Source organism: Eumetopias jubatus, unplaced genomic scaffold, assembly GCF_037043125.1.
Source record: "Eumetopias jubatus isolate StellerSeaLion01/CBP00866 unplaced genomic scaffold, mEumJub1_p1.0 scaffold_15, whole genome shotgun sequence".
Classification (NCBI taxonomy): domain Eukaryota; kingdom Metazoa; phylum Chordata; class Mammalia; order Carnivora; family Otariidae; genus Eumetopias; species Eumetopias jubatus.
This window is the reverse complement of record NW_028274821.1, coordinates 91783450-91834600: the sequence shown is the minus strand read 5'-3', so window position 1 is coordinate 91834600 and position 51151 is coordinate 91783450. Positions and strand designations below refer to the sequence as shown.

Genomic DNA, 51151 nt, shown 5'->3' with positions numbered 1-51151 from the left:
CAGTCTGCGTGTGGGGCCTCGTCTTGTCAAGAAATCATCAAAATGATACCTGTTAGTGGACTCTTAGAAATGCCCCCAGCTCTCCAGACCCGACCTCACCCCGTATGTCTGCATTCGTCTCTTTAGCCCTTCCTGAGCCCCCTGAGCTGGGTGCTGAGATGGACTGGGCCCCAGAGCTTGCAACCTGAGAGGAGAGAAGTCACAGGCTTCCGAACAGAGACACAAAGGAGAGGTCAGTGCAGGCTCCGTGGAGACCACTGTCATCTCTGGGCCTTGGGTGGCACTTAAAGCTCTGTGTCAAGTGCGCGTCTGGCCCGACGGCCCTGCTCGCTGGTCCCAGTCATTGCCACGCTTGGCACACTGCCGGCACTCAGTGGGTGTTTGTGGGAAGGAGGAAGAGGGGGGCTGGAGACAGGCATTTACATCCTGCTTTAAAGATGAGGGAACCAAGGCCTGTGGTCATCCTGACACTAAGGAGGAGAGTCTGGATTCACACCCAAGTCTTTCTGACTCCCAGACACACCAGGATTGGGAGGGAGAAGCCCGCCCCAACTGGCATGAGTGCAGGCTGCCTGGAAGAGGAGGTATCGGAGCTGGGCCTCAGGTGGTGGTGGTGGTGAGGGCTCCACAAGAGAACAGGTGTCATCAGCCGTGGCGGCTCAGCTGAGATGTGGAGAGTGGCCTGGGCTAGGGGCATGATTGCGGCGGCCGATTCGGGGCTGCTGAGCTCCCCAGGAGCTAAGGGGAAGGATTTGAGGGAGGTTGGCTGTAAGGGAGGAATCAAGCTGATGCAGGGGTCCCAGCTGGACTGCAGAGCAGGGCCTCACCACGATGGGGATGTCCGCTCCTGCTCTCTGCCCTTGGGCAGGTTGCATCCCTACAGAATGGAGACAGCCACCCGGAGCTCCTGGACCAGTGAGGGCCACGCGGTGAAGCCTGCATCAGGGCCCAGCACCTCCTGAGTCCCCCGGGGAGGGGCACCCCCAGTGCAGCCCAGGTCCCGGAGGGGGGGCACCCCTAGCATGGCAGGCAGTACAGGGCATCCACAGGTGTCTGCGGTCCCAACCCAGCAGGCCCGGTTCCTGGGCCCGCCCCCGGGACCCTCACATATTTGGCCTGGGGCAGGGCTGGGCGATGATGCGCTGCCCGGGTGGTCCTGATGTGCGGCCTGGGGCCAGCCTGTCGCTCCCCTGTGGGCCTCGTTAAAGCACAGGTTCCCACTGTTCCTGAGCAGGGGATCTGGGCGGGACCCGGATTCTGGTTTCACCAGCTAGGGATGTTCTGAGTGAAGAAGTCACAGGCCCAGAGCAGCCTCAGGAGCTGATTGTCTGCAGGGCGGCCAGGTTGGTGGCTGAGGAGGGCAGAGGGAGGCCCTGGGGGCAGAGAGGTTGGTTTTCTGTTCTACAAGAGCTGGGCTCTCTGTGACCGGGGGGTTGGGGGGCTGGCTCCCCACCCCCTCAACCTGCCCCCCCCCGCCCTTGCCTCCTCCCGGAAGCCTGCCTGATCGCTGTGCCAACCCTCTGCCCTGAACTGCTCACGAGCACTCACCACCCCCCGCAGGGGACAGGGGACCTAGTGCCCCCGGCCCCGCCCCAGGCCCTGGGAGTGGGACCCAGCTGGCTGCCAGTGACTGACGAGGTGCTTGTCCAATCCCGTGAGATGCCAGAGGCAGCCAGCCTTTCTGAAAAAGCCCCCCATGTCCTCGCCCGGGCCCCATTTCTGCCTCTCGCCGGCTGTGCGCCCTTGGGCAGGTGACATCATCTCCATGACCGCCAGTTTTCTCATCTGTGAACCCCAAGGATGATGATGAGGCTTGAATGGGGCGATGCGTGCATTCCCCCCACAGCACCAGGAATACAGGCGTCAGTGCTCTCCAGGAGCGCTCTCAGGAGCCGTGGGCTTTCCCCAGGGCACACAGCCAGAGCAAGGAGCAAAAGCAAATGTGCTCAGGGTCTCCTCAGTCTTCCCCCTCCCGAAATTCATCTATGGCCCCAAAGTCTCCCCTCCCCTTTTACCTCCCCCGGCGTTCAGCTCCCAAGGGCACTGCCTTGGCTGGTGACTCACTCCACAGGCATATGTGGAGCTCTTGCGGTTTGCCAGGGCCTGTGCATCAAGGTGACGCCTCACTGAGCTCGCAGTCAAGAAGGCAGCTCATGATGCAGAAGATGGGCCAGGCCCACGGAAGAGGGTCATTAGGGTTTCATCAAACTCGAGGTGCCGAGCTGTAGGGATGGGCAAAGGCCTGGAGTCAGCCGCCTGGCTGTGCTTCCTCCCTGTGTCCAGACCCGGATACGCTGTGCTCTGTGCCTCAGTGTCCCTGTCTTCACATGGGGACGCTCAAGGGGCCTGGGCGGAGAGTGTCCATGAGGGTTAAGTGACATACCAAGGGTAGAGGCTTCAACTCAGTGCTGGGACGTGGTGTGTGTTTAATAAACGGAAGCTCCGACCGCGCTCCGTCCTGTGCACCTCCACCCTCTGACCTGGGCCCAGGAGCGGCACTCAGTTCTTGGAAGAGGAAGCTGAAAACAGAAAAAGAAATTTAAGTCAAGCAGCAGAAAGGGTTTTGCAAACCCAGCTTCTACCCACTGTTACTCTTAAGGGGGAGAAAAAGGCAGCCCGACTGCAGCTGAGCTGGTGCTCACCCTCCCCGCCTGCCCAGGAGCCTTGGGGGGGCAGGCAGGTCCAGGAGGTGAGGGCCACAGTGGCGAGACCCCACCCCTTCCTCCCCAAGCTCAGGGCCTGGTCAGCGGGGGCTTGCCAACTGGACCCAACCCCATTCCAATCCCCCCTATTTCGGAGCCCTCACTGTGTCCTTGTGCTGTGCTGACCCCCAGTGACAGAAGGGCATCGGAAACATGGCAGACCGGGCTCTTGCCTTCATGGGGCTTGTAGTCGGATGGGGCAAGGAGGAGGATGGACCCCTGTCCCGTCCCTCACACCTTTAGGCAAGCCGTGGGGGGCAGCCAGGAGGAGGGAAAACACCAGACACCAGCTTTGGGGCGGCGCACCGAAGTTCAACCCTGCTCCCCCACCCCAAACCACGTGACCCCTGTGCACTTCTCTGGCTCTGTTTCCTTGTCTGTGAAATGGGGTGATGATAAACCTGCTCAGACTGTCCAGGGATTAAAGATGTTGGTGAAGGGTGTCATGCCCCGCCAGGCACAAAGGGTGCTCAGGACGAGATAATGTGCTTCTTACTAATGTGAGGTACTGGGAGCCCCCCCCCCCCCCCGGGCACAAAGGGTGCTCAGGACAAGATAATGTGCTTCTTACTAATGTGAGGTACTGGGAGCCCCCCCCCGGGGTCTGTGAGGGGGGCAGTGACCTATCCAGACAGGTTGAGGAACCCCAGCAGGGCAACATGAGCAGGAGGGTGGCGGGGGAACCCCTGGGCAGCCTCTCTGCTGTGTTGGAGGCACTTGGGCATGAACTGTGAGCGTCTACAGACCCACCTACGTCCTTCAGACCACGGGAGGTCAGACAGGAGAGGTCTGGGGGCGGCTGGGGCCCTAGGGCCAGACACTGCTGAGCTCCACACCAGACAATGGGGGCGTTGCCTCCTCCTCCCACCCCCCCCACCCCCACCCCCACCCCCACCTCGGGGCCCAAGGATCGGGTTCAGGGTCGCTGGCCGGTGCCCAGCCCTGGTTCTGCGGCACACATCCAGGGTGACTCTGGGTAGGACTCCTTCTTTGGGGGGCCCGGCCACCTGTCCGACAGAGAGCGGACAGCAGCACACACCACCAAGCCTGGTCCCCACAGAGCCGGGGGAGCCAGCCGTACCCGACCACTCGCCTCCCTGCGCACCGAGGGTCCGCTCCTCTGGACGAGCAGGACGGGGTGCTGAGGCAGGGCCTCTGGGACGAACGGCAACAGTGACAGCTCAGACTTGAATTAATTTTGGAGCAGGCTCTGAGGGCAAGGAACAGCGTGGTAGCCTGCCTCATAAAAGGGCCCCACAGGCTGGCCCTTCCACGGGCATGATTGGGTGCTGTCCACTGCCCCCAAAGGACCAGGAGGACCTGCGTGGCTTCGGCGGGGCTCTGTGACAGAGGCCAGGAGGGCCTTCCCGAAGGTTCCTGAGGAAGGGGACGGCGACTGCCTGGGGACCGTGCCAGAGGTGGCAGGAAGCCCACCCAGCTGGGGGTGCCCTCTTTCCCAGGCAGCAGGGAGGCTGAGCCGCCTGGCCAGTCCCGGTGGGGCCGGCATAGCAGCTCCCTCCAGTTGCCCGGCCATGGCCCAAGCGCCCCAGCCACTCAGGGCCTGGGGTCTGTGCTGAGGTGCTGAGTCCTCGCTGCACGGTGCATGGCCTCCCCTTTGCTGCCTCAGCCACGTGCACAGTAGGCCCGGAAGGAACACAAAGACCAGAGGTCCCTGCTTGCTCGGTGGGTTGCTTCATTTTTCCAGCCTCGGTTTACCCCTGGACTATGTGGGTGGGGTCATCTTGCAAAGAGATGCATCTACTCCCTGCTTCCCACGTGGCCTGGGGAGTGCGGGTGGGGCGGCCATCCCGGGGGGAGTCGAGGGGAGAAAGAAGCTGGATGAACCGTCCTGAACAGAGCCGGGAACCCCAGGCAAGGCCCTGCTCCCCCAGTGCTGACCCCGACGGGGGCTCTTCAGCAGGGGCCTGGGGAGAACTTCTGGAAGTTTGTGAGCCCCAGAAATGGCCAGTGCCTTGTGCTCTTCCTGGCAGTCCCTCAAGGAGCCCATAGCGTGCAGCAGGCCAGCCCAGGGCATCCTTGGCTTCCTGAACACCAGCTCCCAGCCACGCCTGGCAGCACCAGCCCCCCTTCCCCCCGCCTCACTGCAGGCATTGTCTGGCCTCCACCTGGTGGTGGGCACAGGCCTGGCTCCCTGGGCCCCGCACCAGGTGGGCCTGCAGTTTGGGGAGCTTGGGGAGGAGATCTCCAGGGGCTGCTTGGAACTGCCCCTCCAGGCCCCGCGCCGCCAGCCTGGCCCAGCCCGGCCCGGCCCAGCCCAGCCAGGCTCTGGAGAATATCCTGAGACCAGCCACGGGGCTGCTGAGCACTTCCCTGTCTATTTATTACCAAACCCAGGAATCTGGGAGCCCGCGGAGCGTGAAATTAGGAACAAATGTGGAGGAGGTCTAGACAGGAGCTCCGCGGCCACTCTCACTCGCGGGCCGCGGGGCCCTTGGGCTTCCAGGTAGCAGGAGCGCTTTTGTAGCCAGACCGATGTGTTTGTGGAGGAGAGGGCGGGCTGGCTCTCCATAAGCCCTTGACGAGACAGCAGGATGGGGAGAGGCCTGCGGGGGGGAGGCAGGACCCCCCGCCAGGCTCCCCCAGCCTCGGTTTCCCCATCTGGAAGCCAGTGGTGCCATCATTGCTTGGTTGGAAGGGCTGCTTGTTACACAAGCAGATTCCAAGGCCCCCCTGCAGACCCGGAGAGACTTGGGCATCCGTGCGTGTGTCCCAGGCATCCCCACGTTCTGGAGCCTGGAGGGCTTGGAAGTCGCTGGCTGAGAAGAGCCAGACGCCCGGCTGGGGCGCAAGGATGCGGGCTTGGCTTCTCCTTGGCTCCTAAAGGAGCACCAGGCCCCTCAGGTGAACGCGGGCGGACAGAAGCCTTCATGAGGCGTTGCTGTGTGCCCTGTGCCTTGCAGGGCTTGGGGCTGGGGCCGGGGGGATGGCGCGAGAGGAACAGAGGAAAACAGGAGTCTGAAACTCAGTGCGGGGGGCGTGTGGTCCAGATGGCAGCCGCCGTGGGGGTCTTCTGCCAGAGGAAGTGGTTATGGGGAGGGGGCTCCGTGGGGGGGGGGGAGGCAGGTGGAGGCTGCCGTCTGGCTCTGCAGCCAGGTGTTTCCTGCTCCCCGCCCCCGACACCTCCCCATTTGGTCTTCCTGCTCGGAGACAACCCGAGCTCATAAAGCAGTGGGCCTGCCCGCCTGCCCGCCGGGGAGACTGGCTACCCGGCCCCCTCCCCACAGACCCTAGGGGTGGGGTGAGGGTGCACAGACGGGCCCCGTCTCACAGCCTGTCCCTGTAAAAACCGAGGGTGGGGACAGGGAAGCAAAGCCGTTTATAAAGCTTTAAAACCATTTATGGTCCCAGGGGGCAGATTAACAATTCAGCACGATCCCCGCCAAAACGTCTTGGCTGGCAGGGCGGTGAAGACTTTAGGGAGAGCCCAGGAGGAACCTCCACCAGGCTGTCACTGCGTCTGCCAGCACCTCTCTGCCTCCCAACCTTTGCTTTACTGTCCCTCCTCCCACAGCCGTCCCCTTCCTCCGCCAGCCCAGCCAGTCCCTCCTTCCAGGGAGGCCCCTGGGGTCCCCCCAGTGCAGACCGCCTGTCTCCAGCCCTGCCCCCCAAAGCCCTCCGTTAGTCTCTTGGGCACTCAGCATAGTCATGCTCGGGACACAAGTGTCCAGGGGCCACCAGGCCGGCCCGGTTCCCTCCAGGCTCCCGGGGAAGTGTGCACCCAGCATTGTCTGCAGCTCCTCGGTCCGCCCTGGGGGACGCCATCTCGATCTATGGCCTGGACCTGTGGCTGGCACTGTTTTACCTCTGCAATCCTCAAACTCTTTCCTGCATCTCCATCACCCCAGCCCCTGGCAGGCTGGGCTGGTTAAAGATACCAACGTAGATGTTTCACGTCTGGAGCTGCCGGAATGGGTGTCTAAACCCTGCCATACCCATATTACGGAATAAGGAAACTGAGGCCCAGGGAGAGGCCTCTGACCCAGGGTGACCAGCAAGTGTATGGCAGGACTTTCCTCACCTGCCCCCCCATCTTGGGCAGGACGAGGGCCCCTCGGGCTCATCACCGTGGTGTCTGGCCGGGCAGTCCCCAGGCATGGGAAGGAGGTCTGAAAGGCAACGGCCCAGCAAGGATGGCAGGTGTGAGGGTCAGAGAAGCAGGCGTCTGGCTGCTGCTTCTTCCGAGAACTCACTGTGTGAGGTCGTGGACGAGCCACACCGGCTGCTCACACTGGCCTCAGCTTCTCTGTCCATCCCAGGACTGGCATTTCCAGGAGAGAGAAGTTCAAGAAGGCTTCCTGGAGGAAAATGCAGCATGCTCCTGGCCCCGATGGTAGTGTAGGCCCTGGAAGGGCAGAGGAAAGGGATCCTGGGGGTGGGCAGGGCCAGGGCAGAGGGGTGGCAGGAGGGTGGGGCTGAGGGAAGCCATGTCCCTCGGAGGGGGTGTTCAGAGTTAACTGTGGACTGATGTCAGGCCGGGGCACCAGCAGCACTGCCAACCGCGTGCGCGTCTGCTGGCCGGGCCTGGCCCCGGGACTGGCGCCCGCCGCGGGCGTTGCTGCCCCTCGGCATGCGTGTATCTGCAGAGCGAGGCTGAGACGCTCCAGCTGGACGTGGCCGGGGTGTCGGAGCCGTGGCTGCTGACAGCCCTGGGCGCCTGGCCTGCGCCGGCACCCTTCCCATCACGCCACCAGGCTGCCTGCCGCTGGAGGGGCCCCGAGAGCCAGGCCGAGCAAGGGGCCTCCTGGATCTCAGATGCAGGAGAGGGGCCCTGTGGCCACCACGGCCACTCTCCAACGTCCTCCCGGGCCTGCCAGAGGCGGCGGAGCCAGGGAGGGACACGTGTATTAACAATAGCCATCTGAGCACAGTACGCCGGCCGGCCAGTGGGATCCTTGATGTCCTCATCACCGCACCCAGCAGAGAACTGAGGCACGGAGCCAGCCCCATGCTTGCAACTAGCCGGAGGGAGAAGCAGGCTGGCTCTAGGGGGTCTGCTGGGTGCTGGGTGCGAGGGGCGCGGAACTGCCTAGCAGAGCTTAATCCCTGCACGACCTCTCTTGACTTCTTGCAAGCTGAGTAAGCTCCCTCACTGACGAAGTAGGAGCATAATTATCTTTTGGGGTATAAAGAGCAGAAACGCAGGCAAGGTGACACAGTCACAGAATGAGTCACTCTGCGGATGCGGGGAGGGACACGCACTTCCACCAGTCGGGACCGCGGCTCGGCTCTCTCTGGGCACCGGCGTCCTTCCACTCTCCACCCCCCCCGCCCCTCCCAGGACCAGCTCCTCGGGCCGTCACACACGTGGCTGGAAGCACCCGTGTCTCTGCCTTAGGTCAGGTGACCAGCAGGGACTGGCCAGGGCTGGGTCCCAGGCCCATCTCTTAAGAGAGAGGGGAGGACTGGCTCAGCCTGGGGCACACGTCCACCCCAACCCCAGCAAGCGACGGCCAGAGGGCTGGCAGCCGGGATCCACACGTGCCGCCGAGGGCCAGGCTCGGAGAGGAGAGCAGGGGCCGGCCAGCGCCCTGAAACCCACAGGCTGCGGGACTGTGCATGGTGGGGGGCAACAGGGGCTCAGCTCAGTCCCAACATGTGATGATATGGCAGGTTTGACCTCCACCCTGACCCCAAAACTACTGGTGCTGGGACCTCTGCCAACCTTGGTTTGCTCATCTTCAAACGTGGGAACCACCACACCTGCGGGGTCTCCCAGGGGCGGTCCCTCGTGACAAGCGCTGGGCAGGATGGTGGAGAGGCCAATGCCCTCTGGGCCTGGGAGGCCCTGGATTCCAGGTGGTGGGCCGTGGGGCCTCTATGCCTTTGGGCTGCAATGGGGCCTGTTTGCCGGAATGGTGTTCCCGGATCAGCCCACCCTGACGGGGTGCTGGGGTTTGGCTGGATCGCCGGAAATGGCCCTGCTCTTCTCTGAACCTGACTCCTCATCTACAAAGTCAGGGCCCCAGTGCCGGCTCTGCCCTCCCACGGCGCCATGGACCCTAGGGAGGGCTGCCTGGGGTCCATTCCCCTGCCGCTTTCTGGCCGCTTCAGGGTAAGGCTGAGGTGGGCTGTGGCATCCTGGGAGCCCCACAGGAGGGCAGGGAGCAGGGGAGTCAGGCCAGCAGCTGTTGGCTGTGCTTTGCCTCACCTCAGCAAAAAGCGTGAAATGCATCTGGACAGCAGGCCTGGCCCCTGCCCAGCATCCCCCCGCCAGCCGCCTCGCCTGCACACCCAGCTCCCTGGATCTGGCCCCAGGTCGGCCTGCACCCTTGGCAGGGCCAGCAGGCCAGCTGGCCTCAGCCGCCCCGGGGGCCAAGGCGGGTCGAGCTGCCCGGCAGGGTGCCCAGGAATGTGGGGGTCCCCGGGGCTCCTGCTTTGTCTGTGTGGCCTGCGTTGTGTTCCTGACTTGGGCCCTGTCTGCACCTCTGTCTGAATTTGGAGCTGTCTGTGAGTCTGTGTCTCGTTGTCTCATCACTTTGGGTCTGTCCAGATCTGCCTTTCTGTCTATCTATCTGTCTGTCCAGAGTCTGGGTTCCCACCCCAGCCTTGCCTCTGATGCACAGTGTTGCCTGGAAAGACTCTCATGTCAGTACATGGTCATGCTCCCCGCCATCTGTAGACGGGGTGCTGGCCTTCCTGCCCAGCCTGGCCCCCTCCCCAGCCAGCTGTAGAGTCTGCAGGGGAACCCCTACACCTTCCACCTCGCCTCACCCCTCCTACACTGCTGCCCGAGGGCAGGGGCCCAGCCCCTCCCTCCCCACACACCAATTGCTCAGATCTTGAGTCTCCGAATGAAAATCCCATGTCAATTCTCACACATTCCTGGAAGGGGAAAAATGGGCCCAGATTCCAGCAAGTCTTTGGCAAGGTTTATCAAAAAACTTTAGAAAAGTGCACACCATAAAGCTATTTGTTGCACATTCCTGTAGTCTTTTAAAGTGGGAAATAATGCAAATGCTCACCCATAGAGCCTGGTTGAGGAAGCTCAGCTTCCCCACACTATGGGGCAGCAGGCTCTGCAGGGGTCCCTGGGGATGTTCAGTGTGACCAGGGCGCATATGGTCCATGCAGTGATAGACGGCCTGGGGAGACGGGGAAGGGGCAGAAAGTATATACAGAATGCCATTTTGGAGTAAGAGAAGGAAGGAACTATATCTTCACTTCTATTTTTAGAAAGAAGCAATGGGAGGTAAACGTAGAACTAAATAAAATTGTTCCCTCTGGGGCAGAGCAGGGGAGAGGCGGGAAGGGAGACCTCTCTGCACCTGGTTTTATGCTTTTGACTTTGGAACCAAATGTTTTCTACCATTTAAAGGCAAAACTAAATCAATTAAAAAAAAAAAGTAAGAACTAACTGGAATAAATGAGTCTGAGTATTGAGTTGGTGGAAAAACCATCCTAAGAATTATTTCAAGTGACTTTGAGACAGTTTTCTTTTTTACTATCCACCCCTTAAGGGGTAAGGACAAAAAAGAGGAACAAGTAAGTATCCGATTCCATTCAGTGGATGTGTTAGTAAAAATATTGGTAATGTTATTTTTAAATTATTATATGTAATAGGGAAAAACAAGTAAGGAATAAAGTCAATATAAACTCATGTTTTATTTTTCTTTTCCTAAAAAAAAAAAATATTCCCTGGTTGTGGTGTCTGAAAAAGCCTAGAACCAATGAAAACTCAGGAACAGCTAACACCCTTAGTGCTCAGACTATGTTCTCTACCAACCACTTCCCACTAAGAGACCCAGGCTGTCACAGAGGAACAGTGGGGGTCCCAAGGCCAAGAAGACCTGGGACATCTTGTGCCTGAAAGCCAAATATTATCAAGGATTAGTGGGGGGGGGGTCCCATCAAAATGACTCAGGAGTGAACGTGGAGGGGCGTCCAAACCCACAGTCCCAATGGGGTCATTTGAACACCAAAAGGTACATTCAATATATAAAAATCAGTGACATCAAAGTGATATTAGGAAACCACCACACACCCCTTGGGGAGCCAGCATATTCTGGAAATTGACAAGGAAGTGAGCATCCGGGCCTTCCCCTTGCAGACTGTATTTTAGGATAACCATGTAGGTATTAGGGAAAGTTCTTTAGAGAAGAATCAGAGTTGAGAAATGCAGAAGAGATGATAGTGTTTGAAATGTCACTCTTTGCAGCCCCTAATGAAGTAATGGATCTAAGTAGCAGTCCCCAAAGGCTGCTAAATCGATTAGGTGGAGGGCCAATAAGGAACCTTCCACCGGAGGAACTGGGCTGACAGCAGCTGAACCCCACCTGTTATTCTCGACATGACGACGAGAGGAACAGAGTCTCAGCTCCTGGAAGCAATGTGATAGGAAGCCAGTTTAGAGGACAAAACAGTGATGGACCACGACCAGTGCCACTCAAGGAGACCCAGCCAGCTCTAGTACATGGAAAATTCTGTCAGAGAAATGACCCAATTTCTTAGATAAACAACCTGGGGCAGGGAGTGGGCGAGGAGATTGGAGGGAACTGGAATGTTCTAGAGTCAAAAAAGCCAAACGCAACTGGATCCTGATTTGAACAAACCAACTGTAAAAAGACATTTTGGAGCTGATGGAAGGAAGCTGAACACAGACTGGGTATTTTTTTTTTTTTTAAGTCTTCATCTGTCAGATTTTGCACTAAACTGATATGCTCTGGGATTTCCTTTCATATCAATTGCCGCCCCCCCCCGCCACGCCACGCCACGCCCCTGCAAAAGAGGGATGGCAAATGGGAGCGGGGTGTGCTGGAGCCAGCGACTCCTGGCCTGTGGGAGAGGCTTGCTAGCCATCCAGGAACTTTGCAAGCCAGTTGTCCAACCTTTGTAACTTGAACCAGGCCATAGTGAGAACGGGCATCAGCGACTGCTCCAAGCAGGGCGCTTTGCTTCTGGAATGGGTTTATCGGCGCCCGGGTGGGCGGACAGAACAGCTAACAAGACGGTAGCCAGTGATGCACGTTCGTTCTGCTTTTGTTTCTGTGACTTGTGCCGTGATGGAGAGTTTACAAGGGGGCCTGTCCTTTGGCCTAGAAAGCCCAGTTCTAAGAATTTATCCGCAAAGAGGAACTGAAGTGGGCCATGGCTCAGATGACTCCAATCGCTTAGCTACAAGAATGCTTACTGAAAAACATCCACTTTGAATATTTTTTAAATGTAAACAACCTAAATATCAAAGAAGGATTGGTTTTCAGTCGTTGAAAGGTGACAGAGTTCCGGAGAGCGGTTGTACAACAGAGTGGCATATTTAACGCCCCTGAACGGTACACTTCATATGGTTATGATGGCAGACCAGGTTATATGTATTTTACCCCAGCTAAAAATTTTAAAGAAAACAGATCAGTTATGTCATACAATGGAATATGCCTAGAAATCATGTCGCGGAAGGAAATGTAATGATATGGAAAAATAAGGATGATCTTGTTAGGTTACAAAACCATATGTTCAGCTTGACTGTGTTTGGGTGAATTTATAAAAAATGCGTGAGCTCGGGAGAGCCAGGCTGGAAGGGCGCCATTCCCTGAGAGCGTGCTACGCTGAGTGCTGAAGTGCGTGCTCACGGAATCTTCTCGGAGCCCCTGGAGCCAGGCTGGGGCGTGCCGCTAGCATCAGCCCCTCCAGATGTGGAAGCCAGGCCCCGGAGAGGGAGGGGCAGAGCCGGCCTGGGTCTCCTCCTGCCCCTGCCTCCCGCCTGCATGCCCGGGTGTGTTTGATCTCCCCCTTTCAGCCAGTGTCCTCAACTTTCCAAGCTATAAGGGCTTGTTTTTGCAGCAAGGAAGCAATGATGCAGTAAAGCTGGTGGCGTGTGTTTGCAGGCTGTTGATGGAGAAGGGGGCGGATGACAGCCGGGACAGTGGTCATCACCGGGGGCATCTTGGCGACTGTGATTCTGCTCTGCATCATCGCTGTTCTGTGCTACTGTCGGCTCCAGGTAGTCCCGGGGCGCTGGGGGGGGGGTGCGAGGAGAGATCCCCCCACCCCTGCGCTCGTGAGGGCTGGGGCCCAGGAAGAGGGGGAGGGTCAGGTCCTGCAGAAGGTGCAAGCAGACAGCCCTGGCCTGGGTCCCAGCTGTGGGGGCTCAGGATGGTGGCCACCTGGCTCCCCTCACCCAGGGCTCCCCAGACTCCCTGCAAGGGGAGGCCACCGAGGCTCAGGGAGGGTAAGGGGTGGGTAAGGGTAAGAAGGGGTGGGTACCTGGGCCGTGCTACTCGCCCCACCCCGCCCCTGCGCTCTTCCTTCCCTGCCCACCCTGTAGGGCCCTCCAGGTCTCCCTGAGGGGAGGGGAAGCCGGAAGTGGAGGGCAAGGCAGCACAGCCCAGTGCCCATCTTCGGGCTGCTTGACCCTTCTGTGCCTCAGTTTCCCCACCTGCAAAATGGCGATGACCCTCGCGCCTGCCTCCCGCTGCAGTGGGGATGAAGCCAGCCCGTTCCTCCCCGCAGCGTTCAGCAGGGGGCCTGGCCTGAGCGTGCTCCCACAGTGTGGCCACCGCGCGCGAGGGGCGTGGGCGGGAGCCGGGGGTCACCAGCCCTCTGCCTGCAGTATTACTGCTGCAAGAAGGACGAGTCGGAGGGGGACGAGGAGGAGCCTGACTTCGCCGTGCACTCGCACCTGCCCCCGCTGCCCTGCGGCCGGAACCTCGTGCTCACCGACGGGCCGGCGCTCTACCCGGCTGCCTCCACCTCCTTCAGCCAGAAGACCCCGCAGGCGCGCACCCTCTGCCGCAGCTGCTCCCACTACGAGCCACCCGCCTTCTTCCTGCAGGAGCCCGAGGACGAGGGCGTGCGCAACGGCGGGGAGCGCGTGGCCTACCAGAGCATCAGCCCGGAGGACGCGGAGCTGCCGCCCGGGAGCTTTGCGGGGCTGCAGGCGCTCAACCCCAACCGCCTGTCGGCCATGCGGGAGGCCTTCTCCCGGAGCCGCAGCATCAGCACCGACGTCTGAGCGGCCCCGCCTGCCCGACGGGTCCCCAGACCATGGTGGGGTCCCCGGGCCGCATCAGCCTGGCCCCGGGCCAGGACCAGGGCCCGGCCCAGCCCTCCTCGCCTCCCTGTCACCACGGGGGCCCATGGGGGAGCTCTGCGGCTTACGGCACAGATAAGGCCCTGTGAGCACACGCACGGCCGCCGGGGGTAGGGGCTGTGGGGCCTGGGGCTGGAAGGCAGGCAGGCACAGGCGAGGGGTGGTTCCCAGGTGTCAGGCTGCAGGGCAAGGCAGGGCTCTGGGGCGGGAGACACCAGGCTCCTGACGGGGAGGCTGCCTTTCAGTGAAGCTGCCGTGGAGCGTTGGCCCCCAGCCCGGCCCCGGGAACGTGGCCCTCCCTGGCTGCAGGACCTGACCCCGTCCCCTCCCCTCCCCGGGCCTCCGCCTTCCCACCTGTTCAAGGAGGAGGGCTGACTGCGGTGCCGCTGGCCCGGTAGCAAGTGCAGACCAAGTATTCTGTCCTGGAAAGGGGGCCGCTGTCCCCCCCACGCCCCCCCCCCACACACGCACCCCTGGCTTCCAGCGCCAGGCTGCTGAGACACTCTTTGGGCTGGCCTCACTGCAGATGCCCAAATGAGTTTCAGGGCTGGCCGGGCCCTCGCCATTCACAGCCCCACCTGGCTTTTTGGTGAACGAGGGAGGCACAGAGGGAGGAAGAGGCCACGTGCCAACCACCTGCTTCAGGAGTGTCCACACCACGACACGCGCCCCCTTCTGAAGCTCTGGTGTGGTAGGCAGACGGAGCAAGGATCAGGACCAGAAAGACCCACTATCTCCCTGTGAGACTTGGGACAGGCCCTCCTACCCACTGGGCCTCAGCCTCCGGGAGCCCTTCAAGCTCTGGTCCCCGGGAGAGACACCCCCTGAGCTCTCCCCCCCAGCCCCTGTGGCTCAGGAGGATCTGGGAGCGAGGCCCATGATCCTGCTCTTGCTCCATGGAACCCCAACTGAGCCCACTCCCCACCAAGCTCCCAGCAGGGCCAGGGTCTCCCTGGGAGCCCACCCTCCAGCTCCCTCCCTCTGGCTGGGGAAGTGATACCCAATGGCCACCCCAGGGAAATGCCCCAGACCCAGGGACCCGGGCATGGGGAACGCAGCTCCCCCACCCAGCCAGAGGCAGTGAGCATTTCCTTCTCTGCAGCAGGGCCCCAGAGCCCCCGGCCCTCTTGGGGCCTGCCGTGGAGCCCCCAGGGTAAGGTAGCCCCTGTCTGCCAGGGATACAGGCCAAGCTCCTCAGCCAAGCCATCTTCCTAAAAGCCAAACAGATCTTTGAGGGTCCCTGAGCCTCAGGGCAACCTGAGCACCTGCCTCTTGCCGAAAGCCCCAAAGAGTGGAGTCATCTGGATGTGAGAAGAGTCGGGGAAGACTTAACTATTTTTAGCTTTCTGGATTATTTCTCCTTCTTCCTTTGTCCTCCTGCCTCAGTTTGGACATGCTATTGGAATCCATCCCCAACTTTCCTCGCAGCCAATCTCCCCTCCTTTGTGGAACCCCATGAATTTGTTTTGTGCATCTGCTTGGGGGGGTGGGCTGGGGTGGGGGGCGAGCACCAGGAGGTGACACTTCCTGTGGGCGGCTCTGTCCCGGGTTCCTCTTTCCTTCTCTGGTCTCTATTCTCTGTATAGATTCATAGATCCACTTGAAATGAGATAAGGACCCCTCCGTGTGAGCTCCCGCAGCTGCACTGTGGGGACCTGCAGGGAGCTGGTGCTCCCTGAGAAAAGCGAAAGCCAATAAAGCTCGTCTCCGGCACCACCGCCACGCCGCCGCCTTCGGTCCGCCTGGGACTCCAGGCCAGCCCAGACCCCTCCCCGGCACTGTCTGGGAGGGGGCCGCATCCAGTCCTGTGCCAGGCGGAGGCGGCCTGTCCTCTCCCACCCGGGGCGTCAGCCACAGCACACCGCACCTCAGGGTATTTCCCAGGGTGGTCGTGTCTATCTGCCAAGGCTGGGAGCCACTGGCCTAAACTCCGAGCATCTGGAGAGCGGGGTGGAGGTGACAGGCTGAGTCACCTGGGACCAGTGGTGGATGGTCTCTGGGCCTGTGCTAGCACCAACACGGTGGGGTGATAGCGATGCCCGCTTCACGGGGCTCTTAGGAAGCCCATGACGCAGAGCCTGGCACACAGTAAGGGCACAGTGAGTGTTGTCGGAGAGCAGGATGGGGGAGGAAGGCCGAGGAGAGGGGGAGGGGGAGGAGGGGGTGACAACAAGGCACAGCAGAGGGGTGCATCAGGGAGACCCAGATCCCTGGATTGCGGTGGCCCACCTCTCCTGGAACCGAGCTGGGGACCTCATGCAAGCCCCACCACGGCCTCAGTGACCTTCGACATCCATCCCCATCGCAGCCCCGTGCGGTGGACCTGGCTGTGGCCCCGGTTTGGGGAGCAGCTGGCCACACATCCCAGGGAAGCCACCTGCCCTCCTGCCACCTGTCACCAAAGGAGACAATCCCTGTGGCCTCCTGGGCCCTGTGGCAGTCTCACTTCTGGAGGTGGGTGGACACCCAGGTCCTCCTTCCCTCCACCGAAGCCAGAGCAAGTTGCTTTCAGCATCTTCCACACCCCCCCACCCTTCCCCTGGAGACTTTGTGCTCGCTGCTTCCTCTTCTGCACGCCCTTCCCCAGCCCTTCATCCAGGAGAAGGACTCCTGCTGCTGGACCGTCTGAAATATCACCTCCCCCCGGAAGCCCTCCTGTGACCCTTCCCCCCCAAGTCCAGATCAAGTAGTCCTTCTGCGAGACCCAGAAAGAGTAATGATGGAGGGTGTTCCCGAGCACCCAGTGTGGGGCCTGCCCTGCCCTCCCGATTTCCTCCTCCTTCCCTACACACCCCAAGGCAGGGGTTTTTCTCCAGAGGTGCGGAGGTTCGGGGCAGGCAATCCCTCCCGCTCCACCCCCCGCGCCATCCCCAGCTTCCACACCAGCGAGTGGGCGTGAGATTGGCTCAGTTCTGAGTACAACGTTGGAGTCCTGATACCCCCGTCCCCCTCACCCGTGCAGGTGCCCCGCCTCTGTCTGCTTGCCCCCGACTGTCACCTCCTCAGGGAGACTCTGCATCTCGGCCGAGGCCCCAGCAAATCTTCCTGAACTCGCGAGCTGGATGGCCTGGCTCTCAGAGCCCGACAGCCACCCCACCCCTCCTGCCGGAGCCACTGGGAACCCACGACACCACCATAAATACGACCACTTTATTAACATACAGGAGTACTGACTGACGACCGTATCCTAGCGTGCCGTGAGAAACAGTGCCTCTCCCGGGGCCTAAAGTGCAGCGGGTCCCTCCGTGCGTGAGAGCTTCGTGTAACGAGGCAAGTGGACACTCGTTGCGAGATTCCTCTGGAAGGAGCACGCCTCAACAGGATCCGGGTCCGAGGTGGCACCTGGATCTCCTGGCTGCCCCGGCCCTCCTCGACCCCACAGCCCCGGAGGGAGAGGGTACGTTCCCAGGCCCCTTGGGTGGGGTTGGGGGCCGGGCTGGGTGCTGGGGCATGGGAACCCCAAACACACCGTCCTTGTAGCTCCAAGAACACCTTCCCAGGCAGGGACGGCTCTGTCGGGGGGCTCTCCCTCCCCGGGGGAGAGCAGAGGCTCAGTGTCTCGTCTTCACAGCCCGGGCGCCCTCGGGAAGGGTGTCCGTGGAGGGGCCCCAGGAGCTGCGGGGTGGCCCCAGGAGCGGGGTGCTCGGGTCTCCGAGGGGCGGCGTCAGGGCCTAGGAGTGAGGGGGTCTGCAGGAGCGGCAGCACGCCTTGCTGTAGTACCAGTGGCCGCAGAGGTTCACCTTGATGGCCAGGGCGCAGTTGGTGCCTGGCTGGTCCTGGCAGCTGTCATCTGGGGAAGGGACACGGTGGGTGGGGGACGGGCATCAGAGGTGGCCAAGGCGTGAAAACTCAACAAGACAGGACCCCCACCCCCACCCCACTGCCTCCTCTCCCCAACTGCAGGAGCTTGGTCCGCTCGGGGGCGGTCCCAGGCAGCAGAGCACCTGGGGGCAGGTGGCCCCTACCTGCGCATTTCTAGGTGCAGCGGCAACAGGCCTCCCACCCCGCTTGAGGCCCTCGAGCGCTATTCTTCTGGCGCCCCTTTCCTGCCGATATCCCCCCAGTGGTTTGATCTGTGCGCAGGAAGGGCGACGCCCAGACCCAGGGTTGCGGGGGGTCCTTGACCTCACTTGCCAGGAGGCCCACAGGCGTCCCCTCTACAGAACAGGTGGGAAACAACTCATCATCCGCCCTGGTGCCCCCACAGAGCCTAGCACCCTGCCCCTCCTCCAGGCACTCAAGCCCTCCATCAGCCCTTACCGCTCAGCCTCCTGTGCCCGGCACCTGAGCTGTGTACCCCATTCAGGCTGAGTCATCCTGGATTGCTGGTGTCTGCCCATAGCTGGCCCCATCTTCTGAAGCCAGATGCCCATCTTGGCATGGCTCCTGGGGGCCCTGAGCCCCAGTTAGGTCTCACCTGCCACCCTGCCCACCCTCACCTCCTAGCCAGGCTCAGCCATTCGGGGGCGGGTGGGGGGAGGAGGGGTGGAGCCTTGGACCCCCCACAGGACTTGGTGTCCCTAGCCACTAGATCCTCCCGGTCCCTTGACTGACACCTGCTCACCCCTCAGGCCCTGGCTCTGCGCACGTTTGTCGGCCTCCCCCATCTCACCTGGGGGCTCTGTGGGGCAGGGCTGCAGGTCACAGGCCTGCCTGCCGACGGGCTTCACCAGCGGGTCGCAGCCCCGGACGATGTCTGTCCCCTGGTAGCATTTCACATCTCGCATCCGCACGCCCACCCCACAGGTCTTGGTGCACTGATGAGAGAGAGAGAATGACCGAAGTCCCCCCCCAACACCTGGCAGGACAGGGCTTCCAGCCAAGAGGGACTCCCACCCCTCCCCCCAGGCTGCTGAGTCTCAGTGGGGGTGGGGGGGGGACAAGAAGCCTGACGCTCATCGCCACCCAGGGCCACTCAGCTTCACCATTTGCACCTTGAAGCAGTGGGCCCCTCCTCTCCCCACTGTCCCTGGGTGGGTCCTTTGGTTTCAGCTTTCCCGGGGCCCGTGAGACAGAACACTCCAGACACACGGGGCCATGGCCGAGGGAGAGTGCTGGCTTCCCACTCCAGTAAAACACTGTTTGTCCTGGGCCAATTAAACCCATCTTCCAAAGTGGCCACTCCCACCCGAGGCTCCTCCGTCCAGATGTTCCCCTTGGAAAACCCCGCTGAGCTACCCAGAACACCAGGGACATCTGCTGACCCGAGTTGCCCCGTCACCCTCCTGCCAAGATCTGACAGGCAGTGGCCCCCTCTTGCTCCCCCCGCTATGCGTGACCCTACATCACCCAGGCACATCTGGGACCTGAGCCCTCAATTCCCTGAGGGAGCGAAGGGTGGGAGGCCCCAGCCCTGGACCCAGCCTCCCATGTAACTGATTAAGACTTAGCAGGGAGGACACCCACCCACTCCCAGCTTGGGCGGTTGGCCCAGGCAGGGGGCAAGAGGAGGTCAGCTTGGCACTGAGCACAGAGGACCGCCCACCATGGGTGGGTCCCCCGAGGAACCTCTGGCTGTGGCCCCGGAGGGAACCCTCTGCCCCCGGGGAGTAGAGAGGACAGCTGGGAGAGTGAGCTCTTACTGAGCCCGCATCCCAGGGAGGGGCAGCCGCGGGGTCAAGATGCCAGAGGCCCACACGCCCACCGTGGTCCATCCGTGGCGGTCACCCCTCACCACCCATCGTCAACAGGGCAATACAGGGATGCCCCTCCCCCAGCGCTCTCAGGACGTTGGAGGGGTCTGCTCCCTCTCTGTGGCTTTCCTCCCTTCCAGGGCTTGGCACCCAAACCCCAGCACAGCACCTGCATCGGGACCTGCACTGTGGCACCCCCCACAGCCGCACCCATTTTCTGAAGCTGGTTCCTGGGGGCCTGGAGCCCCAGGCAAACTTCAGCAGCCTCCCAGCCCCACCTGATGCCCCCCCCACTCTCCCCTCCCAGCCAGGCACTGCCACTCGGGAGGAGCCTCGGCCCCCTGACATGCCTCGCTCTGCTCTCTGTAGCCACTAGACCCTCCTGGCCCTTGGACGCCTGTTCACCCTTCAAAGCCTGGCTCTGCCCACGCCTCCTCTGGAAGCCTCCACCCCACCCTCAGCCCCTTTCCTTCTCCCCAGGTGGGTCCTTTTGTGGGCAGCACAGTAGGAATAAATGTGCGTGTTTTTGCTCTTGAATGAGCATGCGTGCTGTAGGAAGCAGAGGTCCCATCTAGGGCAAGATTTGCGTCACCGCAAATCTTTCCACTGAGAACCCTGAGCCTGGGGGGAGCGGGGCACACAGGTCCTGGCCCCTCACCCTCTGGGAGGGGGAAGCACTCATGGAATCCCCAGACTCACCCTGTCTTATAGACTCTAAAAATCTTCACCTTGAACTCTAAGGTTTAGGGATTTGGCCTCCACCATCCTAACAACCAAGACCGTGGAAGCCTTGGGTATGGCGTCTGAGGCATACTGCAGAACATCACAGCCGAGTGTCCAGGGTTCCCCATCCCGTGACACCCCTGCATCATCCCCATAGTGTCCAGAGCTGGCCCATGAGGACACTGAGGCCAGAGGCTCTGGAAACTCCAGGTGGCACAGCCTGGCCACAGCGGCACTGACCCTGGGGCTCCTGTTCTCTATCACCCCCCCCCCACTCGGTGATGCTCAAAGACCGCTCCAGGCCTCCCCTTCTGCCACCTCTTGAAAGCGGATGACATCATTAGGTGGAGAGGGGCCTCAGGGCCCAAGAGGGGCATTGTTGCTAAGGACACACTAGGAGACCATGGAGGGGGTGAGTGAGGGGCACTTGGGGCAGGGGCGAGGTACCATGGCAGGACCAGAACTCAGGGCTGGCCCGAGAGTGCAGAGGGGCTGGCGGGGTGCTCACCTCTGACCACGGGCTGGTGTACCACTTGAAGCAAGGTCTCTCGAAGCAGGTGCTCTCCTCGGGGGGCTTCTTGGCCAGCCCGCACTCGGGGCCGCTGCGGGTCTGTGGCTTCCCGTTGGCCAGCTCCATGCACAAGACCAGCCTCTTCTTCACACCCCGGCCACAGGTGGTGTTACACTGAGGCCAGGGGACAGATGGGGCTGGGTCAGAGGCCAGAGGCCAGGAGGACCAGAACATAGCACGTGTGACTGCAGTGATAGGGCTTGGTCGCTAACAACCGGGTGAAAACGTTTGCATCCCTGGGAAATCGGCTGAGAACTCTTGGTTGATAACCATTTGGCCCCAGACACATTTGATCAAAAGCAATTGCCCAGAAAACCATCTGTTTTGAAACAGAATGGTTAATGACAATTTGTCCCAAGAGGACTCGGCTAATAGAGGCCCACCCGCAGCAACTTGGCGAGAGTGACTCGTCCAGAGGGGCAAGTCAGTGACTGGCTGGTCAGTGGGCAGGCGAGGTGGTTGTGGGAGCAAATAGCTGAGTGCCCGCCCCCACCCCCGCCCTGGTTTTCCATAAATCCGGAAAGTGGGGACTGGGAGGGGCAGGGAAAACATGACCCATTCAGCGTGCCTCGTCCAGCATTTGCCTCCTTAGATTTGGCAAGTTTTAAGGGGTGTTCTTCCCTTGGGGCCTTTTTTCTATTTCAAACTAATTTGTAGTGAATCGTGCCATCGTAATGTGCAATTAATTCCCCGTGTGACCCGTCTGTCCCTCTGGCCACTTGGCTCTCGGCCGCTTGCTCTCCCAGGCTGCTGGCTCAGGGCACTCACCCGCTCCCAGTCCTGGGCCAGCCAGTGGGCGGGACAGTTCTTGTCCCCACAGGGATGGATGGCCAGAGGCTTGGTCTCCATCTGGCACTGCGACTCGGGCACCACCCGGCCGTCACTGGTCTTGCAGTACACGTGCCGGATCATACGGCCCTGGCCGCAGCTTCCACTGCACTGCAGCAGGGAGGCCGGGGTTAGAGGCAGGGCCCTCTCCACGTCCCCCGCCCCCGCCCCCCCCCACTGCCGTTTCCCAGAGAGGACCGGCTCCCTGGGCAGCGTGGGGGAGGGAGCGGTTGCCACGGCAACCACTTTTTAAATAACATTTTCTATTCTAATTACAGAAATATTCCATAGTCGGTGAAAAACAGACACAGAAAAGCACACCTAAAATACCTAAAAAGGTCACCTGTGTCCCCAGCACGCGGAGGGGACCCTGGTGAGCGGCTGAGTGTCTGACTTACAGACGAGGGACACAGAGACAGACACACAGACAGACAGAAGGGGAGGGCTAGAGAAGGGATCGTGCTTTCGGGTGAAGGATCGGCTTCCTCATCATAGCAGGGAGAACGGCTGGCTAGGTGTTCTAACCCCACATCCTCACTCGAGACGAACAGGGTGACTGGGGCGCCGCGAGGGGAAGAGCGGCCCCCACCCCCAGGCACACCGCCCCATCCAGGCCCTGCCCTCACCGGGCCCCAGTCGGAGACAGTCCACTGGCGGTCGCAGGGGGGGCCCGTGCAGTCTTTCTCCCCCACGGGTCTGGTGTTGGGGTCACACAGCTTCTCGTCCTCCGAGCAGCGGATGTCCCTGGTCACCACGCTGCGCTCCCCACACTTGGCCGTGCACTGCGAGGAAGCAGGTGGGGCGGGGGTCAGGGCTGCCCCGAACCACGCGGACCCTGAGCCCGCGGGCCAGACTCGGCTGCGCACACGCTCACCTCGGACCACTCGGACATCTCCCACTGGGGCCCGCACGCTGGGTTGCGGCATGTCTTGCGTTCCTCGGGCCGCACGGCCTCGGCCGCCTCGCACAGGTCACTGTACACGGAGCTGTCGAAGCCGGGGGACAGCATCTTCCAGCAGCGCACGATGCGGAACTGGTAGCCCTCGCCACAGGTGCGTGAGCACTCGCTCCAGCTGCTGGTCTCCCACCTGCCTCGGGAGGGGCCGGCCTTCAGAGACCCCACCTTCCTTCCTGCGGCGTGTACCCCACGCAATCCCCCCGACCGTGTCCAAAATCACACTGGGCGAAGCCAGCGAGGAAGCTGGTGAGGGCCCAGGGTGGAGGCTGTTGCCCAGATGACCCTGAGCCCCCCGGGAGACACCCAAGGTTGGGGGGTGGCCGCTGGTGCCGGAAACTGGTGCCCGGAGCATGAGCTTGGCCAGCCTGCCAAGGAACCCATGTGGCCTCCACCTGTTCTCCCTTCCGCACACACCACCTGGCTTTCCAGCCTCTCAGGACCCATGTCCTGGCCTTGCTCCCTTGCTCACGCTGCTCCTTCCTTCCCAAAATGCCCTCCCTCCTTCTCCTACTCGAGGTCATGCTTCAGTGTCCCAGAGCCCTGTGCTGCCCCCCCACGGGGGCTCCAAGAGGGAAGGGCAGGCCTCCAGGGCCACATAACCAACTTCTCAAAAGGGAGCATATCTGCAGGGAGCAGAGGGCCCGGATGGAGCAAGCCAGAAGAGAACAGGTGCGTAGCCTCGGGCTCCTCTGGGGACCCTGTCTGGTCGTGCCTGGGAAGAGGACACACTTAGGGCTCGGTCTCTGACCATTTGTGAGGCAGTGTGGGACATGGCAGAGGACTGGCAGGCCAGTTTCATACGCCCATCCTGCAGTCCCCTGCCCACAAAGCCTGTCGTGGGAGCAGGATGCTAGCTAAAGCCTGCTGCTCCTCTGGGCAGAGGCAAAGCAGACCCCCAGGTGCCCCCACGCCCCCCGGCCCGGGCGCTGGGTGGCAGGTACCTGGGCTGGCACTCCCTCCCGGCGCAGAACTCCTGGACAGGCTCGGGACGGGTCAGGGCATCACAGTAGCTGTCGTCCACCTCGATGCCATCATAGCGGACGCACATGGCATAGGTCGACATGACCCCTGGTTCGGGACAAGGGAAGGGCCCATGAGCCACAAGCGAATCCCTTGGAGACCAGCGGATGGGCCATGTGACCACAGACAAGTCACCTGACCTTTCAGAGTTTCCCTGGTTTAAATCGAGGATAATGACAGTGACCAGCTTACAGAACAGTGGCAGAGCCCAGTGAGGACAGCTTTGTGGATATGAACTCTCTCCCTGCCCGTGTCTCGGGGTCTGATCCCTCTCTGCACCCCCACCTCCACCCTTATCCCATCCAGCTCAGACTGGGCATCCACTTCATATGCCACAGACCCTGGGCTCATTTGGCCCTTATAGGGGTACAGAGGCACATACAGCCAGGCGTCACTAATTTTCATTCTTTCAGCAACTATCCCATCTATAGGTGAGTAAATGGGAGGGTGGGTAGGTAGATGGATAGGTGGGTGGATGGATGGATGGATGGATGGATGATGGATGAATAGACAGGTTGTGTGTACATGGATGGATGGATGGATATGGGTGGGTAGATGGATGGTTGGATGGGTAGATGGATGGATGGATGGATGGATGGATGGATGGGTGGATGGATGGATGGATGGATGGATGGGTGGATGGATGGATGGATGGATGGATGGATGGATGGATGGGTGGATGGATGGATGGATGGATGGATGGGTGGATGGATGGGTAGATGGATGGATGGATGGATGGATGAATGGGTAGATGGATGGATGGATGGGTAGATGGATGGATGGATGGATGGATGGGTGGATGGATGGGTAGATGGATGGATAGTTATGGATGGATATGAATAGATGGATATGATTGGATGGATAGGTTGGTGGGTGGATGGATATGTTTGCAAACTCTCACCATCCCAGCCCTTTCTATCTCCCCCCAGGTGTTATATTTGACCTTCAGACTCTCCCTGCCCTCCTATGGCACACCTTAATCCTCATCCAACTCTCTCGAACTTCCTTTAATCACTACTATGTGTGTTTACCTTCCTTGGCTCCTCAGTACTCCGTAAATCCCATCAGGGGGACAATGTGTAAAGGGCCTGCCGTCACCCAATACTGTTAGTTCTTTGACCCCCCCCCCCCGTCTTCTCCTCCTCTGGTCTTTTTGCCCCTGCCCCCCTGCACCTGGCACTGAGTTGGCACAAGGGCCAAATTCACTGAACGGTGGTTGGGTCCCTACAGAGGAAGCAGGATGACTCAGGGAGATTTGTTAGCATCAGTAAAGGCCAGGTGGGGTTAAGGTTTGTTGTTGCTGATGTGTGTGTGTGTGTGTGTGTGTGTGAGGGAGGGAGAGAGAGATGGGGGGACCCAGCCCCTGAATCATGGAGATAAAGGGGTCCTCCTCAAAGGAGCTGCCGGTCGGAAATCAACTTCCCATTGATGGGGAGCCCCAGCCCTCCTTTCCCAGCGGCACGTGTCTGAGAGCTGCTGCCTCTCCAAGCCCCAGCCCTGGATGGAACGGAACAGCCTGGGAAGCAGCCTACAAGGGGATTTTTTCTTTTTTCCGTAAAGGACGAGCCAGGCTGCAGCACTGGGCTGTGTCGTCTTTCGCCCTCTCTGAGGGGGAGGCCGCCTTCCTGGCCAGGTCTGCTTGGAATGTTCCAGGCCTCGGAGACACCAGCTCTGGGGCCCAGGGAGGTCCAGGGCTGGGGACTTGCAGACCCTCGCCAAGTGCCTGATTATCCGTTCAGACCTCCCCATTTGACTGGAAACACGGCAGGTCTTGAGCAAAAGCGACCGGGGTTCAAGACCCAGCTCAGGGTCTCCCTCATCGACTGGGGTTCAAGACCCAGCTCAGGGTCTCCCTCATCGACTGGGGTTCAAGACCCAGCTCAGGGTCTCCCTCATCTCGTGAACACTGTCAGACTCTCCAGGCCTCAGCTTGGTCGTCCCCAAGTTGGGGACCCCCCAGGATGCTGGGAGAATCGAGGTACCAATTTTCTTCATTACATCAGTCTTGAGCACAGTGCTTTCAAACCTCCTTACGCACAGGGCCTTCCCTTTAAGCAAAAGCGAGCAGGGAGCCTGAGCGCATAAAACACAGACTGGTGTCCTGCACTGGCAGGGGACCAGGCTCAGGGCCCGCCGGCCCCGCTACCGCCAGCCTTCACCCCGGAGGTGCCAAGGGGCCCCTGCTGTGTGCCCGTGACACTGCCCGGACTCCACGGGCCACAGAAGGCATGTCACCCCACCACCACCCGGCCTCGCCTCGGCACGCCACAGAATGGGATTTCAAGAGTAGTCGGCCACAGTCACGAGCTTCGAATTCCATAGCGTGTGCGGGAGGTGGTGGCAGGGGGGCCATTCAGCTGGAACCCGACTCTGCCATTTCGGCCGAGCTGGGTGCCTCCGTGGTGATGGGGAACTCACCCTCTATTGGGGCCATACATTTCACTCCTGGACAGCCTCAGCTAAAGGAGAGCGCTTCCTAGAGCAGAGCCCAGATCTTCCTCGCTTCCTTTCTTCTTTCATCCTGCTGTGCCTCTTGGGCCACAGGAGGCAAAGCCAGCCCGTCCCCCTGCCTGGCTACTCTGTGGCCGAGGAGAAGTGGCTCTGTGTCTCCCCTGCCCCCAGGGGGGGCTGTCTTCCACCCAGGGCCAGCCATCAGGCCCCTCACCATGATCTCCAGCGCCGTCACCTCCCCAGGCAGCACTGTGTCCGGGGGGGTGGGGGGAGAGGCTCCCAGACATAATGTTTCAGGACAATTCCAGCACCTGCAGCGTCCCGGGGAGACTGGGGAACTCTGTGCAAACCGGTCTGTGCCCTCCCAAGACAGCCTCTGGCAAAACAGACCCTCCAACAGCCCTCCCCGCGTGCCCAGCCCCCTTGGGCCAGCCTGGTGAGGTGGCTCCCGTGGCTCCCTCCCAAGACCAGCGGCCTGGTGATAGGTGGGCGGTGGCTGCGTAGAGGCCGTGCCCACGTGCTGAGCTTTCGCCATGACAGCTTACCCCTCCTTTTGCTTCCATCCTCACAACCACCTTGGCAGAGGTGCGCATCCCATTTTACAGGAGAAAACTGAGGCTCAAAGAGACTCAGCAACTTACCGAGGGCATGTGGTGGGGTCAGCCAGACGGTGCAGCTCCCGTGCTCAGTGCACACCCTGCAAAGCTGGTCTCACGACCCCCACAACAGCTGGGGGCAAACTCAGCATGCCCCACACCCGGCTCAGGAGGCTCTTGCAATAGCACGAGGGGCCCAAAATCCCTAACCGACAGGTCCTCCCTAAGGACCTACAGTGTGTTCAGAACCCTGCGGGGCCACCTCCCCAGCTCCTCCCTCGGGCATCACCTATGCCAACCGGGGCTGCAGGAGGTGTGCGTGACCCAACCTGGTGCACCAGCTGCCCAGGATCCACCAGTGGCCTACCCCATCCTCCTCACTGGCCAGAGATTGCAGGGGCCAATTTGGGGGTTGCTGGGGCAGGGGGGAGGGCATCACACATTTTAAGCGGCAGCCCCGGGTGTTGACCAAACCCAAACATGAAGTCCTAAGCATGGGTGAGGCAGCACTCGGGGTCTCCCTAAATGTGTCCCATGGGCGCAGGCCCTGGGTCTGATGTCTGAGCTTACAGCAGCCCCCAGGGGAGGGAATCCAGGTCCCAGGGGGCTGTGGCCAGCATCCGAATGCGGCAGTGGCCATGTGGGCAGACAGACACAGGTTTGAATCTCAGCTCAACGTTTACTAACTAACCACATGTGTCTGTCTGTCTAGGGGCCACCAAGGGGGAGGGTCTCTCTTCCCCTCCCACCTGCTCCCCCTGACAAGGTCCTAGAATCTGTCCCATTCCCTCGTGGGTCGAGTTTCCCTTCCTAGGTTGCTGCGAACAAAAGCAAAATCCTCACAACTTGATCGGTCTTACTTTTAACCAAAAGGATGTCTGCCCTAACAAAATATGATACGAAGATGAGGGAGTGTTTGGGGCAGCCTGCCTTACCCCCAGGAGGCCCGGCCTGACTGTGGTCCCCACACTGCCAGGAACACAAGGACACCAACTCCTGCCCCTCGTGCCGTCGCCCCATCAGGGAATCACCAGACCAGCTCCCTGCGGGCGGGGGGGCCCCGCCGCTGCAACCCCGCCGTGGAGGCGGGCTGAGCAGGTGCCACCCTGCAGGTGACCGGTACCTGTGGTGCAGGTGGAGCTGCAGGGCTCGTGGGACGAGAGCTTCCACCGGTACATGTCCGCCGGGCTCACGCCTTGCTTGCGTGCCTTAGGCCTGGTCCTGAAAGGGAGACGCAGAGAAGGGGATGAGCCCTCCCCGCGGGGCTCTGGGCATGAGCTCCCCCCGAGGCCGTGCCCTCAGGGAACAGCATGCCGGCCCTGGCCCCGGGCAGGGTCCGCACTGTGAGTGACAGCCCACCCCCGCCATCTAGAACGGAGGACCGGAGGGAGCACCGCAGGGAGGCAGGCTTTAGCCTTTCTGTCCTAGATCGGGGGCCGTCCAAGCACACGGCACGGCAGGCCCAAGCTTTGGGCTGGGGGCGAGTTCGGGGCTCACCCGCGTGGCCACGGCTCCCCACACACGCACCGGCTTCCCACTGTCGCCTTCTAGCACGGGCAAGTGGATTCCTTTTCTCTACTCCCCCACAAGGGACCTCGGAAGACACCTTCTCTGCTGAGAACGTGCCGGAATCCTCTCTTGTGGCCTCCCTCAGCCAGGACGCAGCTTGAATGGGGACACGAGCCATTCAGCCTCCAAGGATCAAAGCAGCAAAGCTCAGCTGCAGACAGGGGAGTGGCCGGTCCCCTCCAGACGCCTCTGCCCAGGTCTGTGATGGCTGTTGTGCAGGGGAAAGCAAGCTGGGTCCGCGCCAGCAACCAGCTATGATTCTTGGCCAGAGCCCGGGTGGCTGAAGCCAGCTATTGTTAGGACTGTTTGCTTCTTTGAACCAGTTGGTGTGCTGGGGCCCAGCCTCCATATCCAAAATGCAGGCTGGGTTTGGACTCAGCGGGGGAGGAGGGAAGTGGTGCCCCAGCCTCTGCTCTGAGATGTGGCCGCCGGAGCTTGAAGGCGGCCCACGGAGCCCCGCCGCCCCCAGAACGGGACATGGCGTGATGGCCCGGCTGACGGCACACCCTTCGGGCCCCGGCATCCCTCTCACACCGGACCCTGCCCCGGTGCCCCATGCCCGAGGGGCTGGCTGACCACCGCCCACAGCTGCCACCCTTCCACAAGGCTTCTGTGTGGACACATTCACAGGTCCCTTCCTGGGGACCTTCTGCCACCTCAGTGGTCAGGCTTAGTGAAGGTTCCAGGGCGTACACTCTGAAGGGCTTGCCTGTCGGTTCTGTGATCGGGACATTGGTTTGGATTCACCTGGGAGCTCGCTCCACTTCTGGGGTTTCTCGTGTAGACCAGCACCGTGGTCCACTCTCATGGGAACGTGGCCCTGAAGGCACATCTCGCTCTGAGAATCAGGGAATAATCCACCCACGACCTTCAGGAATGAGTCTACCTTATGAGGAACGTGGCCTCATCACCCAGGGAGGGGGAGAGAGGTGGGGGGCGGCTGAGGAGGAGAAAGCAGGGGGGAGGGGGGCAGACCATGAGCTGGTGGCTGGTTTTCGGGTCACTCAAAGCCACTGAGCCCCTCACCTGGTGGCTTCACAACCAAGAGCCAACACTTCCCTTTCATAGATCTCGGGGTGGGAAGGGGAATGTCCCCCTCCCTCCTCAAGAGTGGAAAGAAATGTTTAAATGGGGCTCCCCACCCACCGAAGACCTTGTCATCTCAGAGCAAGGGACCCATGGAAACCCGGGAGAGAGCACCCAGCTCCCCGGTGCAAGGAAGGGCCCGGAAGCCTACTACCTAACGCCTGACTTGGAGAACATGAATCTTGCCGACTGGGTCCCTCGCCCTCCTTCCCGTGGCTTTCAATTCTCCCCAAGAACAGAAAGAGAAGAAAAGATCCCACCCATGCCCCACTGCCCCCCCATGGGGAAGCTGCACCATCTTCAACTAATTACACACTCCTTAGCCAGCAGGCTGCGTGACTCATTCTTGACTCGAGAGAGAGCAGCTTGGTTCAAAATAACCCTTCGGGGTTGAAGCACAAAAGGTATTTCTGGAGGGGCTGCCCACACCTCCCTCTTACATGGGGCCCACGTTGGGCCCAGCAGAGCCCCCCTTGAAAAACCCGGTCCGTATTTGCACAACAATGCAACGCCTGTTCTTGGAAGGAGGAAGCACCCCCAGGATCTCTGAGCCACCAACCCCTCTCCTGCCTCCTTCTGGAAGGACAAGAGTGCCCCTCTCAGCCAGACTCAGTGGGGCTCTAGGCTCAGACAACCCAGGCAGGAGAGTCTTGTTCACAAATGAACCAGCAAGCCTCTTTGCTGTTCTTCCCCGATCCAGGCCGGTGGGGGAGAGAGAGAGAGATAGAGAGAGAGAGAGAGAGAGCCTGTGTCTCCGCGTGCTGGTTCCCAGCGTCTGCTTCTGGTGACCGGGGGGGGGGGGGGGGGGGGCCTCCCTTGATTGTTTGAGGCCGCTCTGAAGAGATGAAAATAACCTTTCCTTTCTGAGCTGCCCCTTTGATTTCGGCCTCTCTCGGAGCAGACGCGACTTCCTGTGTTTGGACAGCGCGCCGCGCCGGGCTATTTTGGCTGGTGGTTTCCCCGCCGCCTCCCTGGGCCCTTTATCTCTAAAGACCATCTTTGGTCTCCGAGCGAGCGGCAGCATCCTTTGATGGCAGCCGGCTGGGGGTGCCGCCCCATCTCCCTGCGCCCGACTGGCCGACTGGCTGACTGGCCGGGGCTTTCTGAGTGTGGACAATCGATTGTATTGATTCCTGAGGCCCAGGGGGAGCCCTGGGGGGCTGAGGAATGGGTAAGAGTCCTCTGGGTTTGGGGCAGGAGAGACACTTTCAGCGTGGCTCAAGGACCCAAAAGCTCGTGCGTGCGTGATCTGGCCTGGGAATCCCGGGCTGCTCGACTGGCGGGCCCTGTGGGGGGTCCTCCCAGCCCTGCACTCAGGGACATGGAACCTGAAGCCGGGAGCAGGTGGGAGACATGTCTGAGTCACACGGGAAGTTGGGTTGGTGACCCAGTTCCCCCGACACTCCTTCCTGAGCTTTCTCCACTCTGTGAGCCACATGAGGCAGCCCGGGCCTCTGTGCCCCCCGGATAAAGCCGTTCAGAGAGGGACGCCGACCTTCTTGGGCACCTGCAAGAGTGCCAGGCCCACCCTGGAGGTTCCGCGGGCTACTGATGGTTCTGTTTCCTGAGTCCTCATTCAAGGCTTCCACTGGGGATAGACTGTAATCCTCTAGGCAGGCCTGGAGCTGACAAGAGGCCGGCTAAAGATGCGGAGACCAGGCTCGGAGCCTCCAGGAACCGGCTCAGTCCCACCAGCAAGGGCTGGCTCATTGTGAACACTGGCCCTTTGCCCATAAACCCCACTCTCAGACTCGAACGTGCACCTGGAAGCGAAGCCTGCCACCCCTCCCTGCCGCTGGGTCCCACATGCCCCCCAGGCCCCATACCCTGCAAGCTTTTGGGTCCCTGGGCTGGTGAGCAGACAGCCCTGGTGGGCCCTGTGGGAAGAAGGGCAGCCACAGAAGCTTCACTCTGTCCACATTTGCAAAGAAGAATTCCACCCAGAGCCTGTTAGAGGTGTCCCAGATTGCGCCCCGGCTGTCCCCTGTGACTGGGCGGGGGGACCTCCGAAAAGAGCTTGAGAGAAGGCACAGGCACCCTCGTAGGCTAAGGGGGGCCGCTTTGCTGCTCTTGTCCCCAGGCTCACGGGTGAGAGGGTCATCCCAACCATGTCACCTTATGAGCAAAGCCCAAATCTTCTATTAAACCCAGTCCCCCAGGGTCCCAAGGATGCCCACCTCTGCATCCTCAGCCCTGGTTAGGGCTCCATTCATGTTTGGTGTCTAAAGTCAAGGGATTTGGGTGGGTCTTCGGAAGACAAAAAAAACCCATTGAGTCCTTCCCCCCTCCAGTCACCGCCCAAGAAGCAGCTGCTGAGCCTGACTCGCTCCGCTTGAGCAGCCTGGGCTGCCGCCTGAACTTCTGGGAAAAGGCGCAGGGACCCTCCCTCGTGGCCATCATGGGCCCAAGGGACTTGTCACCAGGAATCGTCTCCTGGTGGGGATGGTGACAGGCCTGCTCCCAACTGCCTCTGACCCAGAGCCAGCCGTGACTGTCCAGGTATCTGCAAGTGTGGCTGACAAGGTGTCCCTAGGTGTAACTATCCAGACGTCTCCAGGTGTGTCCCTGGCTCTGGGGGCCTGGCCCCAGGTAGACCCTTACTTGACACATCCTAGAGGTAGCTCCAGCCCCTGAAGCAGAAGACCTTATTCCCAGTGCCTGATTCTGGGGTCTCCCCCTGGCCAAGGACCCCACTGGACCTTCCCCGTCTCCTCTCTGGCCTGCAGTGAAGGTTGGTGCTGAGCCACTCCACATTTAGTGAGCAGCCTGGGGTGTCCACCTCACACCCAGCGGCTGTGTGTCCAGACTGTCCAGACTGAGAACCCAGACCTTCGGGCTCTGCGACCCCCTCTGGGTCCCTACAACTGCCCTAACACTCAGGGTGGTTGTGGCCGGTGTTTCCACGCACGTGGATGCTTGACCCGAGCTTGGCTCATGAGGACCGCTCAGAACGGTTCTCCTCCTCCTCCCCCCACAGCGTTGGAGTCACACATGGGCGCTCAGCACCCCCTCTGCCTCACGGGCCAAACTTGCGGGAAGGACTCCCTAGGACCCAGGCTTCTGACCTCCTACTCAGATCCAAGGGGGCGGGGGAGGCTGGGCAGGAGTGGCTCTCTCCCACTGCCCCGGGGTCTGGCCTCACCCACCAAGCCCTACCAGCAGCCCCAGCTCCTACCTGGCCTTGTGAGTCCTGTTCCCAGCCATGGTCGGGAGGCTGGCACTGGCGTTCGGGAACGGGGCCTCAGAGGAGGTGTTGGTCACTCTGTCGTTGCTCAGCTCCAGGTAGGACCCATTGAGCAGGTAAGCCCCGGCTCCCTCGTTCTCATCGTAGTCCACGTAGAGGCTCTCGGCCGGGGAGCTCCTCGGCGCGCCCTGCACAAAGATGCTGTTGCCGGTCTCGTTGAAGGGGAGCTCCCTGGAGTCGGAGCCTGCGCCCAGGAGCTGGTCGGAGATGACATTGGCAGAGAGGAGCCGCTGAGAGGCGAGACGCGCATCCACCTCGTGGTCATTCTTGTCTCCCGCGAGGGCCGTCCCGGTGGCATTGCCGTCTACGAGGGAGACAGGTGGCTCACTCTCAAGTGCTCCCCTGTGAGGGCGCCAGGGCTGCCCATGGGGGCGGGGGACGATGGGGTAGCAGTGTGACTGGCAGCAAAGACCCGAACCGGGAGCCTCCCAGAGGCAGGTTTCTGCCCAGGGAGCGGACTCAGACCACCAGGTCGAGGTGTGCGTGTCAGCGGGCCTGGGTAATGTCTTGCAGGGAAATCTGCTTGACCTCTGCAGCGGAGTAAATAGGGTCCCCCCAAAACTCATGTCTGCCCCGAACCTCAGAATGTGAGCTCATTTGAAATGGGCCTGCCTGCCTGCCCCAGCCAGCTGCACGTAGCGAGCCTCTCATCTGCAGGCTGCAGGGGACTGAAGACCCCTTGCCTGGCCAGGGCCCTTCTCCCTAGGAAGCCCCCACCCCAATCCCGTCCCTCCTGGTTACCTCGGAAGCCCTTGCCTCTGGGAGGTCCCTCGCAGGCCCTGCCGCCGGCCTGCTCGCACACCTCGTTGGTCTCCTGGCCCTTGCTCAGACCCAGCTCGATCCCCGGGCCCAGGTGGCCAAACACCCGGTTGTCCAGGCCCAGGCGCTCGGAGGAGGCCTGGCTGTAGAAGGAGCCGTTGTGCCGCAGGAAGCCCAGCAGTGCGGCCCTGTCCAGCTCCTGACTCTCTGCGCTCTCAGACGCGGGCTCGGAGAAGCTGTAGTAGACAGGCTGGATGCGGTGGGTGTGCGGCGGCTGCAGCAGTGTGTACTCGAAGGTGATGGAGGGGCTTTTGCCATTCTGGTTCCACACCTGGGGAGGAGAAAAGCGGGACCCCACCCCTTCCGCACAGGCCTGGAGGGGCTGCCGAGTGCCCACCAGCCCCTAGGGGAGAGAGGCACTTTTGTCCCGAGCTGCCAGACGCGTTCCCTGCCCTGGCCCATAGCTGAGTCCTTCCCAAGGACCTGCCCTTGACCAAAGAACGGGGCCTCCACCCAGGCTGCACCTCGCCCCTGGGGCAGCCCGCACCCAAAGCCTGGCGAGCAGGGGCACACCCAGGGAGGGGGCAGAGGGAGCTGTCCACCCCAGGTACAGGCCACAGAGGGTGCCCAGAGGATGTTCTACAAGTAATAGAGTCAACTGAAACCTGATCTGCATTTTATTCTCACCACGAGCCAGAAATCCCACGGATATAGCTCTGGGAGAAAGTGCCAACACGCCACCAGGTTGGTTCTTGGAAGCTTGGAGAAAGGAGGCCAACGCTAAATGGAGGATAAAGCCGTGGCAGATGATGGGAGCATAAAGAAAGGCTGCAAAACCCACCAGGTGACTCTTTCTGGTCGGAGCACCTGGGGGACATTCTGCTCACCAGAGCTAAAGGACATGTGCCCGTGAGGAGGCGCTAGCATCACTTGGAGGGACGCCGTTAAGTGTCCACGGGCCGGGGCAGATGGCAGGACATGCTGTCATAGACCCAGACTCCCCACGATCATCGGAACAAGGGGGGCTGCCATGGTGGCCGGGAGGCCTGCCTCTGTACACAGCTAATAGGATAAAGGACTCCCAGGGGACAAATAAATGGGCCCAGGAAAGAGGCTTCTCAATCTGTAAGATCGAAAGCTAATCAAGAGTGGATATTCGGCGGGGGCTGGGGGAAGCCCCGCCCGATTTCCTGGGCCAGCATTCAGACCCACGGTCCACTGAATGACGGAATGGCCAGGTCCCTGGGAAGAAGGAACCACAACGAATTTATATGGTAAAGATTCCCCGCCCCTGTTCTTCTCCCAAAGAGCCGACAGTCATTGACTTGGTTAACTGTCCGCTGGAGAAATGGGTAGACATTTGGGAACAAGGGTCCAGGTTGTCACAGTTAATCAGGGACCCAAAGCATCATCGCTGCCCCCTGTTAGTATGAGAGCATGTGGGTGACTAGTGCCCCAACTATGGCCCAGGTCTAGCTCACAGTGTGTCCACTGGATCCAAGGCTTTCTCCGGTTCCCAGTGCATGGCTGGTAGCCGGCTCCTCAGCCTGTCGGGTAAGAGCTACCGTAGCGGGGAGAGCCACACAGAAGCCCGTGACCCTGACCCCTGACCCCCATCCCCATCTGAGAGAGGAAACCAAAAACAATATTGCATCCTGGGGAAATTACAGAGATTAGTGCCATTCCTAATGGCCTGAAGGATGCAAGGCAGGGATCCCCCATACCCCCCACCTAACTCAAGAGTTTGGCCCCTATGAAAACAAGACAGATCCAGGAGGGTGGCAGGGAGCCCCCCCCAAACCCACCCAAGCAGAAGCCCCAGCTGCGACCTGTGACAGAGACAGTGTTTTTCCTGGAGCCGATTAACATGACCTCAGGTTGATCACATGTGACCCCTCGTGGGGCAAATACCTTCTTTTCTATCCCAGCTGGAGAGAAGAGGTTTTTGTTCACCTGGGGTGGACAACAGCACACGTTTGCAGTTTCGCCCAGGGCTGGGTTCACCACCCCCCACTCCCTGACATGGTACAGCGCAAGGGGGTCTGGACCATTCTACAGAACATCACACGGGTCCTCTTCGTTGATGACGTCATGTCTACCAGACCAGCTGAGCAGGAAGTGGTGTGGGAGGCCTCGGTAAAGCATATATATTCCAGAGGATTGGAAGTTAAACCCTATAAAGATTCAGTGCCCCGCCCCCACCAGCGAACACTCCAGGGCTCAGTGGTCTCAGGCATGCCAGGACATCTCCTTGAAAGTAAAGGACACATTATTGCATCTCATTTCCTCCCTTATGAAGAAGAATTTGGGACATAGCATATTACTACGTATCTGGGAATTCTTGTCCCGTCCATATACTGGGTGTCATAATAAGCTGCCGGCTTGGTGGGGGTCCTGGGGAGAAGGTGCTCTGCGGCAGGTCTAGGCTGTGGGGTAAGCAGTAACAGAGATATCCGGGGAAAGACGTCGTGTGGAATATCTGGCCAGCCTCGAAAGGAGAGTCACAGCGTCGTCCCCTAGCATTCTAGAGCAAGGCCAATGCACCCATGACAAATAACTATACATCTTTTGGGAAAGAGCTTCTGACGCACTACCAGGCCCTACTATAGATGGAACCGAGTGACCCCAGGCCATCAAGGGACCCATGCAGCCAGAGCTGAACTCCACTTAACTACTCAGCGGGGAGGGCCCTGCAGCGATCCACAGTAAGAGGGGAGCGTCACATCCAGGATTAGGCACAATCAGAGCAGAAGGGCCAGAAGCCTGAATCAGCAGGTGACCGGAATCCTCAGCATCCAAGCCCCCTACCTGGCATCTCTTAGCTCACAGCCATGGCTGTGTGAGGTACCATTAGGATGAAGTCAGGGAGGAGAAAAATGGCCACGCTTGAGCCTGAGATAGGTCAGCTAGGTGTGGGGGTATGAGCTGAAAACGGGACCTGCTTCACTAGAGCCCCATTCAGGGGTGGCTTCGAAAAACTGCAATGAGGGGAAATCCTCCCAACAGGCTTTACGCAGTGCATGCGGTGTGATCATCTAATTTGTAGGAAATACAGAGTAGCCCAAGGTGAGAACATGTACTGACTCGCGGCGGGCACATGGTTTGGGTGGTGGGTCAGGGTCCTGGTGGAAAAGGGGTGTAAGATTGGGGATGAAGAGGCCTGGAGTAGGTACCTGAGGATGGATCCATGGGGCATAAGATGCGAATCGCTTGTGTCACTTGTTAACGAACACCGGGGAGCATCCCCCACGGGAGGGCACTGAGCCACCGAGTTATAGGTGGAATGGCTGTGCCGGTTGATCCGGGCCAGCCTCTGCCATCAGTCTGCCCACTGATGGCAGGACAGGTGCATGCACGGAATAGCCATGGTGGCAAGGTGGAAACTATGCATAGGCCCAAGGGCATGGGTGCTCACCCGCCAAGCTGCTCTAGCTACTCCCACTACTGAAAGCCCAGCCATCCAGTGCTGACACTCAGGCTAGCTCGCAGCCTCAAGGGACCATCGGCTCTCTGACGGCAAGTCGATTGCAGGAGACCCCTTCTATCCCAGTAGGGGGAGTGATAGATTTTCTGACAATGAGGTTGCCTTTCCTGCCCACAGGGCCTCACCCCCAAACCCAAGGGCTCACAGAGCATTTGATCGGCTGAGACAGGACACCAGATGACACTGCATTGGACAAGGGACCTGCTTTCTAGCAAAAGAGGCGCCACGGCAGGCACATGACCATGAGATCCACCGGGCCCAGGCTAGGCTGCGTCACCCAGAAGCTGCCAGCCTGACAGAGCAATGCAAGGTGGAGCCCCAGTGCACTTGGAGACAGCAGCACTGAGTGAGGATATGAGGCACCGGGGCGGGGACGGGTGGGGGCACCCTCCGTGAGGCGACATCCCGGGTCCCCAGTGGGCAGACGCGTGGCTCTGGGAGGCACAGAATGGAAGTCGCTGTGGCCATCATTCCCCGGGACCCAGTGGACATTTGGGATTTCCGGCCCCTGGGGCTCCTAGGGTCCACAGTCTGCAGGTTGTGCTTGCCAGAGGAGGGGCACTGCCACCAGGAGACACGGCAAGAATGTCACTCAACTGTCAGCTCTGATTGCCACCTGGTCCACTCGGGCACCTTGTGTCAGGACAGCAGCAGGAAAGGAGTGGCCGCCCTGGCGGGGAATTGACCCTGACCACCAAGGGCGTGTACGGATGCTTCAACCCTAGAGGCAGAGAATGTATATGGTTCCTTGCTGGCTCAGAGGGGCACCCCCTGCTCTCCCCCTGCCCATTTTTGATGGTAACTGGATAAGAATGGGGATGGAAAAGGGCCTGGAGACCAGGAGCCCAGACCCCTCAGGTAAGAGGGACTGGGACACCTGGCCAGGTGAGCCACCTAGACTAGCAGAGGGGAGTCTAGAGTGGCTAGCGGAGGAGGCAAGTCTTAGGATTCGGCAGCAGCCCCTGGACGAGCTGCAGTCCCTCCTACCAGCCTTCCCTGTGAGGCTCCCCGGGAAGAAACCAAACAGAATTCTAGAGCTCGTCCTGCCAAGGTAAACTTGGTCTATAAAGCAAATGGATACGGGTGGGTGCGGTGGCATGCCCCCGGACCCCGGCGTTCAGTGAGCTGCCTGGAGCGTCTCTGGACGGTTCACAGCAAGCCCTGGCCCAGGAATTAACCTCATCCAAAGAGAGCTGCCTCTCCCAAGTTCATGCCCGTCCCTGTGGCTTCCGGCAACCAGGCTGTGCCTCTCTGCCTCAACTCGAGATGACTCTGAGGGGCCACTACAACCCCAGGGCCCCTGGGGGGTCAGCTGAAGCGCCACATCTCCCTCTGTCCCCCACACCCCCTCACAGAAGCTGCTGCTGAGACCACACCCGAAACCCCACTGCACACAGACCTCTGTCCCAGGGTCTGTGTCCTGGGACCCTGACCTGCAACACGCCTCCTCCAGCTGGGGGTGAAGCCCAGCGGCCAGTCTGCCTCAGGGGCAGCTCCCACAGAAGGTGGAGAAGACTGTGGCCCCCAGGAGGTTCTGGGGGCCATCCAGGGAAGCTCTTCAGCCAAGAAGCAGAGTGGGCAGGTGGGGGCAGCACCCCCGATTAGAGACCCCTCCAGCACAGCACTTAAACAACTGGCTCTAGCACCAGGCTGACCTGGGCTCAAACAGAGTGGTGGGTGCCACGGACCGGACTGTGTCCGGGCAGGTCACTGGCTCTGCGTGCCCAGGCCTTTCCTCTAAAGGGAGGATGTGAGTGCCCACCCTGGTGGGATTTGAAAGTCAAATCAGGTCAGGTGGGTGGGTTCTGTCCCCACCATGTCCCTCAGCTTCCACAAAAGCCGGCAGACCTTGAAAAACTTCAGAACTGCCCATCTGGACGTCACCTGATTTCAGTGACAAGTCCTCTCCCGTTTTCTCGGTGCTGGGGCACCAAGTGGCAATGGCACTCATTTCTAGACACTAGCCATGGGAAAACTCCTAGCAAGCTGAGCAGAGCAGGGCCAAACTCTCCTGCTCTCTGCTCTCTCCCTGCCATGCCCCCAGAAGCTGGGAACATCCTAGAGGGGCAGTGAGGGGTGGAGCAGGGGCCACGAGCATTGCCCTGGTCCCCCAACATCGAGGACCCGGCAAGAATGCCCCACTGCCAATGGGGCCTGGGGCAGGGAACTAGGCAGGGGGTATAAACATCCAACTGTGGAGGTGGGGTATAAACACCTTCACCCCGGAACCCCAACTAGCTTCCTGTCCTCAGCAACTCCTGCAGATGCTGCTGACGGCAGTTTCCTACTATGCAGATCCACCAGGGTTGCTAACAGCGGTGGAAGGAAGGAGGGAAGGGAGGGAGAGAGGGAAGAAGGAAAGAAGAAGTGAGTGAAGGAGTGAGTTAATGAGTGAGTGAGTGAGTGAGTAAATGAGTAAATGAAAGAATGAATAAGTGAATGAATGAATGAGTGAGCAAAGTCAATGAAAGAGTGAATGCATGAAAGAATGAGAATGAATGAGTGAAGTCGATGAATGAGTGAATGAATGAATGAGAACGAATGAATGAATGAGTGAGTGAGTGAGTGAGTGAATGAGTGAAGGACCAAACCACCAACTACTGGGGTGAGGGCTGAGACAGTGGGTGGCCGGCTGAGCAAGTGACCGAGTAAATGAAGTAATGCATCAATGGGTTGTTGGAGACTAAGTGAAGGAATTAGACCCAGGCGGTGGGTTGAGTGAGGCAGTGACCAGGAGACCCCGCCAAGCTGGCCGGAGGTGCTGCTGTGTGCGCCCGCGCCCTGGGGCCCCTGCACGGCGCCGCAGGCCCCAGGGCCCGGCTCACCCACCATGACATTCAGGCCCTGGTTGGTGGGCCCCTGAGCCACGATGTACTCGATGCCGGTCTCGTAGACGTCCATGGGCCGCCGGTACTTGACCACGGTACCCGCGATGTTGAAGTTCTTGGGGCTGTCCACCTTGAAGTTGCCGTTGAAGAAGTAGTAACCAGCTTCATCTGCAAGAGCTGAAAGGGCAAAGCCGCCCCGTCACCTGAGCTGGCTGGGCTAGAGGGCGGCGGAGGGACAGGGAGTAGCCCACCTCACCCACTCAGGCAGCCTTGGCCAGCTCAGCCCTGTGACCCGCCCGGGGACACTCCCTGTTGTCGGGGAGGCCAGTGCTCCGACCGCGTCCACGTGGCCCTGGCCTGGGAATGCTAAGGAGGCATGAACACTTCCCCATCAGCCTGGATTGTCCAGGAGATGGAGCTGGCCCGGCCTGGGGCCCTAGGTGGTCCCGTCTGGCCACCCCTAAAGAGGCGTGATGAGTAGCATCAGGACTAAGGGACCAGGTGGACCAGGAGGGATCAGAGCCTGGGGAAGGCACACAGAGGACATCAGGTACTGGCCAGGTCGGCCGATGGCCTGGCCCTGCTGAAAACTCACTGTGTCACCCTGGGTGAGTTGCCCCCCACCCAACTTCCCACCTTGGAAAAGGGACCCCACATGGGGAGGGGACCCCAGGGACCCCGCAGGGCACACCCTGAGTGACACTGCAACCCTGGCCCGACTGGCTTGGGATGGTGTCCCAGCGGCCCCAGCAGGCCCTGCCAGACCACCCCAAGCCTACCAGCTCCCTGCTGTCACGGGGAGCCCTGACTTTGTAGCCAGAGCCACCGTGACCAGACTGACCATTTACCCAATCGATCCATTCTCCCAGGCGTGGCCGAGGGCGGCCCGGGCACATGCTTAGTCACCCTCTCATTGAGACGGGGTGTGGGTGGACACTTGGAACAGAGGACCTCTGAAGGCTGGCCGCTCCCAGGGCCTGACCCGGGCCTGATGACGCCCAGACAGCAGGAACGTGCGTGCAACCCTCAGCAGCCCGTCTCCTGCCAGCCCCAGAGGCCAGAATAACCGCCGGGAGCTGGGGCGATCGTTCGGGGCAGCTGGCCCACCCTGGGGCTGCAGAGGGCCAGCGGAGGGGCTGGGGGCCTCGGGCCCAGGGGGTGGGGGTGAGGAGGCGGGCTCCATGCTGGGGGACAGCGTGCCTTTCAGAGGCTGTCCTTAGAGCTAGTTCCGGAAACTGGCCCGCGGGTGGGGAAGAGCTCCATTTCCAGAGCTCCTGATGCAATCGGAGCAGAGGAGCTGGGCCATTCATTTATTATCAGGCAGACGCAACAAGCAAGACACGTCTGCTGGAAAAAACACCCTCAACGCAGCAACGTCAGAAAATAGCGTGAATGACCGCCCAGGCTGTGCACCGTGGGGCGCGTGCCGGGGCCTGGCTGGCTGGGCCCGGCCGCCAGGTATGTGCACAGGGTTAAATCCCCGGCCGGCATCCAAAGCCTGTTTCCTGACAGTAATGACCTTCCTTCCTGCGGCTCTCCCGGTGCTCGGAGGCTGTCCTTGCTGTTTCCACGCGTCTGGTTCAAGAGCGATTACTCTGCAGCCAGCTCTGAGAACACGGTGTTTCCTGGCCTCGCCACCCTCCCAGCGGGGGACAGAGCCACCGGCCTGGCAGAGGCCTGGCTCCTGAGCCGGGGTGGCGGGGTCTGGGGCCTGGGGCCTGGAGTGGGCGGAGCTGTTGGCAAGGGGGCTGGAGCTCGGGGGCCTGAAGGGCAGAGAACCCCAGCCGGGTTCCCCCTTGGGGACGGTTGGCAGAGTCCCTGCCCACGGCAGCCCCTGAGAAGGCTGGGTGTCAACCCCACCAGTCCTGGCTCTCACGCACTGCCCTGAGATGCAGGGAAGTGAGCCAGGCGTTGGGACCAGCTTCCCTGCCTGGGTCCCCAGGCTGCCCCCGCATGGGGCAAGGCCAGGTGCAGAGCAGCTTATAGGCGGCAGCACCCACCCACCCCAGCCAGAAGGGCCTCAGGCTGCCTCCCGGGGGTGTAGACAAGGAGGTTGCCAGGCCAACGCTCCAACTACACAGGGAGACTTCCCAGAAATTGTCACCAATCGGGGCCTCGCTGCCTCAGCCACTTATGCAAATCACTCCAGAATCCTCAAGTTGAAGGACCCCTACCCACCATGGTCCAGCCGCCCACCAGAGACTATCCAGTGGCCAGAATGTCTACCTGAGAGCAGCCAGGCCTGTGTCTGAATCTCACCTCTGCCTCACATCCCCCATGGCCTCCAACTGGCCACCTATTTGCTCTTGTTCCATCTCCTGAGTCTCACTCTTGTGCCCTGGGTGGAGGGGGTGCAGCCAGAAACCCCACCTCCAGCACCCGCAGCTTTTGCCTGTGCCAGGGTCTCCAGGGACGGGGAACTCCCTATCTGTCCTCACCGGCCCCTCTTTTGTCAAGGAGCCCTGAGTATAGGTCCTTCCACACATGGGGCTGCGGTCAGCTTCCCTAGGACGCCCCCCAACACACATGGACACACCTAGGTCAAGTTCTGGCTCCTGGGGCCTGACCCTTTCCTGCGGGATGGATCCAGGGTCAAATGCCCCTCCTGCACCCATACGTTTTGCCCCCTACAAAACCACAAGCCCACGCGAGGCAGCACCCAGGCCCTACACACGTACCCAGGACATCAGCAGACTTCTTCCGCTCCACGATCTGGATGTCTCGGGCACCGGCCGGGATATGGGTGACGAGAGAGTAACCTGGGGGAAATCGGATGATAGTGAATAGCGGGTAGGCTGTGGCCACCACCTCTAGGTTGGAAAGTTGCCACCCTCCCGTGCTCCTGGTGGGTGAGGGGCTAAGGCAATCCCCCCCTCAACGGCTGCACCCAGGCCCAAGACCCAGGTCGAAGGCCCTGCAGGAAAGCCCCGTGCCACCGGAGGGCTGCCCTGCCACCTGGTTTCCATGACCCTCTCCTACCAAGGTCACGGGTGACGCTCATCAGTCCCTGCCCCAGTCCCTCTGGAGGGACTCCATAGACCATAGACATCTTAAATCTGCCAGAATCGAGCAGACTTAGGTCCTACTCTGCCACGTGTCACCGAGCTGGTCCTGAGCCCCTGGGCCTCAGTCTTCTCGTCTGTGCACAGGGACACTGGCTCCCACTCTAGGCCATGTGAGGAGATTTCTGCAGGGCACAGAGCCTTGCCCCAAGGGCCCTGTCACAACTATTATTTTAAAAACCCATGTTGTCACAGCGTCACGAGGATTTTAAACTCTTGCTGCATTCGAAGATGTGCATGAGGGTGCACAGCTGAGGGCCTGTCACGGAGGATGGGAGGAAGCCATGGGGACCCTCCACAGAGATGCCCAACGATGCAACCAAGGGTCTTGGGGGGCTGGGGCTGAGGAAGGGAGAGGTGCTGCCAGCAGGAGGTAGAGGGCGCTCTGAGGAGAAGGAGGAAAGATTTTAAAAGCCCAAAGAGAGAAACATCTCCCAGGAGAGAATGGTGACCGTGTTTTCAGAAATCAGGTTTGCGGGGATTGACACCCGTGTCACAGTAGAGTCCACGTGCGCCTGCCCGGGCCTCCTGCAGGCCTGCCTCGCTCTGATTTGCAGGCCCCCAAGGCCCTGAGCTTGTCCCTCCCCACCCGAGGGTGCTACGTGGCCCTTGGCGGGGGCGTGGGGGGCGCTCTGGTCTGCAGAGGGGGCCCATCCCCGTGGTGTCAGCCCCCTCACAGCGGCTGAGCCCAGGCTCCCGGTGTGCTGGGCTGGGGGCAGACAGAGCAGGGGGTAGGTGCACGCTAGCCCACCCGCCTCAACGGTGTCTCCGGGCAAACCCACAGTACGAAGAGCAGTAAAACGAACAGGAGAGGACTTGGTTTGTCATTTATCTAAATGTAGGGTCCAATACATTCCCTTTTAAATCAGCAGCCGGCTCACAAGGTTCCTGCGCATTTAATAACAGCTCTGGATCCGAGCAGGGCTGGTGCCACAGTGAGCGCGCACGCACATTTATCAGGAAGCGTACCGACCACGGTGCTTAGGACCACGGACCCCAGAGCCAGGCTCTCTGGGCTCAGACCCTGCTCTGCCACCTCTGGCCGTGTGACCTCACGCTGGTTTCTTCGCCTCTCTCTGCCTGTGTCCACACCTGCCATGTGGCACGCCTGGCACTACCTGACTGGCAATGTTCTGAGGTGTGAAAGCCTGGACTTGGACTTGGCAGGAAGGACTTGGCAGACGTAGCGGGGGTTGGAAGTGTCAGCCTCCAGCCCCCCAAGGGGGAGTTCCGTGGGGCACGGACCTTGTCTCCCGGGCCTTCGTGTAGCCCCCAGAACATGGCCGTGGGTGCTCAGACAGAGACGCACTGCCATCAACATGCCCCAGGATCTGGGAGAAAGTGGCCTCCGCCTGCCGCGCTGGCTACGTGTTCTTCAGACCCCCGTCTGGCTGCTCTGCCCTGGGCCCTCCATCTCAGACACTCCCTGCTACCCTCACCCTGTCCCTCCTCAGTCCGTCATGCCCATCCCTAGGTCCCACGTCCACGCCCTATCCTTAACTCTGAAATTACCCCTCCTGTGGGGGTAGGACCTCCAGGACGTGGCCGGGGTCCTGAAGGCCACGGCCAGGGTGGCTCCAACTAGTCCAGACTTGCCCAGCCTCCCTCGGGAACCTTGAGCAGGAACTCCCACAGTGGGCCTCGGTTTCCCCATGTGCCGAGTGGGTTTCAAGTGCCCCGCCTTCCCCAGTCTGAGGGCTGTGCTAACCCAGGTTGACCCCACGAGTATTTACTGAGACCCAGCAATGCACTTAGTTCAACACTGAGGGCTAAAGTGCATCGTTCCAAAGTTCCAAGTCCTGTCACATGCTCAGACCCCCTACCTGCCCACCACGGCCCGCCAGCCCGAGCTGAGCCACGCCAAATGGGCACAGCGGACGAACGGACGTGTTGCTGTCCGGGGAAGGGAGGGGCTGGCTCTGGGAATCGGCCTCGGCGCACCTTCAGCCCTCCGAAACTCGGGTTTGAGGGCTTAGGCCCAAGGATCCTCATGCCCAGACTCAAATCTCACATTGGCTGTGCCTCAGTTTCCCCCTTTCAGGTGCTGCTGCAAAGGTCAAACATGACCCCCCAGCCAAGGGTGCACTGAGGCGCCTGGTACTCAGTAGGGACTCAACAAAGAGCCGCCCAGGACTCCTAGCCGAAGGGGGTCTTCCAGAGCGCCTGGCCGGCCCCCCTGGGCCCAGCGGGGAGGATCAGGCGGCCGGCGAGGAAAGGGAACTTACGCGGAGGCGGGGGACGGCGGCTCTTACCGAGGTGGACGTTCCCTTTACGGTAGTTGCCCGTCACGTGGGTGCAGCTGCTACCGTCCCCCTGGCAGACGCCGCACTTGTCCAGTGTGTGGGTGGAGAAGAGCACCCCGTCACAGCCGATGGGCTGCAGGAAGGGAGGCGGAGAGGGCCGCTGGGAGGGCGCTGAGCCCCGGGCCCCGGGGGCCGCCACTGCCACAGGCGGACAGGCGGGGGCGGTCAGTGCAAGGACACCAGCGGGGCTTTTGCTACAATGTTTAACAACCTCACATTTTCCAGACACGCAAACCCCTCGCAGGTCGGTGAGCTTGCAGGACGTGCCGTCGCGGGCGGGGACCATGAGCTGCCGCTGGCCGTCCACGGTGGTGCAGTGCAGGTCGCATGGCTTGCTGGAGATGTGGACGTAGTCGTCTGATGGGGAGATGGGCTCTCAGGGCGGGTGGGGGGGGCGGCGGGATTCAGGGCCTTCCGCTCGCCCTCTCACGGAGACCGAGTTCCTCCCGCCCGTGGCACAGGTGGACGAACTCAGGCCTGGAGGCTGCAAGGGGCTTGCCCAGGGTCTCAGCGGCAGAGAGAGACCCAGATGCTGGGGGTCTGGCGCAGCCCAGGCTCCACGAGTTCCAGCCTCTGCCTCCTTGTGGGTGGGGGGCAGTTCCCAACCCTCAGCAGGCCTGAGCCAACTGCTGGCCCTGGGCTATGGGTCCTGGGCACCCCGGAACTTACTCCATGAGTGAGAGAGACCCTCATGTTCACTGTTGCCTGCGACCTTGGACAAGACCCCTCCCTCTGGGCTTCACCTTCCCGCCGGCCCGCCCCAGAAGGGAGCCATCGGGTGTGGGCCCTTCCGGGGGGCTGGGGGGGGCGCCCCTGCCCTCTGCCCCCTCTCTGGGTGGTCCCAGGCCGGGTACCGGGATACAGGGGCTTCCACTGGTGCGTCCGCCCGTCGTACACGCGGGAGTTGAAGGAGATGCACTGCTCCTCTCGGAAGCTCCTCCCGTCCGGCGGACACTCCTGCGGGGCGAGAGACAGGAGGCTCCAGGAGGAACTCGGCCCGACAAAGGCATTTTTGTCCGGGCTGAGCAGGAAGCGGCTGCAGCCGGGATGGCCGGGCCAGTGCCGAGGCCCGCGTGGTGGCCTCTCGTTCCGCCTCAGTGTCACTCGCTCTCTGGACGGAGCAAGGACAAGCAGGAGGACAGCTGCTGTCCCTCAAGCACGTACACGCGTGGGCCCTCCTCGTGTGCTGGGTGGGGTCCGTTCACGTCCCTACCACCCCGGCCTCCTCCCCAGACGCCGCGGGGCGGGGAAGGCACACCTGGCCCGGGGGGTGCTCGTGCTGGCCCCCACTCTCCCCGGGCAGAGGCCCACCTGGCTGTCCGCAGCTATGGCCGCGGTGCAGGAACATGGCTCATTGGCTGAAGATGGGCTTGAGTTCATGGAAGAGGAACCCCCAGGGTGGAAGGAGAGAGGCCTGGGAGTGGGGGGGGGCAACTGGTCACTCTGGGCCAGAACCCGGACTTAGGTGGGCCTCCCTCCAGAGCTCATGAGCATCCAGGAGGGGAGCGGACCTGTGATGCCAACACAGGCCCTAACTCCCCGTGTGTGCGCACATGCAGGGGCACTCAGCCCCACGGACACCGGGTCACCAGGACAAGAAGACCTCAGTGGCTTGCTGTCTTTCCACCCTGTGCCCAGGAGTTCAGGTTCAGACTGGCTTGGGCCCCATTGAAAGCCGCCTGGAGGCTGAGCCTGAGTCGGTAACTCCTGCCTCTCCCTGCCCCCCCCCACGGAGGCTGACGGTGCCAGGGCCTGGGGAGCTGGAGTGGGCTGCAGTGGGACTTTCCACAGGTGGGAACGGGGATGCCTAGTGACCGTCCGTCTCCTGGTGAGCACCTGGCATAGGACTTGGGAGCAGAGTGGGGCTGTGGCCAGAGATCTCAAACCTTGAGGCTACACTCGGAGCCCCCCCCGCCCCAGCAGAAGTAAGGCCTCATCCCTGGGAGTGTGGAACACATGGGGGGCAGGGCAGGACAGATTTGATCGGAGCCAGGAAAGGGGCTCTGAGCCCAGGACCGCTCACCATTCTTCTCGTCAACAGGAAATAAGGGGTAGGCCCAGGACAAAGTGGAGGGCCTGGGAGCGACCAAGAAGACACCCAAGGAGACCTGCCTAAGGAGTCTGGGGGGCGGTTTGCAATCACACCAGGCAGGGCCTCACCTGCACTCTGCACAGCTGGTATCGCTTGGCTGTGCCCGTGCAGGTCCTGTTCCCCGCGCCCGTGACAGACGTCCTCCTGGCGGGAAGACACAGGCTAAGCGAGGGTTGGGAGCCACACGCTGGAGGCACCAACCCCGCCCCTACTCCAAACGGCCTCTGGGCCAGGCCCCAGAAGCCCCCCTAATTCTTCTGACCCCCACTGCTCCACTACAGCCCAGGGGAGGGATGACACCCAATTCACCTCTGCATCCCGGCCGCGTAGCCCAGGGTCTCTGTACACAGAACTAATGATAAGATCAAGAACGTTTTCTGTGTCCCAGCCCTAGGCTGGTAGGTAAGTGGGCCTTAGCACGATCTCCACTCCACAGATGAGGGAACTGATGTTCAGAGGGATTAAGTGACTTGCCCAAGGTCACCCAGCCAGGAAGTAACAGAGGCAAGATTTGAACCTAGGTCTGTCCGATGGTAACCATTGGACCCTATGTTTTCCCCCATGTTTATTCAACTCAGGTCTTCAGAAGAGAAGGCCAGGGAGGAGCTCACCACTCATTAAAAGTCCCAAGAAGGGGCGCCTGGCTGGCTCAGCTTGTAAAGCATGCCACTCTTGATCTCAGGGTCAGGAGTTCAAACCCCACGTTGGGTCTAGAGCTTGTGAAACCAAGCAAGCAAGAAGAAGGAAAGGAAAGGAAAGGAAAGGAAAGGAAAGGAAAGGAAAGGAAAGGAAAGGAAAGGAAAGGAAAGGAAAGGAAAGGAAAGGAAAAAGGAAAGGAAAGGAAAGGAAAAAGGAAAGGGAAGAGAAGGGAAGGGAAGGAAAGGAAAGGAAAGGAAAGGAAAGGAAAAAGGAAAAAGGAAAAAGGAAAGGAAAGGAAAGGAAAGGAAAGGAAAGGAAAGGAAAGGAAAAAGGAAAAAGGAAAAAGGAAAGGAAAGGAAAGGAAAAAGGAAAGGGAAGGGAAGGGAAGGGAAGGAAAGGAAAGGAAAAGAAAAAGAAAAAGAAAAGAGAAAAAAAAATCCCAGGAAATGGATCCTGCTCTCACGAAAGTGCTGTCCGCAGCACCCCGGAGCAGGATGAACCCCAGGACATGGTCGCCCAGGACCTGATAGGCCAGCAAAAAGCCTGTCGTTCACCTGGCCTACACTGCCTCAAACGGAAGACCCCTCCCAGCCTGAGACACCACACCACCCCCACCCGCCGCGTCACCTGCTGCCCCACCCCCACACCAGCCCCGAACCTCTGCTGCAGGCAGTGCCGCTCCTGGGACGTCACCCCAACCCCACAGCTGCGGGAGCAAGCCGTCCACTTGGTCCACTCTCCCCACCAGTAGGCGGTGGCGTCAGTGCCCCCTTCCAGGCTGTTGGACGTTGGGCTGTTGTCCTGGGCGACAGTCCCCACAGATGATTAGAAGGCTGGAGCACCGGGCAGGACTGGCCTGCCATCCCCTTGCCCTGGTCAGGAGGAAACAGCCCCCAGATGCCCGCCGGCTGGGTCACTCGGCACCCTGGCCCACATCTCCAGGGTGGTCTTGGAGGGAACTCCCCGGAAGTCATGGGCGTTGGGTCTGCCCAATCTTGAGATCTGGAACATCCTGGGGGCTTGATGGGAACGTGAGGCTGCACCTAACTGTCCTTGCTTTCTTTCTCCTGAGGAGCCTGGGCCCCGGCCTGGGTTTTGCAGGACATAGCAGCCCCCTCTACACGCCTCGCCGCAGGCCTTTGCTTGGAAGGAAATCGTCAGCCCCCTCCAACCTCATCCTGCCAAGTCAGCGAGGGATTCAGAGTGGCCAGGGCCCCCGCTTAGGGGCTGGTCTGACCGGCTTGTAAGACACGTTCCCAGGAGCTGAGTGGGGGCTCCAGGAGTGCATGAAGGGATCCCCGGACACCTGCCCCACACCTGCCACACTCCCTCCAACCTCAGCCCCTCTGGGTGAGGGACCCTGCTCCCCACTCACCGTGGCCCCAGTAGATGCCACACCCCCAGCCAGAAGTGCCACAGCCAGCAGGCACCAGACCCAGCGTGAAGGCTGCCGTCTGCCGTCCATCCTAGGAAGCAAGGCCACTCACTGTCACTGCTAGGCCAGGCCCAACTCCCCTGACAGCTGACAAGGAAGAGGGAAGAGCCCTTGGGGCCCACCCAGAACTGAAGCCCAGAGGCTATCTGGGATTGATTGCTAGTGGCTGCCTGGTGGCCCTGTTGGGAGAGGTTGGTGAGTGATTAAAGATGCCTGCCACAGGCACGAGCACCACAGGTGGTGGTGTGCTTGCTGAGCCTGGTCTCCCCACCCACCCCCTCGAAGGGCGGGCAGGGATGTGTACCATGCTAGCCTCGGACTACCTGAGCTCCCTAGGCAGTGCCTGGGGAGAACACCAGGGACAGCTGGGGAGGCTGTAGGCCCAGGCCACACGCATTGGATGAAGAAGCAAAGCACCAGAACTCGGGCTACCACCTTGGCTGGCGGAACCGGCCTGAGCAAGAGCACCTGGGGGGTTTTCACACGCTCAGGGCTGGCTGCCCAGTGGCAGAGTGAACTCCCTGCCAGCCATGTGTAGTTGCTGGAGGGGGCCACGGACGCCACTGCTCTGCCGGGCCCTTCCCCTCCCTGGCCACCACTACCCCTGCCCTCGCGGGGCCTGGGCCCAGGACCCTCAGGGATCTCAGGCTGGGAAGAGTCCAGGCATCTGTGCCCCTCACGGCCCAACCAAGATGCACACTTGTGCCCCTGGAGTATGGAGTGAGGGCAGCCCAGGGCTGCGGGACTGTCTCCTTCCCGACAAGTCAGCACCGTTAGCCCCAAACCCCACTTGACCTTCCTGCCAGGGGTCAAATCAAAGGGACCCTCCAGCCTCCTGGGCTCTTAGCCTCGCCTATCTGCTTTCTCTGTGTGGACGTCTCAGAGGGACCTCAGCAGCCTCTGTCCAGGATTTGTCTCTGGTCCTAAGTGTCACTTGCCGGCAAGGCAGAGAAGGGGTTTCAGAAACCAGCAAGCCTGTCCCCCCAGAGCCTGGAACCGAGAGAGGGAAGCCAGCTTGCCCAAAGCCACAGAGCAGAGTAAACTCAGGCACTCGTCCCTGTACCCGGCTAATTCCAAAGAAGAAGGTGTGAAAGACCCCCCCGACCCCTGCCAGCCCTGCCAGCCCCGAAGCCACCTCCAAATCTGTCCCGTCTCCCCTGCATCAACCCTTGCAGGTCAAGCACCTGCAGATCTCCAGGAGTTATGCCAGCAACACCCGCGCATCCTCAGAATGTCTCTGCCGGGACAAGGCAGCCGTACACCCTGGAGTTTGGAGCCAGAGTCCTCGAGACCCCCACCTCACCCACTGCCTGCCTGCCACCTCCCCGCCCCGTCTGCCACCCCTCCCCCGCAGGCCTCCATCTGCAGCCCCCCGCCAGCCTCGCATATAAGCACAGAGCGCCCCCTCGGCAGTCCCATTGGCTAATCGGTGCCCCAGCTCCAGCCTGCCGGGCTGAAGACAGGTGCTGAGCCGGCCCCACACTTGGTTTTCATTAAGGCTCCCAGACACCCCTGGCCACAGGCCAGGTCCGGCTCATGCGGGATCCATCCCTCCCTGGGGTCCAAAAACAGCCACCAGCCAGCAGGAGAGGCTCGCCTTGCAAGGAGCTTCAGGCGCCCGAGGCTGGGAGCTGAGGAGCCGCCCTCACCATGCTCTGGGGGTCCCGACCCCTCCCCGCGACCCCTCCTCCCGTTATATAACGGCTCCCCGAGGGGGCTGGGGGATGCTCTGCCCCCCAGCCGGCTCGGAGCCGCACCCGTGCCCTGGGAGGGCCGCGGTGGCCTACCTGGCCCGGGGTCAGCAGGTTGTCCTCCCGGGGAAAGGGGCCGAGCTGCTGCGGGCAGGCGGCGCCAGGTGCTCGGAGCAGGGGGAGGCTCAGAGTGCAGAGAGCTGTGGGCTCTGCCTCGCTCCCTTCCTCCTCCTCCCCCTTGCTGCCTCCCTCCTCCACTTCAAAGAGCACCCACGAGAGGGGGTTCCCAGGGAGGCGCGCAGCCCAGTGGCGGCTCTGCGGGCCGGGCTGCCTTTATAGCTGTCAGGCAGACAGGGAGGAACTCACACTTCCCACCAGGCTGCTCCCCCGCCCGCCGCCGGCCCGGCCTGGCGCACACTTTAACCCGCTCCGC

At 61.0% G+C, this 51151-nt stretch overlaps 2 protein-coding genes across 2 annotated transcripts; one reads left to right on the top strand and one right to left on the bottom strand.

Moving 5' to 3' along the window:
- Positions 1–12564: 12564 nt before the first annotated feature.
- FAM163B (family with sequence similarity 163 member B) lies at positions 12565–13668 on the top strand. Its single transcript, XM_028093398.1, has 2 exons — positions 12565–12657; positions 13267–13668. Exons 1-2 carry the CDS (start codon positions 12565–12567, stop codon positions 13666–13668), a joined length of 495 nt encoding a protein of 164 aa, XP_027949199.1.
- A 3263-nt stretch (positions 13669–16931) lies between these two features.
- Positions 16932–49057, bottom strand: ADAMTSL2 (ADAMTS like 2). Its single transcript, XM_028093427.2, has 18 exons — positions 48968–49057; positions 48251–48393; positions 47022–47097; positions 45716–45818; positions 45073–45218; positions 44811–44934; positions 42175–42255; positions 39498–39673; positions 33167–33515; positions 32357–32729; positions 27650–27747; positions 23401–23527; positions 22376–22589; positions 22128–22283; positions 21442–21612; positions 20611–20787; positions 18359–18503; positions 16932–17536 (listed from the first exon to the last, which is right to left on the bottom strand). The coding sequence occupies exons 1-18, from the start codon at positions 49055–49057 to the stop codon at positions 17418–17420; spliced, it is 2868 nt and encodes a 955-aa protein (XP_027949228.2). The 3' UTR covers positions 16932–17417.
- Between the last annotated feature and the right edge of the window lie 2094 nt (positions 49058–51151).

Bases quoted from the DNA above. Each gene is read 5' to 3' on its own strand.
- FAM163B (XM_028093398.1), top strand. From the start codon at position 12,565: ATGACAGCCGGGACAGTGGTCATCACCGGGGGCATCTTGGCGACTGTG. The intron at 12,658-13,266 runs GTAGTCCCGGGG...CTCTGCCTGCAG, and splicing joins TGTGCTACTGTCGGCTCCAG to TATTACTGCTGCAAGAAGGA.
- ADAMTSL2 (XM_028093427.2), bottom strand. From the start codon at position 49,057: ATGGACGGCAGACGGCAGCCTTCACGCTGGGTCTGGTGCCTGCTGGCT. The intron at 47,098-48,250 runs GTTCGGGGCTGG...TCTTCCCGCCAG, and splicing joins CGGCACTGCCTGCAGCAGAG to GAGGACGTCTGTCACGGGCG. The intron at 22,590-23,400 runs GTACCTGCCACC...CTCCCGAGGCAG, and splicing joins GGGAGGGAGTGCCAGCCCAG to GTGGGAGACCAGCAGCTGGA.